Source organism: Podarcis gaigeae, assembly GCF_964106915.1.
Source record: "Podarcis gaigeae genome assembly, chromosome: 8".
NCBI classification, from domain to species: Eukaryota; Metazoa; Chordata; class Lepidosauria; order Squamata; family Lacertidae; genus Podarcis; species Podarcis gaigeae.
The window spans coordinates 40,258,003-40,329,583 of record NC_139684.1 but is presented as its reverse complement, the minus strand read 5'-3'; the positions used below and the strand labels follow the sequence as shown (position 1 = coordinate 40,329,583).

At 47.6% G+C, this 71,581-nt stretch overlaps 1 protein-coding gene across 1 annotated transcript; it reads left to right on the top strand.

Annotated features, from left to right (window-relative positions):
- Positions 1-16,278: 16,278 nt before the first annotated feature.
- On the top strand, positions 16,279-58,479 carry CPNE7 (copine 7). The gene is made up of 16 exons (XM_083753024.1): positions 16,279-16,601; positions 20,183-21,221; positions 39,402-39,584; positions 41,577-41,651; positions 41,897-41,971; positions 42,454-42,537; positions 43,279-43,368; positions 44,527-44,625; positions 45,150-45,236; positions 46,107-46,166; positions 49,926-50,059; positions 51,919-51,973; positions 52,149-52,200; positions 52,512-52,645; positions 54,279-54,515; positions 56,842-58,479. Exons 2-16 carry the CDS (start codon positions 21,048-21,050, stop codon positions 56,983-56,985), a joined length of 1,683 nt encoding a protein of 560 aa, XP_083609150.1. The 5' UTR covers positions 16,279-16,601; positions 20,183-21,047; the 3' UTR covers positions 56,986-58,479.
- Positions 58,480-71,581: the final 13,102 nt, after the last annotated feature.

Here is a 71,581-nt window from a genome sequence, read left to right as displayed (position 1 = left end):
GCCCTCCACTGGCAGCTGGTGGGCAGCCCAGAAAGAAATGTGGTTCTGGGGCTGACAAATTCCCTACCCTGCATTAGATGGTGGATAAGACTTGCTTTAGTTTCCTTATATACGTCAGCAGTAGTTCTTGCCCAGAGAGTGAGGAGAGGGTGAGAGTAAGCCCTGAAAGCAAGAGCCAGATGCATTTTCCCTCTGAAATCGACCCCTGTTTGTACCTCTGCATATAAATTAGCGTATGCAAACACCATGCAGATTTATGCCCTGGGCTTGTGCCCTGAGCAACACCCCTGGTGGGTAGATGATCCACTTTGTATGCAGAAGGTCCAGGGTTCAATCCCTGGCATCTCTAGGTAGGGTTGAGAATGTGCCCTGCCTGAAACCCTGGAGAAGCCACCACTTACTAGTTTAGATAATATTCGGCAATGCTTTGACTTGATAAAAAGGCAGCTTGCTGCATTTGGAGAAACCAAGCTGTCTTTTAAGATCTTGGATCATATAGTACAGTATAAAAATGGCCGTAGAGAAGGACAGCCTTTCATCTGTGGGTGAGCGTTGCTTTGATTTCCCCAGTGTCTCCAGGCCAGGCTGGGCTGCCTAGTGGCCCCCCCTCCCCAAGGACTCCTGTTGATATTAATTCAGCATGTGATGGAGCTGAGTCTCTTCCCCTCCCCTTCTCCTTTTGGCTCCCAGGCACTTGTTAACACTCATTTAATTAGCAAATACCGACCTTTTGACTGAGCGGCTTAATTAACCTGACTCTCTGGCAGCTACTTGGCCCAGGCAGCTGAACCTGGGCTGCTGTGCGAGGTAGGAGGAAGGAGGCCTCTTGGCTCCGTGGGCCACAAAAAGCCACTGAGTGGGCCAGAGGGGATGGGGCTGAGCATTCTGCCTGATTCACACAGTCAGTTTGGGTGTGCTCGAGTCAAACGTCTCTTTGCTTTTTCCAGCATCTTTGCTTTGACACATCTTGGTGAAGACATCACTAGGAGGCTCTCGGGACTGAAGAATCAAGCAGTGGTTTAAGATACGACTTATTTCTTTAGGAGACTCCTGTGGTTCCAAGCGTTTCCAGAGTTTGGTTTCCTTTAAATGAATCACAGAATGACAGAATTTCAGAGTTGCAAGGGACTTGAGGGTCATCTAGTTCAACCCCCTGCAATGCAGGAACCTCAACTAAAGCATCCATGACTGATGACCACCCAACCTTTGCTTAAAAACCTCCAAGGAAGGGGGGCCCACCACCTTCCAAGGGAGTCCATTCCACCATCAAACAGCTCTTACTGTCAGAAAGTTCTTCTTGATGTTGAGTCAGAATCTCCTTTCTTGCAACTTGGATCCATGGGTTCGAGTCCTACTCTCTGGAGCAGCATGAAGGAGGCTGTGAATGAGCAGAAACTAACCTACTCTGCAAATATACAACTTAAACAAACTGGTCTGTCCACCTTTGCTTCTGGTCCCCACCACCACCACTGCGGGCATATTGGCCTGAAGAGAATGTGAACCTCAGGCTGAAAAATGTTCCCCAGCTCTGCCTTCCCCAACCTGGTGCCCTCCAGCTGTTTTGGACCATAACTTCCATTGAGCTGAGCCAACTGCAGCTCAGGGGAGTTGTATTCCAAAACACCTGAAGGCCACTCTAGGTGCTGCCTCAAAGGGCTCTGGATAGTGGCCACTGTGGCTTGTGCCTTCGCAGCCAGCACTGGGCTCTGCTCTCTTTTCTACTGCACCTATGTTGCTGTCTCCTCCTCCTGCCATGGCCACTAATGCCCTCCCTCTTGCACCTTGGAAGGAAGGGTGGATGTGTGCAAAAGGCAAGGGCCCCATGAGAGGAGGTGTACCCACTCTGTTTATGCTCTGTGAGCCTCCCTTTTGTAGTGGGAGAGGAAGCTGTGTTGCCAGGTTGCCGCCGCTGAGCTAGAGAGATAGAGCCAGCCACCAGCTTTTCCAGGAGGGGTCTCCTCACCACTGTTCCAAGGACGCCGTGTGTCTCCAGCGGCATGTGCCTCCATGTGGTTACTTTCAGGGACAGGCTCACGGTGGAAAGAGGAGGGCATGTTAGAGGTGCCTGTTGCACAAAGTGGGTGGGAGGCGAGAGCGGATGTGTAGACATTTCTGGGAAGAACTTGTGAATTAAAAAATGACCTTCAGATGTTGGAGTATTCGGCGGCAAACAATAAAAATGAAATTGCAGGCTGAGAAAAACCTACAAGGGGGGGGCAGAGAGTGAATGTACAACAAACATGAAGAGGAGGAGAATTAGTACTGACGAATGAGTCATCAACGATTTGTTGCTGCTGAACAGATAAATACTTCGGGACGCGGCTGAAATCCGTCAATAGTGGGACTTGCCTGTCAATTCAAAGCCCTCTTCCAAACATTAAGGCAGCATCGCAGAATTAATCCCACGGTGCTTTTATTGAATCCGCTGAGTGTTCAGCCAGGCAGGTTTTCAGCTCTCCGATGTTTTCAGCGCCACAGCAATGAGCACATTTTGTATTCTCGATATATTTTTAACCCGTCCATGCCAAACGGCTGCCAGCCATCTGTATAGTCTAGATCAGAGACAAGAACGCAGGAAGCTGCCTCCTACTGCGTCAGGCCATCGGAGCATCTAGCTTAGTATTGTCTGCCCTGAGTGGCAACACTTCTCCGGGTTTGCAAACTGGGCTCATTCCGAGCCCTACCTGGAGATGTCAAGGATTCAACCTGTGACTTTCTGCATGCAAGGCAGATGCCCTAACCACTGAGCTATGGCCCTTTTCCAGCCCAGGGGTCATATTTGCTCATGGATAACTAGCCTGGGGCTGCATGACCGGGGTGGGTGGGAGGGACAGTCAAAATGGAGACAAAAATGTGTGAAGCAATAAACGAGGCTCTTAGCCAGTCAGAGGTTTCCATTCACACCCCTCTCCTCCCAGGCAAGTGGGAGGCAAACGCACTCAAGGAAAGTGGGGCTTGGACCAGGTGAGCAGTGTGGCCTAGAATGGGGACATGGCCAGGAGAGGACCCTGAGACCGGGAGGACTGCAACTGAGGTTCCCTTGGCCCAGATATCCATGTTTGAAAGGCCAGGTTAAAAACAGTGGATGTTCTGTTCTTCAACTCACTTCTCTGCTCCTCCGGACATGAATAGAAACATTAAGACTGTCTGCGAGTCTGTGCACATTTAAGCAAAATGGATGCCTGGGTGAAAATGTCTGTGAAGCATTTATGATACAGTTTACTGAATTTATTTACATTACCTCTTTTCAGATCAGCTAGGTTTCCAAAGCATTTTTTAAAATAGATAGATGATAGATAGATAGATAGATAGATAGATAGATAGATAGATAGATAGATGATAGATAGTGCATTCACCCTCCGATCCGGAAAATCCCATGTGTCAGCACAATCCTATATTCAATATATGTCCTGTTGTTTTTGGTTGGTAGGTTGGTAGTTAGATGATACAGATAGATAGATGATAGATAGAATGTAAGTCCTGTTTAATGCTGTATTTGGTGAAGCTTCCTCCAAGGTAAGAGTGTGTGGTGTTTTTAGTGTGTGTGTGTGTGTGTGTGTGTGAGAGAGAGAGAGAGAGAGAGAGAGAGAGAGAGAGAGAGAGAGAGAAACTGACTGAAGAAGCCTCCTTCTCCAAAGTGCTGACCTGTGTCCCAGGCAATTATCCATGTTGAAAAACAAGAGGCAGCAGGAGGGTAATTTTTCCTGCATTGATTTTCCTTCTGCTAATTACAGCCATTTGTTATAATTAACCTGCCTGCCGGCTCTCTCGGGACATGGAGCTGTATGGCTGCAGTGGCTACCTTGGCCCAGCAAGAGGAAACAGCTCTTTCTTTCTGATGGGAGCAAGAGGAGTGCAGCCCCTCGCAGTCCCAATGGAGCAAGGATGGCAGCCCCTCATTGATAACACAGGGAAGAAGAGGCTCAGATCAAAGCGTTTGGGCTGGCAGCTCTGGTTAAAAACAACCCCTTTCTCCTCCAATCTCCTGCCAACTGGAAAGCAGCTGCTGCAGCTCAGTGGCAGAGCATCCCTTCTGCATCCAGGCAGTCCCAGGTTCTACCCCCGGCTTCTGCAGGTGCAGCAGGGGAAAGACCCTCTTGGAAACCCTGGAGACCTGCTGCAGTTAGCATAGTATGGGGAACTCCAATCAGCTCCAGCTAATATGGCTCATGGCCAGGGATGATGGAAGCTGCAATTCAGCATCACCTCGAGGTTGACCTGGAGTCTCCAGGTTTGTCTGGCTCCCTCCAAGGGGCAGATGGGCGGCTTGAATCTCCACATGGGGGAGAGTGCCTTTAAAAAAATGGTTTTTATTAATCTGGACCTGGGATCAACCCACTTTAGCTAAGACCTCTATCAACTTCCAGCCAGTAGCATATCTGCTAATTTGTTAGACTGTTTGAACGACATGCTCTCGACGACCGTGGCCAATGTTTATTGCATCATGCTTAATGACATCACCCTCCATGACATCACTGGGGATTGCCCCAGTGACATCACCAGGGCCCACTCCTAGGTTTCAAGCTTGAGCCCTGAAATCTCAGGGTCTGGGATGCTCCTGACCCGGCAACCCTACCTGGTGGGACAAAGGTTCCTCACAACTGGTGTAGACCATATTGAGCCAGATGAACCTAGGGGTCTGACTTGGTAGAAGGCGGTTTGCTGTGATCCTATTTAAGCCAGCTCTTTATTTAGAACCAGGAGGAATGGAATCTTAGTTCTGTGGTGGAGCACATGCTTTGGGTGCAGAAGGCCTCAGATCCCATCTCCAGCATCTCTAAGTAGGGCTGGGTGGGTGGGCGGACCCTGTCTGAAACCCTGGAGACCCGCTGCCTGTTAGTGTAGACAAACCTGAGCTAGGGGAACCAGTCGTCTGACTCAGTAGTAAGGCAAGCTTCAGTATATTCAGCCCCTCTGGGAAGGGAAGGGTGGCTTGACTGGCACAGCAAGGTCTCCACATAGCGCACCAGCTCTTGCCTTGGAAAAGCAGGCTTCCCTTGAGACGCAGAGTGGGTGCTGACCAGGTCGTGTCGTAATGCAACTTCCTTGGGAGTATGTAAGAAAGCTGCTCTGGCTCAGATGAAATGTTGCTTGCTCAAATGCCAGGGCAGCAGCACAAAAGCCCGTGTGCGTGTGAGCCGAGGCAGCCGCCTGAGTAATCAGCAAGCGGCACGTGGAAGAGCAAGATTTTACAGAGATTTTCAAAAGGGAGAAAAACAAAACACCACCGCACACATGTAGGGATTTTCATGCTGATGAGAGTTCTGGAATAACAAAGTTCCATCTTGAATCAGAGCGATTCAAGGGTGATGCAACTAAGGGGGGAGCATTTAGGGTAGAGGCAGTAACTCACTGGTACAGCACATTCTATGCATGCAGGAAAAAAACAACAAAACAAAATCAAGCCAGGTTTAATTCCCAGGACTTCAAGTTGCAGGACTGGGACAAACCTCTCTCAGTCATGAAGACCCTGGGCTGGGCCTTTTAAACCTTCCTGGTGTCCTTCATGCCATCCTACAGATGTAGATGTCTATTTATTGTTATTGTTTATTATATACATTTATATACCACCTTCCCCTCCAAGGATCTTGAGGCAATGTGCATAGTTTGCATAGTAATCCTTGCAACAACTCTGTGAGGTAGGTTAGGCAAGTGACTGGCCCAAGGTCACTAAGCGAGCTACATGGCTGAGTGGGGATTCAAACGTCATAGTCCAACACTCTAACCATTATACTACACTTGCAATGTGGCCTTTAGAAAACCCACTTTTGTTTCCTTGTGGAAAAGAGTGAGATGAAGAAGAAGGATTTTGGGTGGGGATGTGGCCAAACAACAAAATCAGGGTGGATTGGGACTGGGGGGGGGACTCGCTGGGTGCAAACACCCACCCACCCACTGTCAGGGGCTGGACTAAGGAGGAATGGTGGGAACCACCTTCCCCCCTCTTCCTGCACCTTCCTGAGAAGAGGACAGTATAGATTTAGAACAGTGGTTTGCAGAAGGTCATAGTTCCGAGGCTGCAGAGGGGAGGAGCTGGGAAATATTGGGAGAGCAGCAGGAAAAAGAAGTACCAGGGGAGAGACAGCTAACAGACTCAGTGTCTCTTGAAAGCATTCCTGACTTGCTCCCCTCTCCCAGAACAAGGCATGCCTTGAGAGTGATAGAACAGAAAACTCAGAGGCAGAAAGCACAGATCAACTGGCGTAGGGGTGATGTAGAATAGGAGGGACTGAAGGGATGGTACTTTACTCGGAGCAATACCATTAACTAAGAGAGACCACATTCCTTCATCTCTCTCTGTGAATACTGAATAAACTACCTGGTAAGAACTATTCTTGTTTTTCTGCTTCTTGGCATCCCACCGTGAGAGGGATAGGATTGCCTGAAACCTTGATACCCATGCATCACAACTGATGTCCACAGACTCCCAAGTGTGCCCCCCTAAATCAGGTGATGTAAGAATACTTGCACTGGCAGATCGGAAGCTATCTTTTGCTGGGTCAGACCATTGATCCTACACTGATTGGCAGTGACTCTCCAGGCTTTCAGACTGGGGTATTTCCTAGCCCTAGCTAGAGATGCTGAGGATTGAATCTGGGACCTCCTTAATGCCAGGTTGATGTTATACCACTGAGCTATGATGGCCCTTCCTCTAAAGGGGCAGAGGAAAGATGAGCAGCAGACATCTGGGGCCCAGCTGTAGAAGAGCACGGACTGGGGTGGGGTTAATGAGAAGGTTGGCAGTATCTGTCTGTCTCGGGAGACACTGGAAGACATTGGACTTCACCCTTTGGGGGTGAAGTCAAAATGTTGGAGAGCTACAGTGCCTGCTGTGGCTGTAGAGACCAATACGTGAAGGACATTGATCATTGTGTGGGTTGCTTTGTAGCTGAGTGCCTACTGGGCTGAAAGAGAACAGAGTGAAAATGAACTGGTTGCGTGGGAATGCCAGGGTGCTTTCATATAGGGGTGGTGACTTTATTTTACATTGGGAGCAATCATGAGATCTATGTTTTCAGAAGGAGCGCTTTACACTATGTCTTTGGGGAAGCGTGGCCTCAATATTGCAAGAAATCACAGCCACAGATAAGACACAGACCATCAGACCTGCAGCACCTCATAAGCTCGCTTCACCAAGGATGAATGGCAGCAATAAGAAAGGACGACTAATGAAAAGCATCCATCTGCTGCCATCTGCCCCCAGCAACGGGAGCATCAGTGGCCGGGTGCAGCCTTCGGCACCCAACACCAAGGCATTTATCCTGGCAGGGCAAGGATCTCTGGGCTGCTGCATCTCCTTTCTGCATGAGAAAGAACCTGGCATCCAGTGGGCTGTTGCCCACAAAAGCTTAAGCTACAATAAATTTCTTCTTGGCAAATTGTTCTCCAAACAGCCTGTGTGATTTCTCGTTCTTGCAGACTTGCTGGCTGCTTGCTTGCTTGGTTTCTTAACCCCTGAATTTAGGAGATGGACGTGGCCACCTAATTCAGCACCCCTGGAACACAACTGGGCTGCCCCCTCTTCAGCCCACTCAGAATCCTCCCAGATCAGCATAAGCAATCCAGGCTCAGGTCAGCCAACATGCTGCATAGATCAGATTGACCACAGAAAAGGGCTGTTGTCGGTTGGGAGTGATGGAGTATCTGCTTTGCATGAAGAAGGTTCCCAGCATCTCCAGAGACCCAAGCCGAAGAGACTCTGGGGGAGGCATTACTAGTCAGTAGGCTATACTGGGCTAGGTGAATCAATGGTCTGTAACTGGTTTAAGACTAAATAAGAACCCAAGAAGAACCCTGAAAGACCAGGTCAATGGCTCATCTAGTCCAGCATCATGTTCTCACAGCGGCTAACCAGATCTCTATATGAAGCCCACAAGCAGGACATGAGTACAACAGATCCCCAGCGGTTGGTATTCAGAAGCACACTGCATCCAATAGTTGACCTAGAATATGGCCATTGTGGCTAATAGCCATTCATAGCCTTGCCCTCTATGCATTTGTCTAATCCTCTTTTAAAGCTTTTCAAACTGGTGGCTTGGAGTTAGCTGGACATTCAGAAGAATTACATTCCCTGGGCTTTAAGTGCTGCCTGGGTGATGATACCTGCCTCTCCAAATCCTCTACAGATCCAGAGATGTTGTGCTCATGTTCTGCTTATGAACTTCCCTTAGGCATGTGGTTGGCCTCTGTGTGAACAGGGTGCAGTCTCAGTGCATTAGCAGTGGATTTGTACTGGGCTGCGTTCACACATCATTTCTGCCTCTGAGTTGTTCTGTGATGCTTCCCCATTATTGCCATCTGGAGAGGCACTCTTGCACTCTAGCACTGCTCAGCAAAAGCAGGACAACACCCACCCACCCTGGGATATTTGTATGATGAAAAGTTACAAGATTTCAGCAGGGTGTTCCAAGATATGCACCAACTGGAAATAAAGTGGTATGTCCACCATTAAACTTTTCCAGGTGTAAACGGTGTTAAAAGTGGGCTTGTGGATAACCACTTTGATACCTTCAAGAGCACAAATCATACAATTGCTCCATCGAAAGGATGCCTGGAGGGGCCTAAGGGCTCTCTGCCAAGAATTCTCTCCTAGAAATGGAATAACTCATAGCAAGTGTTTGTTGGTGACTATTTGGAAGGTGCTTCCAGAGGCCCACGGGGAATATGCATTGCCCAGGCTAGGAGTTCTGAATCACCAGCATTGGTTAGGATTAAAACATAGAATTCAGAAATGAGATGCTGCTGAGCAGATGCTGGGAGGAAGCCAGACATGCTCTCAGATAGAGAAAGTGTACATCACTGCGTCATGATTATGGATGAGAGCCACAGGCATGGTTGACTCAGTAGGGCTGCCTATTCTTCAGAATGAGGACTTTCTCTCTGTCACCTGAACCTTCCTGCCCATGGCTCACACTGGTCAAATTTCTGTAAAGTCGTAAAAATGTGTCATTTATTCTCTTGAGTTCTGGGTATGTTGATTTACAGAATGGGTGAACTGGGATGGATTGCCCCTTCTATTCCAAAGGGGTTAGGGCAGCCTTTGCCAACCTGGAGCCCTAAGGACATAACCTGGATGCAGTAAGCCATAAACTTTAAGAAATGCTGTACAGCATATACTTATTTTCTCTTGTCTTGGTGAAATCTGGGCTGGGATATTGTATTCCTTGCCACTTTGCAAGGAAGAGTTTCTAGGCGTCTCCAGATAGTCATTATTTCACAGAAGGTCTTCAAGCACATAGGGGAACTTTAGAGTCACACAATTGAAGGTGTTTAAAGGACTCCATTGCTGTAGCTCGACATATTGACTAAAAACAACAATTCACATTTCAATTTTTTACTGATTTGATCTGTGTTTTAATTATAACAATTTTAAGTGCTTTTTAAAATGGTTTTGTTGATTTTTAGCCACATTCTAGCTTTAATTTTATTTGCACTCTGCCTGGAGAGCTCTTTGACTAAGCAGATTTTGATATGTCTCAGTAAATAAATATGCTAGTAGTTGTGGAAAAGAGCAAAGTTCAAGCTTCTGTTTGCATCTGACACCCCCCAAAAAACTGATGCCAATATTCATTGCTTCTTTTTGACCTTATTCCTTTCCTACCCTACACCTTCTTTCATAATCCTTTTGCTTGTTTTACCATAAATTGGATTCCAACTGCTGTGTAACCAAAAGAATGTCAGAGAGATGAACTGCTGTAATCCTGCATGAATCTACCAATAATGATTAATATTTTTAGCACTTATGTAGTGCTTTAGGTTGTTCAAAGTACTTTGCATAGGTTAGAATAGTAATCCTGCAAGGTGAACCTGTATAATTATCCCTCCATCCACCTGTATTTCAAATTACTGTATCAGAAGCCAGGAGTCTACATAAACAGCTTAAATATTACAGGCAGATTCCAAAGGAATTGGGAGCTCAAGAAAACTGAGACAAAGGGAAAGAACGAGGTAGAATTCCTAGTTAATGGTGAGGTAGAATTCCTAGTTAATGCCAATGGGGTTTATCATTTGATTGTTTGAGGGGCTGGCTGGGGTTCAGCAATATGGCAATAACTGGATAAGATTCCAGGTTTCCTGGGATGAACATATGACCCAGACCTAACCCAGGGTCTCTAGGCTGTTGTCCCTATCTTTCAAAGTGTGTCAGCTATGGTATACCTAGGGAGGAGAATATATATTTCAGATTCTCTCACTTGCTCATTTTCCCAATCTCCACTATTTCACATCAGTTTGCATTCTCCTCCTCCTCCTCCTCCTCTTCTTCTTCTTCTTTGTTTTTTTAAAAAAACTCATGAAAATTCAACATTTTAGTGTAAATTTCTCTATGTACACACACACACAAACAAACAATCTTATCTAACACATGCATTTGCAAAGCAATCTCCGCCTAATAAAATGAATTTTTGGATGCTGTTTTCGCTAATATATACATTTACATGCATCTGTTTCTCTGCTTGAGATCTGCATTGTAACATTCTGAGAAGTGTGTATTTTGAAGGATGGCTGTGTGTGGCTTGTGTGTTCCTTCAGGAAGTCTGAATTAGTCAGAATCACTTTTACATGCAAAGTGAACCTGATTTATTTCCCCCTTTCCTTCTTGTGCCTCTTCATCAGGCACCATCCTGGCTGATGGTGGCAGAGCCCAGCAGAGGGCAGTGACAGCTTAGTACAAGAAGCAGCAGGGAGACCCTTGGGGAGAGAGATAGAGAACAGCCCAGTGCTTACCATGTCCTCTCACACCCACCTGGCTCCATCAACTTATTGGTGCCTAGCAGGAAATCATATGGCATCTTAATTTAGTTTCATCCCCGGGGATCAAATAAGCAATATTATGGCATTAGCTGGGATTTATCCCGCCACAACCATCACCTTTGCAAGATGGTTGAGTTGCTCTGAGCACGTCCAGAGGATCCCTCCCTCACCTTCTGAACAACACTTGGGATTGGAGAAATTCATGGAGGATAAGCCTATCAGTGGCTATGTTCCACCTCTGCAGTCAGAGAGCAATAAATGCTTCTGGATGCAAGCAGCTGGAAACTTGGGAGGGAGGAGTGATCTTGTGCCTGGGTCCTACAGGGGCATCTGATTGGCCATTGTGAGAATGGGATGCTGGCCTGATCCAGCAGACTCTCATACCCTCCAACATTTATCTGATGAAAACAGGGATTAATAATAATAATAATAATAATAATAATAATAATAATAATACTCTACCCATCTGACTGGGTTGCCCCAGCTATGCTGGGAGGCTTCCAACACATATAAAAACATTTTAAAACATTAACCATTAAAAAAACTTCCCTATACTGGGATGCCATCAGAGGTCTTCTAAAGGTTATATAGCTACTTATCTCCTTGGCTTGGGGGTGGCATAACTCCATTCCCACTAACATTTCTCTGATGAAAGTAGGGATGTCTTAAGGAAAAGTGGGACATTCTGAGAACAAATCAGGAACATGGAGGGCTTCTGTAAATCCAGGACTTTCCCTGCAAAACAGGGACACTTGGAGGGTCTGGACTCCTCTTATGTTGTTAACCGCAGCCAGTCCCCACATTTCTAGAGTTAGGAAGCCTGGTTCCTTGCCAAGCAGATCTGCCCACCCACACAATTTCACAAGATTAGCACCACTCCAGCAGCACCGGCAGTGTGGCTTCCTAATTGTGGATGTCTTTGGGGGGCCTTCCTGCCCGCCTCCAGCCAACCACCCCCCCGCTCTGATTTCTGTCTGTTGTCTGACTTGCTTGGCGGCCTCACGAGAACCTTTGGAGCTCCTGCATCCAACTTGTTGCTCCTGCTGAGGATCAAAGGGCCTAGAGATAAGGTTAATCTTCAGTTCATGCACCTGAACAGGGTCCTGTTGGTTGGAATGGCTCTTGTTTCCTACACTCTCTGTGAGATTCTAAGTGGAACAAGACCTGCAATCAGTTGCCGCTTGGCCCATTACTGAGGAGCAGAGGCAAGGAATCAGGCCCTCCAGGTCTCTCTCTCTCTCTCCCTCAGAATGTCCCCCAAACCACACACCCTCCCCAGCCACACTCCTTCTGACCAAGCCACGCCCCTCACCAGCCCCTCTTCACACTCTCCTCCTCCTCCAGTGTTTTTGCTTGGCCTTGAACTCTGACAATGCATCCTGGGTGGATGGAGTATAGAGGAGCTGTGCAAGTGTGGGTAAAAACTAGCTTCCCACATTCAAGTTACACACATTGCTCCACCTACTGCTGGCATATGGTCCTCCAAGGGTTGCCCAGAAGCAAATGATCTCCCACCCTGTTAAGGAGGGTAGAACATTGACTTTCCCTGTTGATGGCCTGGAATTTGTTCCCCAGCATCTGCTGGCAGAGCAAATAAAGCCCCCTTCCTTGAAACCCTGGGGAGCTGCTGCCACTCAGTGTAGACAATGCTGGTCTAGATGGAGCAGCAGTCTGACTCAGTATATAGCAGCCCGTTATGTACCTATGAGAGCAGAGCATACTGTTTTGCTCTCTTTTAGATGTGAGCCCTTGAGATCCTCTATAATGGAATTTCCTGCCCCTTCACAATCCCTTCCTGCACTCCAATGAACATGGGATACTGAGTCAGCCCATTAGTCCACCCAGCTCAGTATACTCTGCACTGACTGGCAGCATTTAAGGTAGAGAATCTTAAGGTAGAGAATCTTTAAGGTAGAGAATCTTTCCCAGCCCTACCTAGAGATGCCAGGAATTGAACTGGGACCTTGTGTGTGCAAAGTAGATGTCCTTGCATCAGAGCATGTCAGCTCCCAGCTTTCTGCATGGAGGCGCACGTGGACCCCAGCATGTGGACCCCACAAAGTTGCCTCATGCTGTGTACCTTGCTGTACCAAGAGGCAGGTGTCCTAGTTCTGCCAGCAGTGAGGGGATTAGCTCCTGCTGTGGCCTCCATTAACAGGCTCATCCAGAGCATTTGCACTGCAAAATCTTTGAAATATCGGCTAATTCCATTATCCCCCCCCCATCTTTCTTGCACCCTCCTTTCGTTCCCAGAAACAGAGTGGACAAGTGTGTATGCACATAAGGATTGTGTGCACTCCCACGAACATGCAAAAGGGTTGGTGTGCGGACAGGTTTCTTGCAAGGAGACAGACTGAAAATGTGAATAGCCCCATTGCAGAGCTGTTGTTAAGACACTGCTCTTGAGTTCAATGGTAGGGCAGGCCAGCTTATGCCCCAGGGGCAGCAGTTGGATTCACATGCAACTGTTGCTTGCAGGTTGCCAGCCCTGCAGTGCTGGCTGCCATGTTGCAAAGTGATAACTCTGCACATGCACTCACCGGGCTCTCTTTGTCTGGAAGAAGCGCTGGCTTTGCAGCCCTGTGCAAATGAAACAAAAGCACATGGGGTGCTCCCCAGTACCAAGTCATACCATTGGTCCATCTAGCTCAGTAGTGTATATACTGACTGGAAGTGACTTTCAGGCAAGGGTCATCCCCAGCCTCACCCGGAGATGTGAGAGATTGAACCTGGGAGCTTGTGTGTGCAAAGCAGATGCTCTACCACGGAGCTACAGTCCTCCCGCTAACTTGTTGCTGTAGAACTGGCAGGCTTGGTGCACCATTCTGCCTACCTGTGTGGCCTGAAGCTCTAACCAGCTGGAGGGAGGCGGGTATCACTTCCTATGGCAGAGATACTGGTGCCAGCAAATTTTCAGCAAAATTCTTCAATGCAAAAACAAACAACATCTGGTGCTATTTTCTTCAAAGCAGCTAATTGCTACAAGATTTTATGGCTTTAAAGAGGGACGGGTCTCTCAATGGCTGCTATCCATGATGACTAGAACCTCCCTGTTCAAAGGCAATCTACCTCTGCCCTGCTGCCCTGCTGCCCTGCTTGTGTGCTTCCCAGAGGCATATGGCTGCTCACTTTGGGGGAAAGGATGCTGGACCAGATATGCCTTTGGTCCCACCCAGCAGAGATACTTTTACGTTCCTAACACATAGCACTGGAAAACAGGCTTTTCCTCAGTCTGCAGCTTGGAAGAGGGCTCTGGACAGGGACGGCCACCCCAGAAAAAATCCCAGGAAGTCTGTTGACAAAGAAAACAACTATATAGGAGCCCCCAGGCAGCAGAGATCAAAGTTGGCGCATTGCCCAGAATGATCACAGGATGGTAAATTATTTTTCACAGAGACAGGTGTGAAGCTTTTGAGGCAGGCTCCCGCCAAATTAGCAGCTGAAAATCGAAGGCGGGGAAAATTAGGAGGCGCCAAGTCTGCAAGCAGAGGTGTGATTCTGTCCCTGGCATGAAAGAAGGAGGGAAACTGAGGCAGAGACATCACTGAGACTCCAACATTGAGCAAAATGGAAAGGCGGGAAGTTGGCCAAGGACTGCAAGAGATAGTTCACCTCAGCAACTGAGCTGTAGAAAGAGGGCCGGTTAGAGAGGCCGATATGATCTGAAGTTCTCCATAACCATGAGATGGATGGACAAATTCAGAAGGGACTCCTTGACCCCAAATGTAGGAGCAGAGTGCTTTCAGTTCTAGGGATGCAAACTCAAAAGTGCCTTATATATATATATTTGTATTTTATTAATATTCCCTCTTACCTCTAAGGAGCTAAAAAAGAAGAAGGTGATGACAGACAGGGGTCTCCTCCCCATTTATCTTCACAAGCAGCTTGTAAGGTAGATGGGGCAGTATTTCCCCCCTCTTTGAGTTATAACTCCAACAACCCTGGGAGATAGATTAGGCTGCTGGCTAGCCTAAGGTCAGCCTGTGCACTTTCGTGGCCGAGTGGGGATTTGAGCCCCAGCTTCTCAGGTCCTAGCCTGACACTCTAACCATTGCACCACACTGGCTCTGACAGGTTAGCCCGCATGCCATGCATTGAGCTCTTTGTGCTTGCAGCCAGGCTGATCCACCTGGAAATGAAAGGGTGGATTTGGTGGTGGAGGAAGGTTATTGTTTCAATAGATTTTTGTTTTGTTTTGTGGTGAATGGGGTGTTAGGGGAGGGGTAGTACCTCTGGTGGGGGATAAACCATGCTCCTTCCGGGATAGTTTGTTTACCTTTGGTCCCCACTCTGCACTCAGTTCTCACCTGTGGCTCCTAGAAGCTGTCAGCATGCAACAGCAGCCACACCCTGTGAAATGGCTTTGGCTGCCAGCTAAACTAGATGAGGGTAGCCGATGGATCTCAAACATAGGAGCCCACCCCAAAGCTGATGGGCATAGCCACTCAATTGGTGTTCACATGACTGATTGTGTGGGGTGGGGCTTATCTCCCCCCTCCCATATTTTATTCAAGTTGGCACCCCTGGTCTCAAATCCTTGGTGAGTTAGGGACTTTCCCTGCATGTGAAAACAAGCTCCAGTGGACTGAGTGGAGGAGACCATTAGTGGGTCCAATGGTCAAGAAGAGGGAAGATGTAGAGGGAAGTGAGGGGCAGATGGGGCTCGTCAATCTGGGAAGGGAGCCCTTCTAAGAGAAGGATATTTAACCTCCGCTATATGGAGTGGAGTCCTTAAGACAGTTGGATGGCACCTTATATTGGCAACTCCTGCAGCCAAGCTGGTGCCAAATGTATTGCTCTGCTTTCCTTTGGACATCAGTGAGGCAGAGAGGGGCTTCTTGTCATCTGGGCAACCCAGGGCCTCCATATACATTGCGCATCGCAGGAGGCCACTTTGGTGCTGCAAACGAGACAGGTGGATACCAAGCAAGAAGATTTTGGAGAGAGGAGGAAGATGATGATTCTAAATGGGGTTTTTGGTTGTGAGTTCTAGGGCCAGCACGTGCCATGAGGCTGCATCAATTCATCTGGAGGGAAAGGCTGCGTGCTGTGGGAGGCAATGGCCCCACCATTAAGGGCGAGGGCACAGGTGTGCTGCTGGCTCACCGAGTCCAAGAAGCACAAGCAGAATTTCCCACCACCACCAGGCCAGATTTTGCAAAACGCTGAGCATTGCTGAGATTGGGGAAGATCGTGCATTTTTTTTGCAGTAACCTGTTTGCAGGTCAGGATGGACGTGTGATAAAAATGGGAAAGAGGGGAGGCTCTGGTTTCAGGCAAAGGACCTAACCCTCCTTGGAGACAGAGACCCCTATCCTGAGCGTTCAGAGGTGACTGGTGCCCACTGGAGCTGGCAAGGCGGAAGGCGAGGAGCCCAAACAGCAAGAGGCTCCAGAACCAATGACAGGCAACTCACCCTAATTTTGCCCCATCCTCCTCCTCCTCCTCCTCCTCCTCCTCCTCCTCCCTGCTGAGTTCTACAAGCGCAACTCTTGATATTCAAGAGGGGGAGGAAACTGGCAGGCGGTGCCACCCCCTGGATTGGATGATAAGTAAGAAGGCAGGCAGGTGGGAGCTGGCTAAGGGCAGGTTGGTGGGACAGCGCCCCAATCTTTCCACTGTGAGGACTTAGCAGTCCCCCCCCTTCCACCCGCGACTGAGAAGAGAGCCGGCGCTGAAGCAGTTAATTCCTGCGCTGTTGCTGTCGTCGAGTCTGGCTCTCGGAGCTCCGCAGGAGAGAGCGGGCGCAAGCAGGCAGAGCGCGGATCTTGGCGCTGGCAGAAGAGGCGCAGCAGCGAGCGAGCGCTGCTGGCAGGCGGACAGAGGGACGCGCGCTGTGGCTAAAGCCGGTGAGTGGGGGAGCCAAGGCGCCAGGCGGCGGGTGGGCTGCCCCGGGGTGGGCAGCGGGCCAGCGCCAGGGAGGTCAGCGCCTTTGCCGGCAACTTTGGCAGGACGAGCTCCGGACGCGGCGGGGCAGCCGACGCTGCCAGCCAGCCTCCCCACCGCCTAGCTCCAGATGCGCGCGGGGAAAGGGAGGCTCTCTAGCTACTCCGGAAGGAGACACGTGAACGCTAAACGTGTGGATGCCTGAAACTAAATTCCAGAGATGTGCCGTTGAACATGAGCACAGGGGCATTACACCCATGCCTGCCTTTTTCTCTTTTTGCTACGTGGGAAGAGCCCGCAAACTTTGTGCAGGTGTGTTTGTGGCAGCATGGGCGTCATCTCTGTGCCTGAGCAGTTGTGTTAGCCTGACAGAAGTGTGCATGCAGGAAATTGTTTGTTTGTTTGTGTGTGTGTGTGCATTTGGGGTGCATGCACCAGCGTGTGTGTGTAAATACACACCTGGAGGATACTCGCTGCACTACTTTTTTAGACAGCAATGTTTATGTGTCAGCAAAACTGTATTTGCACCATAATGCGTGAATGACAGAGTGTTGGTAAGAAGATACCTACACTGGCTTCCTGATAGGCTTAGAAGGAGCAAAAGGAAGCACACCAATGTTTGCACATCAAGGTGTTCATTCTTGGATGTGTGTGAATAAAACCTCTGAGGAAAATGACATGCAACAGCCAGGAAATGGGTGCATATGCAGGGAAATACACACTTCTGCATGAACATGTATTTACCATTTGGGTGGCAAGGAGGGTAATTCATAGCATGATGGTTTTGCTTTATTATACATGTTAAGTAACTTTGATTTTATACTTGTATCTCACAAAACATGCATTTCTCTTTCTGGACAATAACAAAAATAGCTAACAAGCTTATTAACTGCCCATGCATGTGGGAATGTTTACGGAAGTGTGCATCTATCATCGACGGCGTTTACACTGAGGTGTGTGCTTGTGAAGCATGCACACACATGAGTGTGCCCCTACATGTGCATGCATATGGGACTGCATGCTTCTGAGCATCTCCATGCACTGGCAAATGTGGGTTGTATGTTTTGCGGGGGGGGGGGGAGAAACATGCATCAAAAAGTCTCCTCACCAATCCCAGGCACTGACAAGCCTAGGCACCAGCTGTGTGCAATTAAGTAAGTCCTTGGCCACAGGAACGCCCCCAACTTCCTCCCCTTTGGGGGGACCCCCTGCTGTGCTTTCCACTTGCCATAGGGTGTGTGTGTGCAGGGTCAAGAATTTGGAACTTCCCAGAGCCCAGGAATTAGTTGCCAGAGAAAGTGCTGAGCTCTGCTCTGACAGAATGGGCAGAAAGAAAAGCCACAAGGATGCCCACGTTACTCCCATGACACCCAATACTATTTTCTATATGAAGTTGCTGGTGTGCCAAACACCACAATAACAGTCCACTGCACTGCCGGTTCTGGTTTGGGGCCTCGGCAGCAAGCTTGCAGTAGGGCTTCCCGGGTTAGAGAGAATCTCCAGGAACCGTTCAACCCCAAACACCAGATGGACTCTGAAGAAAACAGGGTTCTCTTCTGTCTTCTCCAGTTTATGGGGAAAGCCTCTAAAGATGTCGCCCTGTTCATCCTGCTGCTCCACCAACCTCCAGTGAAGGGGAGAGAGAGAGAGAGAGAGAGAGAGAGAGAGAGAGAGAGCTCTCAATTGACATGACCCAGAGTTCCAAAATATCTGTGAGCAATTGAATGGCAATGGCTCAGGCAGAGACCCCTGACACAGCTAACTGCCAGCCTGCATAGTGGAAGGTTGGAATCTAGGTGTACCATTGCAGTGATAGGTGCTCACGACTTTCTGTTCTTAATTAAAGTGTGCATACGTGACGAACAGTTTGTGCAAATGCGTCACATGGAGACGCAAGGCTACCTGTTGCTGGGGAACAACAGAGAGTCCTGCTACATCAGACCAAAGGATGTTACAGAAAAGGTCTATAAGGTCACATAAGCAAAATACAAGCTGGTGCCCATCCAACCCCATTGGATGGAAGGGATGGTAGGGAGAGCATCTGCAGAGATCAAGTTGGTGATGGTTGGTGTAACTCTCTTTATAACAGACACAGAGAAACAGATCAAATTTCCAATCGCAATTCTTAACAGATATCCAATGTTTCATTTAGCATCTATCTTGAATTCCATCCAAATCAATCTACCACACCTTGCAATTTCCTTGAATGTAATCTACATCAAACTGGCCATTATATCCAGCATAAGAACTCTGCTGAATTGGGTCAAAGACTCATTTAGTCCAACATCCTGTTCTCACATCATCCAACCAAATACCTCTGGGAACCCACTAGCAATTCACAAGTGCAAGGAGCAATCTGGATCCAATAGTCTGTTTAGAAAAATAGTGCATAATATCAATCCAATTGGTTTAGGATCTTGGTGCAGTAAAGAAAAACTATTTATTGAAAATACTCCTTGTTACTATTTACTTATTTCTTCCCTATTTTTCATTTAGGGGAAGTGAATCTGACACATTTAACTAAGGACCATATCCTAATTTGCCATTCAATAATTCCCAGTGCTCAGCTACCCAAACTCTTGATGCCAGTAATAAGAAATATTTTAATTCAATATCCCAATCTGATCCTATTCCTTCCAGATACCCTAATAAAAACGTTACAGCAAATAGTCTCGTGGTACATTAAAGACTAACAAATCTACTATAATTTAAACTTTTGTGCTCTACAATCTACCATCAGATGATTGTATGTTGAAGTGAACTGTAATCCATGAAAGCTAATATCACAATAAATTCGTGAGTCTTTAAGGTGTGATAAAACACCTGGCTGCTTTTGCTGCAAGAAACTGACATGACTATCTTTCTGGAGAGGAATTATAGGATCTACTGAGATTCCCAAACCTGTTACTACTTTGATTTTTTTCTCCTTTGTTTTTGTGTTCATAACTCCCGTATAAATGGACAATTCCACTAGGTAGATGGTGTAGCAGCTTTTTTGACAATTACCATAGCGGCACTCCAAAGACAAATGAGAAGATACATGTTTCAGGCCTCTGTGGAGTCATAGACCATTTGGCAAATATTTCATAATAATTGTCAGTGAAGCTAATGTTTGGTATGACTGGTCTGACATGGATCAGAGCTCCACTGCATCCTCACATTTTGAAAAGGTTGCAAGAGAGACTCTGCTCTTGCTGCTCAGTTGTGATGATTCAGAATGCTCACGTAAATTGACTTCACCATCTCCGACTCAATCTCAGCCCTTAGTCATGATGCTTATGTGGAACATCCAAATTCAAGGGCAGTCTACCTTTGGATACAAGTTGTTGGAGAACAACAGCTAGGGACTACTATGCCTCCATGCCCTGTGTGCTTCCGCAGAGCATTGTGCTGCCATCCCCAACCCAGCTTGAAAACACGATTCTGGCCTAGATGGTCTAATCCAGCACAGCTCTTCTTACATTATTAGTTATCTCCTGATTTCTGAATGTTTGGGATGTGGCTTGTCAATTTACCTACCCTGTGTTTTTTTTATATCCTTTAGGCAGCTGCTTGAGTGACCTTGTCAGCACATTTCCCATGGCAAGGTAACCTGTTCTGCCAGTCTGTGAGCATCACACAAAGACCCCGGTGCTCCTGTGGATTGTGGTTTCCACTCGTGTCTAGAGATCCAGCCTTGAGTCAGATACAAGAAGACGTCAGGGTATCTTCTGGTAGATCTGCCTTGTGAAATACGTGCCCTGTCTCCTGTTGTGTCAACTCAAGATCCAGAAATCCAGGGGACTGCCAGGTTATTTCTGCTCTTGGTGACTTGGAAAAAGAGACTTGTCTCTCCCCCACACACACCTGTCCAACGCCCCAACCTGCCCTGTTATTCTCTGAAGTCCTGAATACCAGCAAAGGCCAGAAGACAGGGCCACCTCCTCCCCCAATCTCTCCAGGGAGGGTGCCAGGGCACATACGTACCCAGAATAGATCTGTGCCAGCAACAAGGCAAGCTGAGTGGGATCTGGCATCCGGGTGAGAGGAAGAAGAAGGAGGCAGCAAAACACAACTTGTTAATTTGTAGGGAGAAGACAAACTCCTTTAATTAGCTCTGCTTGGCAGCAGCCAAGCAAACAAGAGGCAGTGCCTCCTTCAGGCTATGTTCCTCAAGCTTCTGGGATTGCATTGACCACATAGACTGCAGACAAAACTCAGCAGTCCCTTGCTAAGTGGCGACGCCTCAGGGCTGAAGGTGAGCCAGGCTTCTTGGCTGTGCCATAAGCCGCCCTGCAGCCAGCCCATCATCACCGGACCCCAGATCTGGCTGTGGATGTTCCTGGGCACCCAAGCCCTTGAGCCACTCTTCTCTGCTGCCTCTGCTACCTGCAGCTGTTGCTGAGCGAGGGCCCTCCTCCCTGAGCAGGATGAATGAGTTACTGGACCCAACCTCCCAGGCCAACCTGGGCGTTGTCTCTGCCACCTGCGTCTCCAAGGTGGAGCTGCGGGTCAGCTGCAAGCACCTGCTTGACCGCGACACGCTCAACAAGTCGGATCCCTGCGTGGTGCTCCTCATGCAGTCCCAAGGGCAGTGGATGGAGGTAGGCAACAGGCTCACGGGGAATGGAAGGTCGGAGTGGGGAGGCAGGCAAGGCGGGCTGGTGAGGGATGGGAGGATAGTGTTGCTAAGCAACCAGGTTGGTTTCACCTGCTGCCCTGCAAGCATCTTCAGCAGGCACAAAGCAGAGTGAACCAACAGCTGGTGCCGGAAGCACAAGGTGCCTCTGCTGCAGGAGCCCTCTCCTCTCTCTCACCTCTTCTTCTAGGCATTATTTGAGGTATATCGGGCTCACCATCTTTTAGCTCCTCCTGGTCATGAAACTGACTCAGGGCACCCTCCTCCAATTTCCACCCATGTGCCACATATAGAAGTGCAAGGGTGTATTTCTGAGAAGCATTTTTGATGGTGGTTCTGCTTTCATAGACCTACAAAAGTCCGATTATAAGCCTTTTCTAGACGGACTGGCTTTTGTGGACCAGGGTTGAGCTAGTGGAAGGGCAGGGCTTTCAAAATAACGATTTCAACTGTTGAACTGGATCTCACTGAGCTTCTAGGAAGGAGAGGCCTGAATGGGTTTTTGAACGAACGAGTGAATGAATGGATGCAAACCTTTGCAATCCCCATTGCCTGGACGGTTTCACTTGGACAATGAGGAGAACATGGAAATTGGAAACTGGCCTGTCCCGTTGAACTATAGAGCAGAAAGATGGGTTCACTGTTTGCTTCCAAAATGGCAGATCCCAGGGTGTGGTGCTTGCCATGCAGTCGTGTTTCAGCCACCACATAGGCTTGTAATGGTTGAATTCCTGTCCATAGATGGGAACAATTGTAGGCTACTTCATAGGAGTGTGGTTTTATGTGTGGGAGGATCAGAGGGCCACAAAGGGCTGGCTTTGGGGAAGAGGGGAGGTGGGACATAGCCCCTCTTCCAATAGCCTTGCATTAATTTCCCAGGTGTCTTGGTTTTACAATGCTCAGCACAATTGATTTGGCGGAGATTCATCAGACAAATTTTATCATGTTTGGTCCCAAAGGATCCATTTTCATCTGGTGTGTGGTAAAGAGTTCTGTGATACCCAAAAGCTTGCACAAGGGGAATCTTTCCAACCCTGTGCATTGCCTGATTTGTGCTCAAGAAGGACTATTTCCCCCTCTCCACACACTATAAAGTTCAACTGATTAGTAACTTAGGGCTGTCACTTGATTAAAGAAATCTTACTCAGTTAATCCTATGAGATTTAGTTAATTAATCTAGCAATTAAAACTGCATATATTTTCATGTGGGTAAAACCATATTCCTGAAGCAAAATGCAGTCGTTTTTAGAGGAAGGATGCCTCTGTTATCTTTGCAGTGTTTTCCCCCTTTTCCATGAGAGAGTAAGGGCAGGGCCTCTTTTAAGAGGGTACCTGTCATTTGCAGTTTTTACAATTTTGTGTGTGTCTGTCCATGTAATTTTAAAGCAGGAGCCTGGTTAACTGGGGGACACTTTTTAATAATAATAATAATAATAATAATAATAATAATAATAATAATAATAATAATAATAAAATTTAAATATTATAAATATCCCACTCTCCACAGCCAAGGGACGCGGGTGGCGCTGTGGGTAAAGCCTCAGTGACTAGGACTTGCTGATTGTAAGGTCGGCAGTTCGAATCCCCGCGGCGGGGTGAGCTCCCGTTGTTCGGTCCCAGCTCCTGCCCACCTAGCAGTTCGAAAGCACCCCTAAGTGCAAGTAGATAAATAGGGACCGCTTACTAGCGGGAAGGTAAACGGCGTTTTCGTGTGCGGCACTGGTGCTGGCTCGCCAGCTGCAGCTTTGTCACGCTGGCCACGTGACCCGGAAGTGTCTTCGGACGGCGCCGGCTCCCGGCCTCTTGAGCGAGATGAGCGCGCAACCCTAGAGTTGGTCACGACTGGCCCGTACGGGCAGGGGTACCATTTACCTCCACAGCCAAAGCCGGGCTCAGAGCAGCTAACCACAGTAAAAATAGCACAGTTTACGTAAAATCACAGCCAATTAATTGAAATACATTCTAAAATCAATTCATTCTACAACCAATTCAGAATCAAATTAATGGCAACCATTGGGCTAGAGTTCTTTGAGGATTACAGAAGGAGGGGGTCAGGCTGTGCCCTGCCCAAAGGCCTGGTGGAACAGCTCTGTCTTGCAGGCCCTGCGGAAAGATGTCAAGTCCCGCAGGGCCCTAGTCTCTTGTGACAGAGCGTTCCACCAGATCGGGGCTATGGCCGAAAAAGCCCTGGCTCTGGTTGAGGCCAGCCTAACCTCCCTGTGGCCCCGGATCTCCAAGATGTTTTTGTTTGAAGACCGTAAGGTCCTCTGTGGGACATACCAGGGGAGGCGGTCCCGTAGGTACGAGGGTCCTAGGCCATATAGGGCTTTGAAGGTTAAAACCAGCACCTTAAACCTGATCCTGTACTCCACCGGGAGCCAGTGCAGCTGGTGTAGCACCGGGTGAATGTGATCCCGTGGCGAGGGATGTAGCTGTATAAGGGACATTTTGTCTTCCTTCATAAATGCAGCTTGGCCCACTCTGGAGCTCTGAGCTTGGCTGACTCCAGCCTGTTTTGCGTTGGCTTTTAGCTTGCTATGGTAGACTGGACTGCATACACCTAATGTGCAAAAACCTCTATCTGGCCCTGGGCACACCCCATTTCAGGCCACACCCCTTTTCTCCAGGCCACACCCATCACTGACCCTATTTTGCCCATTGATATTTTTTTCTCTCTGGTTATGGAGTGTTCCCATAAACGCTGATAACGACCCTTGTTTACCAGGATGGAGGACCGAGAAGGATGTGTGAGTGTGTAGAAACTAGCCTCCTGTACAAAAGTAAAATCTGCATTTGTTGCTCTGCCTGTAGCCCCACCCACCACTGGCATGTGGCCTTTGCTAGGTCACCCAGAAGGGAATGTGGCCCTTGGGTTGAAAAGGGTTCCTCCCCCATTGCATAGACCTATGCCACAGGTTGTGTGCTAAGGGAGTCAATTTGAGGATGGTTCTGCCTTGCTGTGGTGGTGTGTGAATGTCGAACAGCTCCAGTATGTCTTTTTACCCCTTCCTATTCTCTGGCAAGGGACGCAGGTGGCGCTGTGGGTTAAAGCCTCAGCACCTAGGACTTGCTGATCGAAAGGTCGGCGGTTCGAATCCCTGCGGCGGGGTGCGCTCCCGCTGCTCGGTCCCAGCGCCTGCCAACCTAGCAGTTCGAAAGCACCTCCGGGTGCAAGTAGATAAATAGGGACCGCTTACCAGCGGGAAGGTAAACGGCGTTTCCGTGTGCGGCTCTGGCTCGCCAGATGCAGCTTTGTCACGCTGGCCACGTGACCCGGAAGTGTCTCCGGACAGCGCTGGCCCCTGGCCTCTTGAGTGAGATGGGCGCACAACCCCAGAGTCTGTCAAGACTGGCCCGTACGGGCAGGGGTACCTTTACCTTTACCTTATTCTCTGGCAAGGGATGCAGGTGGCGCTGTGGACTTGCTGATCAGAAGCCTAGGACTTGCCGATCAGAAGGTCGGCGGTTCGAATCCCCGTGATGGGGTGAGCTCCCGTTGCTCGGTCCCTGCTCCTGCCAACCTAGCAGTTCGAAAGCACGTCCAAGTGCAAGTAGATAAATAGGTACCACTCTGGTGGGAAGGTAAACGGCGTTTCTGTGTGCTGCTCTGGTTTGCCAGAAGCGGCTTAGTCATGCTGGCCACATGACCCAGAAGCTGTCTGTGGACAAACGCCGGCTCCCTCGGCCGATAAAGCGAGATTAGCGCTGCAACCCCAGAGTCGGTCACGACTGGACCTAATGGTCAGGGGTCCCTTTACCTTTTTTATTCTCTGGCAACTCCCAGCCTAGAAGGGAATCCATTGGGAGATGCAGCGATGCAATGGAAGGGTCTTTCTGACTATTCTGCTCTCAAGCACATCTTTGGTGAACATTAAGGCATCTCTGTCAATCTACTGAGTGCCTTGTAAGAGTTAAATACAAATGGATCCCTACTGAAAGCACTTAACTGATGCTGAAGGCAGGAGCACTTCTGGAGTAGCGTGTGCCAGGCATTCTTGCCCTTAGCTTCAACTGATGCTGCTTCCTGCTGGCTGTGAACTGTCAAACTGGGAAGGGGATACCAGGTCCCCTGCCAGCCTCAGTGGCTAATTTCTAAGATCAAGGCACTGGGGAGGCCCAGGTTTGCCCTGGCCGGCATCCCTGGCCTTTGCTTTCCAATAGGAGATGACGGGCTGTGGCCACTCAGTAAGCAAAATGCATTTGCATCACAAACTCACCTTCTCATCTGCTTAATTATTTACAGGTTAAATGTGTCTGGTAATAAACCAGAGAGAAAAAAGCAAACAGTTAAAAAGAGAGAGGAGATACCAATAAATGCTATTAAAATCTGGAACGTTTTCTATGCAAAGCTTGAAGAATGCACATTCATAGTGCTTTGATAAATGGGAATAGAAGAATCTGCATTTCTAATTAGTGGTTAGTGATGATAGTGACCTTAATTATTTCTTCCGCTGTTCACAATAATTTAAAATAATAATGATAAATAATCTTATAAATGAATAGAACTCTGTCCCCACAGAGGGGTGCATGGCCTCTATGCTATGGATTTTTAAACTGATTTAGAAACCATGCCTTTTCTCTGCTTCCTTTTCATAAAGGCTTTCTTTGCAGCGCTGTTACAAAATTATAGCTCTGCTTAGCTGTTTTTGTTTGTCTTTGTAACTGTTTTAAGCTGGCCTTTTATAATAATTGTCAGTGCTGTTGCCATTGATTATTATTTTTTAAAAGATAGTATTTATTTATTTATTTAATTTATCTATTTATTTATTCTGATAATGTGAGCCACCTTGGGACAGCAATGCCCCAAAATGCAGCACGTAAGTAAATTTAATTAATAAACAGCGTTATGGTTGGCATCTGTCCGTCTTGGGAGACAATAAAGAGGTGCGCCTTTGGTGGTGAAGTCAAACTGCTGGAGAGTTACAGCACCTGCTGTGGCTGTAGAGACTGATACGGGAAACACATGTTTTGTTGCAGCTGGGACCAATGAAGGCGTCTGCTTGTGCTGCTGCAGATGCACCAAGGCGTTCCTTCTGTCTGTGTTCATCTCAGTAGTCATTACTTTTCTGGTCACTGCTATGGCTGCACAACGTAGTGGGTAAGGTTCATTACAACTCCTAGAAGAGATGCAGCCCCTCCTTGCCCAGAGGACCGCAACTGCATGAGACCTGGTGTGGGGAGCCTTGGGAAAGCTAGATGTTGCTGAACTATAAATCCCATCAGCCCCAGCAAACATGGCCAATGGCCAGGGACAATGGGAACCGTTGATCAGCAAAATCTGCTGGGCAAAAAGTTCCACAGACCTGCATTAGATGGACAAGCTGCCTAGAATTTTAAATCTCTGCTACCTGATCCCAGAAGCGTGGAAAGTTGGTGGAGATTATTCAGTGAGATGAAGGCAATGCTCTCTTGATGTGCTCTGAGGCACCCTTCTCCGTTATCAAGTCACATACCTCAGGAGTAAGCCCTGACATTGAACAAGATGTTCTGGGACTAACCCATGATTACTTGTGGCTTCAATTCCAGGTCAGCTCTGAGGCATTTTCCTGCCTGAGCTAAGGGCAAAGTGGTCTGTACCCCCCACCACTCTCAAGCTGCATGCCAAGTAGATAAACAAATTGAATTGGCAGTTAAATCTTATTCCAATACTGCACCTGAGGGCAGCAGGCATGTTTAAGACTCCTGCAGACGATTTGCTTCCTCAGCATTCATCCTGATTTGCCAGCACAAAGCTTATGTGGAGGTTAGACTGTGTCCGGTCTTTACTGAAATGGCTTGCGGAGAGGTTATACAACCATAAGCATTCACCCTGATTTGCCCTGCATGGTGTTTACACGTCTTCCTGCGGATCATTCATTCACCATCCCACACTTCTCAGTGCATTTCCCTGCCCTTTTCTTAACCACAAAAAGGCCAGTGTCTTTTCAAAAGACGTATTTCTTTCACCAGGGCAAGAGAGGCACTTTAATCTGCTTTAAATGCACAAGCCTACAGTTCCAGCATGTGCTTGAATTTCTCCTGCAAAATGCTGACAGCCTGGAAGCGGACTTAGGGTGCAGAGGGCAGGCTGCATGGCACCTCCAGCTTTATCCTCCAACACCTTCCCTGAGCTGCCTGCCCTGCTCCATCAGCCGCCTGAGGCAGCTACCTCACTCTGCATAATCCTGATTAATCTGCGTAAAAGGATACATTTGCAGGTGACTTTTTGCAGGATAAAAGGGTTTGATCCTGTGATTACTGTATTATCTCTTGGAGTGTCCTGGGGAATGAGGTTAGTTTGGTTTGCCCTGCTGCCGACCCCCAGAAGGGGGGCTTCTGAGGAGTCACAGCAGTCATCTGCTGGGTCACGACACCTGCAAACCACTCTCTGCTCACTCCCTCACCTGGGCCTGTTGCCAGCCACTTCCTGCCTGCAATCTTTCTTTCCTTCCTTTGTGCACTTGCAAAGGAGAGGGAGAGCGCCTGGCTTTCTTGTTGCTCCCGGCTCTCAGGCTGATTCCCTCTCCTCACTTCCCAGCACATGGCTCTTTTGTAACAGTTTCAGGGTTAATTGCCTGTAGCTTCAGATGCTCGTTAGATGTTGGCACTGAAGGCATTCATCCTCTGCATGAATCGCTGAGCAGGCAGTGGCAATAGAGGCCAGGCAGGTGGGCTAGAAGAGATGGACAGCCAGTCCCTTGAAACGTCCAAGGCCCTTTTCTCCATCAGGGGCTTCTGGAGTTGGAGAAGACGCTTTGGCTACCCATTCCAGAGGACGTAGCCTGATGTGCTCGGGCTGATGGACCTTCTGGCTCAGCTTGCAGAGGGAACGACAAGAGCCACCAGGCACCCCAGGACATGAGAGCAGGTTGCTGGCACAAGGCATAAGACAAGCCTGGCTCCAGCATCCTGTTCTCACTGCAGGGCTGGATCTACAGTGAAATGAATGAAGCTTAAGCTTCAGAGCCCTTAATCCTGGAGGGGCCCCAGACGCTGAAAAATATGGTGTCTAGTTAAGTCACACAACTCAAAACAACATCTTGAGGACACAAAGCTGGGAGAGGCTAAAGGGTCATTTCCATAGGGGTAGCAGCTGTGGTAAGTCAGTTGCAATGAAGTGTCTTGTGGCACCTTGAAGAGGAATGTGTTTTTATGACTGCATAGACATTAATGGACTGCATCATCAGATGCAGGAAGTGTAGCCCTTCAGTGCCACCCTATTCATTTGGGTCTGAATGGAGACCATGCCTTCCTTTCCCACTAGAGATGTTAATTCACTCAGCATTGCCAAGTGGATTGTTTCATCGCCTGTCTCTGCTGTTGTAAAGCATCACTCTGTTCATCTCACATTCATTCTGGCTCTAATTGAATTGTCACTATGTGCACCTTTTGAATTTCATTTTCATTTGGCACCACAAGCCTTTGCCCCCCCCCCACAAACTAAGTGCTCGCTTGCGCGCGCTCTCTCTCTCTTTCTCTATGTCTGCAACTGAGGATTATGCTTCATGCTTCTAATGAAGTGGACCCCGTAAAATCCATGATAAAATTTGCTGTTCATCTTCAAGGTGCCATAAAACCTTTTGGGAGTTTCCCCCTCCCGAAGGGCATTCTTACTATATTTGCAGTGGCTAGTAAGGATCCAGGTGAGGTTTGGGACTTGAGAGCTCCTGGAATTCTTTGAACTTTCATGTCCTTCTTGCCTCTCCAAAAGGGGTTTCTTGTCTGCTACTAATTTGTGTAGTACCTGCTCACGTTCCGCAACTTCCATGGCATCATAAACATGGAAAGGGGAAAATATTTGGGGGATTCAACCCTATAAAAATCTGTTCAGTTGCTCACAGCTGCTACATTGGTCCCAAAGGATCCATTTTCATCTGGTGTGTGGTAAAGAGTTCTGTGATACCCAAAAGCTTGCACAAGGGAAATCTTTCCAACCCTATGCATGCTTTTGTGCATGTGCACATGTGTCCATGCATGTCAGTACTGTATAGAGCTTCCTTCCTTAGGGTGTCTCATTATCATAAAAGGTTGGGGTGTCAGATGCAGTAATAACTAGGCTAGCTCTGGGTGCTCTAATGTGCCTTGATTTGCAGCGGGAGGTTACCCTGCAAGGTTGGCCCAGCCCTGCAAGCCCAATTGACTCAATATGGGATGGTGGGGAAAAGCCAAAGATGCTGGTGTAAATCAGTTCTGTGGGAATGTGATTTTCCCCCCCATTGGGAAGTGGGCAGTGGGCTCCTCAAGAGAGGAAGGGAGCTTGCTGGATGACAAAGGAGGCCTCCTGCCAACCTTGGGAGCAAGCAGGCCAAGCCCTCATGTGTTGCACAGCGATAGCATTCTTCCCACTAATTCCCTCTTCCCTTGCAATTTGCATGATGAATGAGGGCTGTTAATGCTTTCTGGATTGCTCAACTGCAGGGATGCACACACACAGTCCTCAGCTGTCCCTTTTCCTGTGGGATCAGACTTTACTGCAGTGATAAGCATAGTTGCTCACAGTGCACTCTTCAGTCCTCTTAGCTAGGTCCCAAACAGATGTCATGCTATCAACAAAGTGAATTTGATCAAGGTTGCCAACTGACCAGGAAAATAATTGCCCCAGCTGCTCCTGTGCCACTAACGTTGGCTGGATCAGGTGAAGCTTTTATGGCATGGAGGTCAGCGCTGTCTCCTCTTACAATCTGCACAAGAGCACATGAAGCTACCTTTTACCAAGGAAGACAACTGGTCCATCAAACCCAGTATTGTCTATACTGATGTGCAGTGGCTTTCCAGGGTTTCAGGCAGAGATCTCTCCCAGCCCTTCCTAGAGATACTAGGAATTGAACCTGGGACCTCCTGTATGCAAGGCGTATGTTCTGCCATTGAGCTACAGTTCCTGCTCTTCAGATTAAGCTGTTTTTAAAGGCACAGGTGCCTTGGTAAAAAAAGTGGGCAACTGCTAAGCTGTGGGTCCCCAGCGCAGGGTCAGGAGAGACATCAGTGGCTGATAGAAAGGAGCAGCAGGAGAAGTGTTTTGGTCAAGGGCAGAAGAATGGAAGGTTGCCAACAAGCTGGGTTTGTTCGACAGTTCTTAAAAATTAGCAAAAACCAGCTGTTCTGCCTCCACTCAATCCCTGCTTGTAGCAGCCATCAACCAACGTACTTGCCAACTTTTGAAAATTTAAAAGAAGGCAAATTAGCATGCCTACTCAGATGTGTAAGCACCACTGAGTTCAATGAGACTTACTCCCAGGAAATTGTGTATATAGAATTACAGCCTACACACATTTTCCCAGGAGAAATCTGTCATTTTTCTCGTTTCTCCTTTCCCCCCAATCCTAAATTCAGTTATCCACACTTACACATCATTAATTTTTCTAAGTCACCCTGAAAATTCTGCAGCCATTGCTTTTGACTCTCAGGCATCCCTTGAAGACCTTTTTATGCCGACAGGCTCTTATAGCAGTTTAACTATTACTTTTTATCCAGTCTCTTTGATAATTATCTGTATTTTTTTTAATGTTGATTGCTGTTGTTAGCTTTATAGCCCACCTTCTATTCAAAGAGCTCAAGGCGGAACAGTTGCTTCTCCTGCACTCCATGTTATTCTCACAGCAACCTTGTGAGGTAGGTTAGACTGAGAGACTGACTGGTCCAAGCTCACCCAATAAGCATAATGGCGGGGATTTGAACCCTGGTCTCCCAGGTTCTAGTCCAATGTTCTAACCACTACACCACACTAGCTCTCTTTATGTTTTAGTGTTGTACAGTGCCCAGATATTTTATGATATGATATAGCGGTATAGAAATACGCCATAAATGCTGGAGTGGTAACTCCAGGATTACATGGTCTGAGAGCGCCTTGAAAATACCACTATTTCGCAGGAAGGGGGGGCGGTTGTGATGTGCATACTGGAACTTAATGTTTGTGCCACTGAAGCGGATGAAAAGGCTCTGTTGCCCTGGTGGCACAAATCTGCTTTTAAAAAGAACTGACATCTGTGGTTTGGAAGAGCAACTGGGAAATGCATTGAAACACGGGGGATGAACAAAGAGCTAACGGCAAGACATAGAAGCACCAAACTAGGATGGATGCAGGCCAGGCTAGGATGAAGGCTCATTGTCATAGAACTTCCCTGCAAACAAATAAGAATGAAAGCTCAGTAAAAACCAGCTATGTTCGAAGCTCCACTCAGGCTTTGTGCAAGCAAATCAGGATGAATGCTCGATAAAGGAGGAGGTCATCAGCAATAACCCTAAGGACCACAGATCCACAGCAACACTGCAAGACATCCCGAGGTGAGGGCACCAGACAGCTGCTGTGAAGAATAAAACAATCCAGCCTCCTTGAATAATATAAATCTTAAGATTTGCATTAATACAGATCACAATCCTCACGAAGCCTAATTGTGGGGTTGGGGGGGGTGTATCTCTAAACAGCTCAGTTTTACAGCAGCACAGCCTACGTTATTATCTCTTTTTTAGTGTGTGTCATTATCCGTCATTTGTAAGTTCTGGGTCATGCGTCACCTTCTTACCAGACTGACAAAGTTGCTGCATGAAAGCTCTGCTACGTTTTTTTTTAATGTCTGAGCTACCTAGCAGCTAAGGTTTAGCAGAATCACATAAATTCTAGTCTTGCATGGATCTCTGCTTCAGCCTCTCTTTGTTCTACAAGGCTTACTTTAAATAAGCTTAGTTTCAGAATAGTTGCCAGAGGGATGCCTAGCCCAAAGCTGTGCCAAAAGTGGCGGCGGGGGGGGGGGGGACATAACTCAGTTGTAGAGCATTTGCTTTGCATGCAGATGCAGATGATCCCCGGTTCAATTCCTGGCATCTCCAGGTAGGGCTGCAAAGGAAACCTGAAATCCTGGAGAGCTGCTTCCAGTCAGCGTAGGCTAGGGGTGGGGAACCTTTTTTAACCCAAGGGCTCCACTCAGTCCTGGGCAATCTTCCAAGGGCCACATTCCAGCAGAAGGTGGAGCCAGAGGCAAGCAAGATTAATGACCAGAGTTCAAGGGCACATTCCATCCAGGCAAAAAGCAAAAAGGGGCTGGTGGAGGTATAAGTAGGGAGGGTGTATGACATGAGCCAAGTCCCAAGGGCCAGAGAGAGAGGCTTGGAGAGCTGCATTTGGCTCCCTGACTCACGGGTAGGCAATACTGAGCTAGCTGGACTGCTGATCTGACTCAGAGTAAGGCAGCTTCCTATGTTCCTCTGCTCAACCATTCTCTGTTTGCAGAATGAGAGAAGCCAAAGTGAGCCAAGCCACCAACGAACTGCAGGGGAGCCAAACCTAGAAAAGCCTCCTAAAAGCTAGATTTTTATTTTTATTTTTTATTTCAGTTAAACACCCTTCTCAATCCCAAATATATGACAGGCCCTGAGCAAAATGTGGCCCACCCACCTGGTCATTCCAGAAGAAATTTAATTGGCAGCAAGCAACACCTCTCATGCTTCTTTCATTTGGTCTAGCAAGCTGAGCTCTGGAAAGCGGGCTCTAATTGCCTACCACATTGTGAAAAATCCACAGTGAAGCGGAAACGGAGCCGAACAAAGGCTGAATTAAGGGAGCCACTTTCAGCGGGAGGGAAACCAGCCTGAAAGTTGTTTAGGAGGAGGAGGAGGATTGTTGTCCAGTCCTAACTTTCGTCATCCCCTTCTCTGGCAGAGGTCCAGTAAGCCAGACTCGGCCTCGATTCTGGGGAAGAGCTACTTTGAAATGTGACGATGAAGAGACAATTATAGCAGAGCCAGAGAGCATGTGATGCTTTTCATCTGAGATCGCAGCTTTGTGTTCTTTCGTATCAATAGATCCAAGGCAGCATCTTCTGAAGCCTAATCTAGTAGATAATGAGCCAGCTATGCACACCCACTTCTTTGGGCAGTTGGATCCATATTGTTCGAAATGTACCGTCCATACCCTAATAAACGTGTCTGCCTTTGAGGTGCTACAGGAATCTGGGCTGGTTTCGCTGCAACAGGGCAGCACAGCTGCTGCCTCTCTGCAAAAGGTCTTGTGTCTTGTTCCCAAGGGCATCAGGCTGGCCTCTGCCAGAGAACAAAGCTCTGGGCTAAGTGGATCTTTGGCCCGGCACAGCATGGAAAACGTCCTGAAGATCACCCTGCGAAAGGGACAGGTCTGAGCGGTGCTGAGCATAGTGAAAGTCTCCCTTCCTGGAACAAGCCCGCTTGGCTGTTGCTGAGGCTAATTTATTGTCTGAAGCAGGCAGTGCAAACCCACTGTTTGCACTTAGATGGCATGGCAAAAATCAATATTGAAATGGGCTCTTGTATTTTCAAGGGAGCCCAGCCGTCTTGGCCCATATTAACGGCCATGGAAAATCACTTTGGCCAGCATCCCGACGGCGCGCTATGCCCTGACGTTGATAAAGTTACCATTTTGTGCTTTGTCGTTATTTAAAAATCATTACAGAAGTACAGCAATGTAGCAGCAATTTCTGCCTTCCTCTGGGAGCGTCCGATAGCTGCTCAGGCTTCCGTGGACAAAGGGTTATTGGCAGCTGACACCGAGGCCAACTCCACAGCTTGGCACCTGCTGCTTGCTGTGCAGCCAGGGCAGCCCTGAGGGCGGGAGAGGAAACAACCATTTACCTTTCCTGGTTGTTGGTTAGCAAAAGGTGGCCTTTACAGTGTAGAGCAGGGACTCTCAGTTACTCAAGCCCCAGGGGTCTGAGTAACTCACCCAGGGAGTCCGTGGCACATATCCCTCAACTTTCTTGAGACATCCTGTTTTGGGGGGCTGTGCTCTTGCATGAGAGCATGGCACCCAAAAGTGTGCAAGATCATGGCCAGATACACATCTCACATGAGATTGCAATGCCCAAAAATGTGCAGTTTGGGGCAACATGCTCTTGTGTGGATCATGTGACTTGCACAGTAGTGTAGCCTGGAAGATACACATCCCAGTTTTCTGCTGGGGCATGTTGGAGAGTAGGGTGGCACCATTCACATATCAAAAACTACCACAGAGACATCAACATTTTCAAAAGTAAGGCATCCATGGTTTAGCTTTTGAAAGACAAGGGGTCTGCAGTACTTCACTCATTGGAAACCACTGGGATAGATCACCTATCTTTGTGCAACTGAAAATGGACGGCTCACCACAGCATCTTTGCAAACATCTCTTTGTTTCCAGGCTACATGCCAGGGCAATGCCTGCCCCACTGCAGATAAACACATGCTCCAGAATCCACTAAAGGCAGAACCCAGTGGGGATAATTTTCCAAAGTCTCATTTCCAGCAACTAGCACAGCCTCCTTCAAGCTGGGGCCCTCCTGATGTTTTGGCCAGTTGGGGCTGGTGGGTATTGCAGTCCAAAATATCTGGGAGGACCCAAGGTTGAGGGAAGCTCAACCTGTTCAAGGAAACTCAACCTCAACCTCATTTTTTTGTTTCTCTCAAAGCCCCCTGCTGTTCAGTGCAACTGGACAAGCAGCTTTGAAGCGGCTGTCGCTTAGTGGGAAGAACTGTGCCAATCCATTAAACAGAAAATCCCAGCCAGCAGCTCCAGCTGGAGCATACATGATGGACAGGACTTGGAAGCTGCCCTGTCCACTCTGACATGTCCAGTTTGGCCGCCGACTCTTGGCATTAAACCCTCAGAGGACGTCTTGAGGGATGGCGAGCGCTGCTCCAGGATGATCTTAGCCGTACGTTTGGAGGAGATTAGAGCTGACAGTTATTGCATCAAATTAATAAATCCCTGCTCATTAGGGGGGAGGTTTTTGGTGAAGTTTCCTGAGATGAAGGAGCTTTGGGGGAATCGATTGCCACGGAGCGTGCATCCCTCCGGCTGGCTCATTGAAACTCAAATGAAATCAGGATTTGGGGAAGCAAATGGAAGGGCCCTCCCTGCTGCTGCGTAATCAATATGGAAAGCAGAGAGGCATTGTGCCAGGCTAATCTTGTTCCCTTCCCTGCCAGGATGAGAAAGAAAGTTCCCACTTTCAGGTGGGAAAGCAAGCAAGAGCACTTTCTTCCCTCCCCCAAAGGAAAAGGCTGCTGGTCTGAAAGGCTTTAATTCAGCTTGAAGAATTGGGGGAAAAAAAGGGGGGGGGAGAAATTGCTTTTGGACAAACAGCAGCAGGAGCGTCTCCTGCACAAGCTCATTGAGCGGAGTGGGAGCTGTTCCATAGGGTCCCAGCACACTTGCACTCCTCCCGTTCACCTGCCTCCTTCTCCAAGGCATGGCCAACTCTGTCATCGGTTCCTGCTGCAACCAACTGACACCATCTCCACTGCCACACTGTGCCAGAACTGGAGAGCAGAGGCACTGAAAGTGGTGCCTGCAGAAGGAAAGCTGCAGATGGCTCATGCAAGCCAGCCAAGCCACATTCCTGAGGAATGTCAATGCCAATCTGAACTGCTATGAAGCAGTGTCACCCTGGCACCCTCACTGGCATCCCAAGGGATGCTGTCATGTAGTTGCTGGCGCCAGCCCTGATGGAATAATGGATTCTGATGCCATCATTGTGCTTGCGTGTGTTGGGGCAGGGGCAAGGAAGGGATAGCAAGTGAAAGAAAGCTCAGGCTGCCTGGGATAGATTCATAGGAAGACACCTGATACTGAGTCAGGCCTTTGGTTTATCTAGCTCAGTATTATCTGCTACACTGACTAGCATCAGCTCTCTACAATTTCATGAAGGAGTCTCTCCCACCCCTATGTGGAGATGCTGAGGACTGAACCTGTGACAGCCCCTGATCCACCACTGCCTAGGGGGAGTTCTTGTTTACAGAGCACTACTCGCATACTAGGTACAGAGGACCTGTGATCTACTTTAGACAAGAGAGAAAGGGGACAGCCCCTGACCAAGTAAGCAGAAGGGCTAGGGAAGGGCCCCCTTTTTATTTTGCATTCCTGATTATTTGTGCTTATAATGGTATTGGGGTGGTCTCACGAGGTTCTGCTTTCCATACTGTTTGCACCTGCAAAAGTTTTTGGACTGCTTCATTTCCAGTCAGTGCATGTCCCATAACTTTCTGCTGAAATCCGGCAACTTTCCATACCCCAAATGTTCTGGCTTATTTTTTTTGCCTCGCTTTTTGCAGCACTTTTACTCCAGATGGCCATGATGTGGTGACATTGGGGAATTATTACAGGATAACTCATCATTCAGACAGATGTGTGGATGGGTCCAGTTTGTACCCATGCCAGCGAACTATGGTTGCATCAGTGTTGCAGTATACGCTGCAAAAAAATCCAAGCACCAGTCTGGAGTGGCCCTCTTGATGCTGGTGGAGAGGCAGGGCAGCTTGAGGCTGCCAGCCACCCTGACAATTCCCCCCCCCCCAAAAAAAATAACCTGGCACCCTCACAAAGCCTCCCCACAAAAACTGGGATCAGTGCCTGAGGAATGGCTCATTAGCATCTCATCTGCATTCACCACAGTAACAATTCCATTTCCCGAATGTTTAGGCAAAATTCTATTCCATTTCCATAAGAGCGTCAGTTTCTATCCCTTAAGAAGGTAGGTAGGAGGAGGAGAGGAAGGGAGGGAGCTGTGATGCTATCCGGGTGCCGCAAATAACCAGCCTCAAATAACCAGCCCTCTGGAGCTGGAGATAAAGGGCAGGAGAAGGCACTCACTCTTCCCTTCCCTTCCTACCACAAATATCACAAGCGCAGATCCTTTCCTTCATCAGAATAATTCCACTGCTAATCCAGGAGAGAGAGAGAGACTGATATTGCTAATGTAGAGAATGCAGGGAACAGGGCCTGCAGATTTGCGGCATTTTCTCCAACATTTCATATTAATTATATTTTAAAAATTGGCTCCAGAATTCGTTTTCTTCTTACTGGAAAAAAGACCTTTTAATTTAGGCTATAAAAGTCCACTGTCCATGTGTGTCTGTGTTTACAAAGCTGTTACCTCTGAAGAACTCTTGGTTTGGCGTTTTGGTTTTTTTAATTACTCATTTCTATTTTTTATATATTCAACATACTCATATGAGCCATCATGTGAGCGTTATTTTGTTTAAACCAAATGGATGCATATAATTTAAAATGATAAAATAAAAAATACAAGGAAACTCAGTGTTAATATCTGCAGAAAGCAGCAAAGCAATAATATCCAGCAGAAATATCCAATTGGGGAAAAACAAAAACTGCATCAGTAACATGCTGGAAGTCCTGGACAAGCATAAAAACTCTCTGCCTAACACTGGAAAAACCTCAAATTTGTATGTGATGCAAGGCGGTACACCCTCCGGAAGACTTTCTATACATGGGGTGCCACAACCACAACTGCCCCCCAATCCCCTGCCTAACTTCAGAAGACAGGGGACCTAGAGGTACGTCTCTGGAGAAAAACGTGAAGCTCATCACTTAGCTGGTGAAGCCCTGAGTTTACTTTCAGTCACAGGAAGCTGCATTCTATTGAGTCAGGCTGATGGTCCATCTAGCTCAGTATTTGCTTGTCTTTAAGGTGCCGCAGGACCTTAAGGGACGCGGGTGGCGCTGTGGGTTAAACCACAGAGTCTAGCACTTGTCGATCAGAAGGTCGGCGGTTCAAATCCCCACAATGGGGTGAGCTCCCGTTGCATGGTCCCTGCTCCTGCCAACCTAGCAGTTCGAAAGCACCCCAAAAAGTGCAAGTAGATAAATAGGTACCGCTCCGGCGGGAAGGTAAACAGCGTGTCCATGCACTGCTCTGGTTCGCCAGAAGCGGCTTAGTCATGCTGGCCACATGACCCAGAAGCTGTACACCGGCTCCCTCGGCCAATAAAGCAAGATGAGCGCCGCAACCCCAGAGTCAGTCACGACTGGACCTAATGGTCAGGGGTCCCTTTACCTTTACCTTTAAGGTGCCAAAAGACTCTTAGCTGTTCTGAGTGGCAGCAGATTTCCAGAGTTTCAGAAGGAGTTTTCCTAGCCTCACCTCAGTCCTCATGATTTTGAAAAAGAGCTGATTTCAATAGGAACATTGGAAGCTGCCTTCCAATCATAACAAGCGGCAATCCACAGAAAGAACTGATTGGCAATTGCTCCAGTTCAGCAGTAAAGTGCAGGTTTTCCCAGGTAAGCTGCCAGGACAAATAATAATAATAAACACCATTTGGACACAGAGTTCTAAAGTCTGCACCTGTGCCTAGAAATGTGGCACAGAAGGAAGTCAGGATGAGTCCTGAGTCAGACCATTGGTCCATCTAACTCAGTATCGTCTTCATTGGCTAGCAGTGGCTCTCCAGAGTTTCAGACAGGGCAGTTTTTCTCTGCCCAAACTACAGATGCCAGGGGTTTAAACTGGGTGTATGTGCTGTACCACTGTGTGACAGCCCTTTCTGAACTAAAAAATAATGCATACATACCCCTGTCCCTTTTGCATTCTGTTTTAACTAGAAGAACAAATGCTTTGGTGAGCTGGACTCAATGATATTTCACCCACAAGACATAGGAGAAGGAGGAAGTGATCAGAGTTGGGTCTGTCTTCACCACAGACTCTGTGTTCTGGCTCAGGGACACCAAATGGTGACTCCAGCATGCAGTGTTTCAACCTCCCACTACAGGCAGTTAATGGCACCAGTCTGCCTGCTTTGCCTGCTCAAGAAACTGGCATTACTCTGGGTGCAGTGACCCTGTCTCCTCTCCCCTTCTTTACAATGTCTACACTATGTTTAGGCTACAGTTCTGTGCACACTTAACTTGTCAGTCAGCTCTGCAAAGCACACCAGTGGGACTCACTTCCGAGTAAGCAACATGCCTAGGATTGCACTGTGAATTTGCAAAACAGCCTGCAATCTTTGTTCTGTATTAACTCTCACAGCAATGCTGTGAGGTTTGCTGCTCTTGTTCTCAGAGGCCACAAGTAGGTCAGGTGGTTGGACTTGGATCTGATGTCCAGGGCTGGCTGGCCCAGGGCATTTTGCTGTCTCAGGCAAAATGGCACCTCCCCACTCCATGAAAAAATCTAACTGGCCTGGCAGCTGAATCTTATTTTGACACTGGTGATAGAATAGGGTCCTCTACCTGCACTGAGTGCAGCAGACAGACTGCACGGTACATCCATCTGTGTTCAATCCCTGCCCCTCAAGATATGCTGCAAGGGGTAGTTGCCTCACTCTGCCTAAGAATATGGCCAGCCCTGTGAGCGGCTCATTTCGAAGCTTTCTTTCCACTAACCCTGAACTTGAATGTCTGCTTTTCCTCCCATGTGTTCCACAGGTGGACCGATCAGAGGTCATCAGAAGCAACCTGAACCCCATCTTTGCCAAGGTCTTCATGGTTGACTATTACTTTGAGGAGGTACAGAAACTGCGGTTTGAAGTGTATGACATTCATGGCCACAGCAGCATTGGGACTCACGATGACGACTTCTTGGGTGGCATGGAATGCACAGTGGGCCAGGTAAGGAGGGGCGGGTGCCACCACATGAGGTTGGCGCAAACAGTGGTAGCAGAACAGAACAGCTCTCCTTTGCTCCAAGCGAGAGAAAGGGAAAGAGCTGCATGGCTAATCTGGGAGCCAACAAAAAGGCCCAGTCCTAGTTCAGTATTGCATTGCATTGCATCTATAACCTACCTTTTCTCTGAGGAGCTCAAGATGGTCTATGTGGTTCTCCCTTAATCCTCATAACAACCCTGTGAGGTAGGTTAAGCTGAGAGGGAGTGACCAGCCCAAGGATATATTTTATACGTTAGCACAGTAGTTTGTAACCAAATGAATGCGGACAAAAAAATTGCTAAGGATTGCTTGGATGAACTTGAATTGAGCTGTGCATTGAATGTGAACTGAACTAATAATTCATTTTGCAAAGGGACAAATGTGAACTGGATTCAGTTCCCTTTTAGATATGCTGAAGCTGAGCTCAAATGAGTCCCTTTAAAAAATGGACTTTCCGAATTCTGCAAAGGCCTGCCATCCACTTTCCTGCTGTGGCTCGTCCACAGCGATTGCCCCTTAAAAGCAAGAAGCAGCATGCGGACTGGAGCTCTCCACTCTCTCTCTCCATGGGATAATTGCCAGCCATTGCCAGCCTCCTGTGGCTTTGCTGTGTGGCTCATGTGCAAAAGCAGTGATGAGCAAGTATCTTGAGGCTCTGAGCAGCTTCCACGGGTCTGCCTGCTGAGTCTCCCCCACGCCCAGCATGCTGCAGGATTCCCCCTCATTGTGCTTTTTTGTCAGGCAGAACCATTGTGTGACTCACCTGTTTTGGTCCCTGAGCCAGTGCTGAGATTATTTCCCATTAAAAAAAACCATAAGAAGAGCCTGTTGCATCGGACCTATGGCCCATCTAGTCCAGCATCCTGTTCTCACAGTGGCCAACCAGATGTTTGTGGGAAGACCACAAGCAGAAAGTGAGCACAATAGTACTCTCCCCATTTGTGATTCCCAACAGCTGTTATTCAGAAGCATTACTGCCTCTGACAGGGGAGGTAGGGCATAACCACCAGGTTAGTAGCCACTGATAACCCTCTCCTCCATGGATTTGTCCAATCCTCTTTTAAAACCATCCAAGTTGGTGACCAGCACAGCCTCCTGTGGGAGCGAGGTCCATAACTATGCACTCCATGTCTATGTCTATACTCTGGTAACCTCTAGGTTAGGTTCCTGAAATGTGTTATATGTGGGACTGCCTCAAGCTCCTTCCTGCACCCCAATATGCCAATAGACTCCAACACTCCTTCCAAGTGAAGCAGTGCATCACATGGAGAGTGTGATAACGCATGAGGAATGGTATACTGGGGCCCCTGAGAGCAGAGATAAAAGAGGTGACGCTTGCTAGTGAGCCAAGGCAAGCGTCACTGGGAAGGTGTCTTGTGGGATATACTTGCGGGATTGTTTGGCCCCCATAGTGCCCACTTTTTCACTTCAATCTGTTATAGATGCCGTATAATAGTCATTCCTCACTTGTGCAAAAATTGAAATTTGTAGACTCACAGAGTTGGAAGTCCTCCCGAGTGTCATCTAGTCCAACCCCATTTAACTAAGTTCTGCTCAAAATCCACCCATTGAAATTAATGAACCGAAGTGAGTCATGTCCATTAACTTCAATGGGTCTACTCCTGAGTAGGAGTGGTGTTGAATTTCAGTGTGGCAGCACCTGCACTCCCTGTCTATTGACATCTGGCAGGTACCTTCTCTATACTGCTTTCAACACCAGCTTAAAACATTATTCTTGAGGCAAGCCTATCAACACAGATGTTGACGTGTTTTGATTTCTTTTTAACTTACTGTTCATTTCCATTATCTTTTAAAGGTTTTTGATTGATTGCTTTTAACAGATTTTTTGTGTTCATTTTAACATTTGTTGTGAAGCACCTTGAGTTTTATTACAACCAAGCAACACAGAAAACATGGTCAAACAAACAAATATTTTCTTTCTGCCTTCCTTTGCAGATTGTGGCCCAGAAGCGGGTGACCAAGCCTCTGTTCCTGAAGTACGGGAAGTATGCGGGCAAGTCCACCATTACGGTGAGCAGCTCGGTCACAGAAGCAGACATTTTATGACAGCCTTCTGGCCTCCATGACCTGAGGCCCTGTGGGGATTATGTGTTTGTTTTGGTTTTGTTCTTGTTTTTATAATGTATTTTATGTTTTTATTTTGTATTTTTATGCGGTAAACTGCCCGAGATCTTCAGGTGAAGGGTGATATAAAAAAGTTAATAAATAAAATGGCTTCTGACTGGCCTCCCTCTTGAACCTCTGCCCCACAACAGGTGACGTCTGAAGAGATTTCAGGGGACAATGGTTTTGTGGAACTGTTCTTTCGAGCGAAGAAGCTGGATGACAAGGTAACAGGGGCCACAAAGGACCCATCTCTCTCTCTCTCTCTCTCTCTCTCTCTCACACACACACACACACACACACACACACACACACGCAGCAAGCAGTATAGTGGTTGAGCCTTCCCATTTTTAGCCACATTCTGCTGGGAGGGCTAGCACTGGGCTCTTTATTGAAGCACCCATGGGTGGAGGGGAGCCAACAACATAACACATCTAATTAATTATTATTAAGCACATAAGAAAAACTCTGCTGGATCAGGCCAACTGGATGCCTGTGGGAAACCTGCAAGCATGGATGCCTGTGATTTCCAGCAGCTGATATTCAGAAGCATTACAGTACTGCCTCTGGCTGTGGAGGCAGAGCATAGTCATCACGTCTTGTAGCCTTCGACAGCCCTCTCCTCCATGAAATAACAGCAGCAACAACAACAATAATAATAAATGACCTGGCATCAAGATCATGGGACTCAAACCCTCTCTCCCCACAGGATCTCTTCAGCAAATCAGATCCCTTTTTGGAGATCTACCGGATCAATGATGATGGGAGTGAGCAGCTGGTTCACCGCACAGAGGTAAGCGTGTACAGCAGAGGCCAAAAGGTGTAATTCCCCAATACGTTCACTCCTGGCCAGCTGACTGAGAACCCAGAGTGGAATAGAGAATGAGGGTTCAGATCCAGGTGTGTTGCTCCTTTATTCATGTTTGAGCTGGTCCTTCTAAAATCCTGGGGAAATGTTGGGGGCAAGCAGTGAGATAACCTCTTTTGCACCTTCCTGAGGAACTGAGAGGCAACTGGAATGTCCTGAATCATGTGCTTATTTACTGGAATTCCACAAGGGCCTTAGAGAGAAATACAGGGGGGGGGGGCATGTCCACAGAAGCAGGCTATAAAAGCCCTACTAGCCTTAAGGAAACCACAATAATATTACCATAAGGAGAGAGAAAACCAGAACTGTGCATTCTAAAGGGGGGAAAGCCGCAACAGGGAAATAAACCTGAAACGTAAATGTAGAAAGAGACTACGGTAGTTTACCCTTCATAGAGCTACAGTTCCCAGCAGCCTTAACAAACTACGGTTCCTAGAGTTCTTTGGGAGGAAGCCATGCATTTCAAATGTATGGTATGGATGTGACCTCTAACGCAATCCAAGCCAGGAGGTCTTCAGGCAGTTTGGGGAAATGCTCAGGCTCTAGCTGAGGTGAGCCTCCGGGTGAAGGGAGTCAAGAATGGAGGCAGCCCCCTGAGAAGAGAAGTCCATTCTGTAAGACTTTGCTGTCAGGAATCACCAGCCCTCTCCTGGTTGTGCTTTGCAGTTTGTCAAGAACAACCTGAGTCCCGTGTGGGAGCCATTTAAAGTCTCACTGAACTCCCTGTGCAGCTGTGAAGAGAAGCGGAAGCTGAGGGTAAGTCCAAAATGGGAAAGGGGGGGGGAGTCTGTGACTGGACAGCACACTCAGCGCAGAGGCTGACCATGCCAGTAGTGCAGAGGTGAATTCAGAAGAGCAGGGTCCCTTCATGATAGTCACAGCAATGCCCCCTTACTGCCATGCCCCCTTCTAAGATTATACAAGCAATAATTTTTAAATTATTCAATAACAATCATTAGGAATGCATTGCAAAGATCAGTGCAGATTTCCATGTGCTGCCTTCCAGCCAGATCTATTATTTAAGTACACGGAATATGCGCAACTTGCAGATCTAACATATAGAATAAGAGAGCAAGAAGAACATACATTAAAAGAAGGTTGGGAAACGCTTCTTGAGTATATGGAAAATATCAGTGTACAGTTGAAAACACTGGCAGCATTAAGATAAATTCAACAGAGTAAATAATTTTAGATGGATGTAATAGCGGAAAACCAATTGGAATAGTTATTGGAAAATATGCAGGGATGTAAAATATACAAAGTGAACTGTGGAAAGAGAAGAAGGGAAATCACTAAATATGTTAAAGTATATAAAATGTTTATTTAAAATTCTGAAATAAAAATCATATATATATATATATATATATATGAGAGATCTACTATTTTCTGTCCACATAAATGGGCAAATGATATAGAGTGCTCTAATATCTAGTTGTGGTTTCCATGAAGTTTCATTGTACATAGCAGAACATGCACATATTCTCTTGAAAGGGAAGCACCTTGTGTTTCAGTCTTCCAAAAGGCTTAGCTTTGGAGCATCCAGAACCATCACCACTCCCGCCTCCTCTGTGTTTCTCCCATGCTCCTTCTCCAGAGTGACCCTAGGAGCCAATCCTTAGTGGCTGACTCACCTCCTTTCACTCCGATTGGCTCCAATCAGCACAAAGGGTGAGAAGGCTTCTTCTCAGTGGCTAAATTGCTCCCCTTTCATGCTGATGGGGGATTGCTCTAGGATGCTGGAGACTGGAACTCTGCTGGGACCCTGCTGCAGAAAGAGTAATGGATCTTCGACCCTTGCTTCCAACCCTGGACCATTCCTCCACTGGGCCTTGTACCAGAAGGGGGCTTGCTCACCCTTTCCACACACTAAGCAGCTCTCTCCTTTTCTCTTTCCTTTTCTCTCTCTGCATTCAGTGTGTCGTATTTGACTATGACTCCCGGGGCAAACACGACTTCATCGGAGAATTTTACACCACCTTTGAGGAGATGCAGAAAGCGATGGGGGGCAACAAGGTTGGTGTGTGGAGAGGAGTGTGAGAGAGGCCCATGGGGCAGCCCACCATCTGCTTGTAATGGACAAGGGTTCCCCCTCTCATTTTGGGGGCCCCTTGGGGAAGACATGCTCCACAGGGGGCCCCTCTGCCAGTGAGCCAACCTCCTCCCTGCAGAAGGGCTCTTTTCAGTGGGGCCCTGCTGGGGTGGGGACCCTTGGCAGATGCCATGCCATCCCTTGGCACCAGCCCTTCCCACCCACTTTCCCTTTCTTTGTTCTAGACGGCTTAGCGTGAGCATGCCCTGGGAAGGATGCCCTAAGGCTTGGCATACACACAGTCAGGTTCCCCTTTCAATCAGACCTTGCCTGCTCCCAGCTGAACACAACATGTGTCCAGCACCAGGTGTTGTGATCTTACTTGCTCAGACCCTCACTTGTCTTGATGCAGCTTGCAAGGGTGTGGGAAGGGAACGCTTGCATTTCCCAGCAGTGCCTACCTCTCATAAGGGTACCTGCTCACCTTTGCTTCTGCTCCCCAAATCAGATCCAGTGGGATTGTATGAATCCGAAGTACAAGCTGAAGAAGCGAAACTACAAGAACTCGGGTGTGGTCATTCTCTTAGACTTGAAGGTGAGTTGTGCGGTGGGGAAAATGTACACAGGATGGGACAGTTTTCCTCTGAGAGAAGAGGCTGCACAGTGCCTGGGGGAGGGGGAAATCTACATGGGTAGAGATAGAAGGGCATCAAGACATCTTTGGAACCCAGCAGAAAAGCTGAGCCTTTTGCTGCTGGCTACCCTTTCACTCCCGCAGTCTGGCTGTGTCAGTTTGGTATCAGAGAATAGGGTGAGGAAGAAACTTGAAACTTGATTCAGTTTGCATTAAAAGGGAACTGACCCCATTTACACTTTCCTAAACAGTAAGCAAACTAATTCACGGCCATCTTCAAAATTCGCAGTTCTGAGAATTTTGTAAAGTACTTCTCCAAACAAGTAAGGTGTTCAGAAATACTGTACATCTAAAAGAGTAAAGCATGCATATAAATGTATATGATAGTGAAAATAACATACAGATATGCATTACATATGGGGAAATTGCTTTGGAAAAATGTGTACATTTGGCAAAACTGCATACAGGGTTGTATATATTGGGAGAAATTAACACTGAAATGCTGATGAAAACATTAAAAAAACCAAAAAACTAACTGATGTGGAATTGCAGAGAACTGAATCTAAGATTGGAAAAAATGAGAAATGGAGAGAAAGCAAGGTGGAGTATATTTGCCCATCTCTGACTGGGAATTTCTCCAAATCTTTCCCCTCTGGAATCTGGTGGGTTGCTGAGCTGTAAGCAAAGCCAGGTCCTCATTGAATTCTCTCCCCACACACCTTCGACCTGGATGTGCAGCCTTAATGGCTGCCTCCTCATGCCTGGAAGACTGCAGGAGAAAGGTGGATGTGCCCACCCATGACATTAGCTAACATGCTCTTTGTCTGAAAGATTCACAGGGTCTACTCCTTCCTGGATTACATCATGGGTGGTTGCCAGATCCACTTCACGGTGAGTAGCAACACTTGCCTTCCCCCACTGCACAGTGAACCCATTCTAGCCTCAACTGAACATCATAGGATAGCCTGGGTTTTTAAGGCAAGTCTTCTGATGAGTGTGTGTCTTTCACTGGAGGCCAGTTCATTAGGGCAAATGGGGCACTGCCCCAACAACCTCAGTCTATGCTCAGCCCTCCCCACCTGCCTGCTTTCTTACTTCCAACCAGTCCTATCAGCTCCTCCACAATTACAAGTGTTGTCCTTGTAGAATTCAGCAGGGAGAAGGAGGGTGGGGACAAAACTAGAGCTAATTGGTTCTGCCAGCCATTTGCTCTGGCGCCACCTACTGTTGGGCTCCCTCTCTTCTACTCTACCAGTCCCAATGGGCACCAGCATCAATGCTCAGCCTGGAGGAGAAAGATGGAAACAAAAGCAGAACGTGTTTGCTCTGCCTGTCGTTGGCTCTGAATCTGCCTGTTGTTGGCTCTGTTTCCACCTACTGTTGGCCTCCCTGCCTTCCACCCTACCAGTCTAAATGGGCACCAGTTAGCCCTTTATATTTCCATATGTGAAGCAGCAACATCCTGCCTTTTCACATGCAGCAAATCCGTGGGATCCTGTCACTGTCCTGGATCTCCATGGTTGTTCGAGGTTCAAAAGCATGTTCCACACATTGCAGTAGAACAGAAATACAGAAAACCCTCCAAACACTGCATATGCTCAAAGGCAGTGTCGATCTCAGCAAAGATGCTAGGCTTGTCAACTCTCCTCCATATGGGGATGTCACTTCCCTGGTTGCTGTCGCTAACACTGTTGTAGGATACAGGCTTAGGGTATGCTATCTGCACACGTGTGTGCACAAACAGCCCTTGCCTTGGCAGTCCAGCTTGTCACGTGCAAATCAACCACAGGCTTGGCCAGGCAGTTTTGCAAATGGAGGCTTCTTCAGTGATCCTCCCCCAGGCCTTGGTGAGCTGCCAGGTGGGCATGTGTGGGGAGCAGCTCCTTTTCCTCCTCGGGCTTTCACAGTTCCTGCTGCCAGGCATTTGCTGCAGCTTTGCACAGATATTTCTCCCTTGAAAACAACCAGCGCCCAGATTGCGTTTTGAAAGAGCAACTCTCCTTCTTGGAGTGAGTCAGATCCTAGAACATTCAAGGAACAGATTGCTGGCTCTCAGCCTCTCCGCTCGCTGGGATACGAGCTGGGAACGATCCCAGGAATTAGAGGCTCGCCATGTCTGGAGGTGCCAAGGCCTGTTGCTTGTTGGTGCCGTGGCATAGAGGCGAACAGCAGAGCGAGAATGGAATGGTAGCAGCAGGTGGCACAAAGCTGTGCTGTGCTTGGTGCTGCCCCTGGTGGGCAAAATGGGAAAGTGCACCAAGATGGCAGTCCTCCCTTTGAGTTCAAGTCTAGTGGCAAATGCCAGTTTTCAGGAGATATCAGGTTGGGATGGATCCATTCAGCTACTTAGCAAGGGAAGGAGAAGGAATCATAGAATTGTAGCGTTGGAAGTGATCCCAAAGGCCATCTAGTCCAACCCCCTGCAATGCAGGAATCACAACTAAAGAATCCCTGGCAGATGGCCACCCGACTTCTGCTTCAAAACCTCCCATGATGGAGAGTCCACCACTTTTGAGGCAGTCCGTTCTACTGCCTAATAGCTGTTGCCATCAGTAAATTCTTCCTAGAGTTTAGTTGGAATCTCCTTTCTTGTAATTTGAATCCTTTGGTTCAAGTGCTACCCTCTGGAGCAGCAGAAAACAAGCTTGCTTCATCTTCCAAGGAAGAGAAGAGGCTCATTGCTCTGGGCCCCTTTTGCATCCATAGTCAGCAAATTGCTTGGCTAAACAGCAACCTTCTCCAACCTGGTGCCCTCAAGATGTTTCGGACAAGGACAAGGACTACCATCAGGTCCAGCCAACACAGCTGTGTTGTCTGGGGCTGCTGGGAGTTACAGGGTGCTTCACTGCTGTGTGGGAGGAATATAAGTGCCTACAAGGAAGCTTAAGTTTGGGCAGTGGATTAAAGCACCCTAACACAACAAACCCACTTTAGAAAAAGAAACCCTCTTTTCTCAGTTAGGAAAGTCAAAGGAAGATGCATTGAAAAGTGTGGAATGTATGAATGATCAATGGGAGATGCCTAACTGCTATGCGGGCAAAACAGGATGAATGTAAGATGAATGCTTTATGCCTCATTGGAAGGGAGCTCATTGGTATAGCTGTTAGTGTTGGACCTGGGAGCATGGGTGTAGCCAAGATTTATGTGGGAGTGGGGCAGGATTTGGGCTCAGCTATCTGCAATGCAATTGGTAGTTAAGTATTTTTATTTATTTACTTGATGGGAAGCAGCTGTCTCGTCCCCGTCCCCCCGCCCGCTGGCTACGCCCATGCCTGGGAGAGACCAAGGTTCAAATCCTCTCTCAGCCATGAAGTTCATTGGGTGACCTTTCAGCCTAACCTACCTTGCGGGGTTGTTGTGGGGATTAAATGAGGAAAGGGAAGAACCATATCCACCACCCTGAGCTCCTTGGAGAAAAAGATGAGATATAAACGTGATAGATAAATAAATTAGAAGTTCCCAGCAAAGAAATCTGAAGGAATGGTCAGTAAGGACTGGATCTATTCTAAGCTCCGTGTCAGCTTTGCTCGAACAAGTCAAGATGAAAGCTCAATAAATGGGAGTCATCTGCGGAGCTGATAGTCAGAAACATCGGCTGGCCGGGTGTGCATGCTGCGTTGGGGAGGCTTTGCCAGATATTTCAGGGCTGCTCCAAACTCTCCTTGTAAAACTGCTAAGCACTGCAGCTGGAGATGGAGCGGGGATCTTAGCAGAGCTTCCTGGTTCTGCCTTGTCGAGTGGGAGGCGGCCATCGTCAAGGCTACCACCTTCAAGCCTACCACTTTGGGATCTATCTGCCGCCTGCTAACTCGCTTCTGGTTTTGACGGGTCTATTCTCATAAACCTGCAAACGCGGCACGTCTGCATCACTGCATGAACGGTTTATTTCAACCCAATAAACACACTTGGAGCGCCTGTTCTTTTCTCGGCTGAGAGAGGTGTGAAATCGGAGAGCAAGTGGGAGAATGAGGCGGCTGCTTTGTTAAGGCAAATACAAATTGTTGTGACTTTCCTATCAGGCATCTGTGAGAAGGGCGATCTGTGCGGGTTGCCCTGAGGCAGTTCCTGGCTAGACAAAAGTCTTGTCACAAGAGTGTCAGTTGCTGCAGGCATTTTGTTTCCATGGGAACTAATTGTTAGAACATTTTCTGGGTGTGCGCGCAAAAGACAGAACTCCCCACCCGCAGCAAAGGGATGTTTTAATCTAGGTGTCTGTGTTGTAAAAGAAGAACAGACTGTAGTTTGAGTGAAACTGAGAGACAGAAGCAGGGAGATGCTCTTGTAAGCATCTTAGTGTGTTGCCTGTCTGCAATGAGATCTGATGTGGGGACCATGGACTTTGGCATGCTTAAACCAAAACTAGAGGATCTGTAACATTTCAGGGTAGTTTGGAATCCCACCATCCCCAATCACCCTGGCAGACCATCACAAATGAAAACATGAGTTGCTGTTTGTTCCGATTCAGCGTTAAATAGCTTGTTTTCCTGGGGAAAGGGGGGGGGGGGACAACACTCGGACATGGAACTTTAAAGGAAGGAAACGTGTGGCAAAAGGTAAGTGCGGATGTGAGGTTATCCAAGAGGATAATTTGGCTAACCAGTGGGGGATCCTCCTGTGTTATATTTCCTCTCTGCTCTTCTGCCTTCCCAGGTGGCCATTGACTTCACAGCTTCCAACGGAGACCCCCGAAACAGCTGCTCCCTCCACTACATCAACCCCTACCAGCCCAATGAATACCTGAAGGCGTTGGTAGCCGTGGGGGAGATTTGCCAAGACTATGACAGGTGACCGGATGTGTCTTGGCTCCTACTCTTGCTTCCTGACCAGACCTGAGCTCCCTTACCTCTTACTCACCAGCCCTGCCTAAGGACACCTGGGCTGGGGCAGGGCAGAGAGAGTAGGGCAGGAACAGCCACAACATCCATGTGTTGGGGGGGGGGAGACTGGGGGCTCGGAGCTCACAAGTCTGCCTCCTCTTTCAGCCAAGCTTGTAGAAGGAGGATGATTTTGGACTCCAGCTCCCATCAGCCCCAGACAGCATGGCCAGGGTTCAGGGATGATGGGAGTTGTAGTCTGGCAGCACCTGGAGAGCCACCAGTGCTCTACTCCTGCTGTAGCATATTCATCAATGTACTTGGTATACCAGAGTCGCCCCCTGGAATGAACACAAATGTGTCTTGAAGAAGTGGCTTTTCACCTTCTCACCCCTTGCTTTTTCCTGTAAGACCTATTGCAGTCGTTAAGAGTCGTCAACAGGCTCATCACAGCTATCTGCCAATCACCCATTCCCACCACCCTTCTGAGTAATACCCCTCCCCACCTTCTCACTATATAGAAGGGTCTGGAAACTTCTGTTTCAGTGTATCTGAAGAAGTGTCCATGCACACGAAAGCTCATACCAAGAACTAACTTAGTTGGTCTTTAAGGTGCTACTGGAAGGATTTTTTTTGTTTTGACTTTGGATTATACCCTTTGCATTTAACGTGCACACTTAAAAAAAATAATGCAGAGAGCTGATGGGTGGGTGGGGCTGATCATTTTTCAGATCCGAACAGGTGAGAAGAGGAGTTTAGCCCTTTCCTTATCTGCTGATGTGTGTGGCATTGTGGTCTAAACCATTGAGCCTCTTGGGCTTGCTGATCGGAAGGTCAGCTGTTTGAATCCATGCAACGGTGCTCTGTCCCAGCTTTTGCCAACTTAGCAGTTTGAAAGTACACTAGTGCAAGTAGATAAATAGGAACGCCTATGGCGGGAAGGTTTCCATGAGCTCTGACTTCCGTCACGGTGTTCCATTGCTACAGAAGTGGTTTAGTCATGCTGGCCACATGACCCAGAAAGCTGTCTGTAGACAAATGCCGGCTCCCTCGGCCTGAAAAGTGAGATGAACACCGCACCCCATAGTCGCCTTACACTGGACTTAACCATCCAGGGGATCCTTTACCTTTTTTACCTTTACATCTGCTGTACTTCTAACAAAAGTTCCAGGTTCCATCCCAATGCAACTATCTGCTCTGGAGAAAGCCATTTTCATCAAGCTAAACTCTCCTTCCAAACCTGCTGCACTTCTGATAATTATCGCCACTCCCCAGAAGCTATTGTGTGCATTTACAAAAATGCACATTAAATGAAGATGCATTTAACGGTTGCATCCAGTTTCACCCTCAGTGCTAGAACAGTTGCACAAGCAACCATTGTGTCTGCTTGGGCTGATAATGTTTCATCCCCAGCAACAAAGGAGAATGGCGCACAAACATCATCTCTGCGCCACAATAATGAAGGATGATGGGGATAACCTCTCACATGGTGAGGCTGGATGTCCTGGGCTGCCCAGAAACAGGAGAGAGGTCACTGGTCACATCTGCATTATACATTTACAGCTACCACACACAGCTTCCTCCAATGAATCATGGCACTGTAGTCCACTACTAACACAGTTATAGTTCCCAGCACCCTTGACAAAGTACAATTCCTAGGATAGCTTGGGGGAAAGCCATCTGCTTAAAGTATATGATGTGGGTGTTACAATGTGAATGTGACCTTGGTTTCCTGGGGTGCCTCTTCATGCGTTTACGGTGCCAAACCAAGAATGCAGGGAAACCGTTCCAGTGCACACCCTAAGACCATGCACTCTGCTTCTCCACAGTGATAAGAAATTCTCTGCCTTAGGCTTTGGAGCCAGAATCCCACCCAACTACGAAGTAAGTGAAGGACCATCTGGAAAATGATGGGGCTGGGAGGGAAAAAAGGCCCTTGGACAGAGTTGGAAATAAGGGAGGATGGGGAGGGATCAGTGCCAGAGGAGGGTGCAAGAACGAGGGGCTGGTGTTGTGGGTCCCTTTCATATACATGCTGATGCTTTTCTTTCCTGGGCAGATCTCCCATGATTTTGCCATTAACTTCAACCCAAACGATGATGAGTGTGAAGGTAAGAAGCTGACCAGGGTTGCTTTGGAGTCTTCATTCCATCACTCCCCCCCCAACCCCTGAGTCCATCACGACTGTACTTGTACCTGGATTGGCACTTCCAGGTCTGTTTTCAGGAGAGGGCCATAGCTCAGCAGGAAGAGCCTTGGCTTTGCATGCAAAAAACCCTCATGTTCAATCCCTGGAAGCATCTCCAGCTGGGACTGGAAAATGTTCCTGCTTGAAACCCTGGAGATTGCCTTATCACAGTGCTCCACTGAAGGCAATGGCTTCTGGCTACCCCTAACCCCAGCCTTTCCCTCTTCGTGCTAGGAATCCAAGGCGTGGTGGAGTCCTATCAGAACTGCTTGCCCAAGATACAGCTCTATGGGCCAACCAATGTGGCGCCAATCATTTCCAAGGTAGCCAGAGTGGCAGCGGACGAGGAGAAGACAAAGGAAGCCTCCGTAAGTGGGCCACCAAGCCTGGGGCTGCAGCTCAGTTGTGGAGTGCCTGCTTTGCATGCAGAAGGCTCCAGGTTCAATCCATGGCATCTCCAGGCAGGGCCCAAGACCCTGAAGAGCTGCTGCCAGTTAAAGTGTCAGCAGTACTAAGCTAGGTGGACCAGTGGCTTCCTAGGTTCCCTGCATTTTCTCACCATAGCTCGGTAGCAGAGCATCTGCTTTGTATCCAGAAAGTACCATGTTCAATCCTGGCATCTCCAGGCAGGGCTGGGAAAGTATCCTTCCTGAAACCCTGGAGAGTTGCTGTCAGTCAGCACAGACAGCACTGAGCTCCCTGGTCCTTCCTCTGCCTTGGTATAAGGCAGCGTCCTATGTTCTGAGACGGTTAGGATGGCAAGGCTGCTCTCACCCCAGAATTTCAAGGATTTGTGTGAGAGCTGATATTTGGATGCTTCATAGCCCTGCCCCCTCACCCCGCCCTGCTTGATGGAAATCTACCGAGTGCTGGGGCTGGGGGATTCACATTCTGGAGGGTTTGCTTGGGCCATTTGCATGCGTGCACGAAAGCCCTGGACAGGCTAAAGGGACTTTAACTAAATTCTCCTTCATTATTTACACACACCAAGTACTCTGGGACCCAGGGACATGCCAGTTTGGATTCTTCAGGGATCATGTCAGCTCTTTGCCTCGCTAAATGTCTGAAAGCTTTGCTGCTGAGCCCATCAATTAGTGACAGTAGTTAATGTGGCGTTACGGGCCTGAGCTTCAGGTGGGTGGGTGGGGGCTGGAAATTGCATTTCCCTGACTTGGTTTGAGCTGTGCATGAAGGATGCCAACCTGAGGGGGCTTTCTTTGGGGTGGGGGTAAGCAGAGACTGTTGTGGGCTCCTTGTATGTCATGGCAGAGAATAGCAAGCATGGGGATGTGAACCCCTGCAGTTGTTGTTGCACTCCAGCTCCCAGGAGTCATCAGAGCCAATGTCTAAGGATGATAGGAATTGTAGGCCAGCAATTTCCAGAGGGCATAGGTGACCTCAAGGCTTTTATTGGTACCCTGAAAGCTGCATCTTCTCTTTGGTCTTTGTGCTGCACTGTCTGTTGTGGGCAGCCTGCTGGATGCTTATGGGAAGAGGCCAGAAACCACCTTGGTTGTGAGTCCTGGGAGACCTGCTCCCTGCCTTGCAGGCCTCCCACCTGGCCTGGGAGGGTGGGGCTAAGACTGACTCCAGCTACAAAAGTGGAGGCTGCGGAACAGACTCTTGAGCTGGGGTAATATTTAGGGTTTTTTTTGTTATGGACATTGTTCAGCATGTACTTTTTATTCATTGTTCATGACTACTATTGTTATTTTTGTGATTATGTGATTTTATTTTATTTTATTTATTTTAGAAATTGTAAGCCACCTTGAGCATGGTTTTAACTTTGGAAAAGTGGCATTCAAATAAAATGCATCTTGCATGAGGAACTGTGCTCCAAATTCCCGCAATGAACCTTGGAGATCCTTTTGGGGCCGGACCTTCTAGCCACTCTCCTGGTTCCCTTTTCCCTGACCCCTCATCCTTTCTCTCTCTCTCTCTCTCTCTCTCTCTCTCTCTCTCTCTCTCTCCCTCTCTCTCTCTCCCTCTCTCTCCCCGCAGCAATATTTCATCCTGCTGATCCTGACGGACGGGGTCGTGAGTGACATGGGAGACACGCGGGAGGCCATAGTCCGGGCCTCCTACCTGCCCATGTCCATCATCATCGTAGGTGTGGGCAACGCCGATTTCACTGACATGCAGGTCTTGGATGGGGATGATGGCATCCTGCGCTCCCCCAAAGGCGAGCCCGTCCTGCGTGACATCGTGCAATTTGTTCCCTTCCGAGAGTTCAAGAATGTAAGTTGCCTTGCAATGCAGACACATTTGTATCTTCCCCCTAATTTCTCCCGCCCTGTTGGGACAGACTCGTTTTCTCTCTGGTGTTGCATGCATCTCTTACAGATTCTAAACCCAGAGTTACAGGATCACGGGGCTGGAAGGTACCCTCTTCTTAACACATCTGATACTAACTCCTCTTAGCACCAGCCTGGCTGGAATGTGTCCTTGAACTCTGATCATGCCTCTCGGTTGCCTGGGTGGAGGACAGAGCAGGTGTTTGTGAGCATCTGTAGAAACTAGTCTACTGATTTTTATTTCAGGAAGCTTACCTAGGCATATGATTTAGTTCTGCCTACTTGTCTTTAACATTTTGCTGAGTTTTTGTGTGCATTATCAATAATTGTTTTATGCACACCATTTAGAGGTGTTTTTTTAAAAAAAGAAATATCTCACTTTTTAAAGAAATTATAAACAACACCGGTTCTAAATCCATTTACAATATACAAATTATACTTATAGTATCATAACACAAATTGCAGTATAAAATCTCCATTTCGGCGGGGAAATCTACTGTATCCAGTAAATATACTTAATTATAAGATAGATAGAACAGAGACACCTCCTTTTTAAATAAATAAATGAATAACATTTGGCAAACTAATTCCATTTCCATTATATTTCACAGACTTAAATGTCTCCCCACAATGGGCATGGGTTTACTAAGTTCACAATTTTTTATTAAGTGGTTTATCCACCCCCCCATCAGAAATAAATAAATACGATTGGGTTGTAAAAAAGAAAAAAGAAATTAGTCTTCTCTACAAAGGTAAAAAAAAACCATTTATTGCTCTGCCCGCTTTTCCTCTCGAACTGAAAAGGGATCCCCCAACCCCTGATTTTGCAACTGAAGAGCACAATGGTGCAGGAAGAGTGATCTAGGCCACTAGCATAGACTGTGACTTGCAGTGTCTCTCCTGAAACCCTCCCAGCCCTGGAACATGAGGGGGTGGAGAGGGCTGAGTGGTGCAGGGGCAGGGCAGGACAGGCCTGCTGGGGGTTTTCTCTTTCACTTTGCCTGTTTTCTCACTCCACAGCATGTCGGAAAGGAAAATCCATAGTTGGGTATTTCTGGCAGCCGGAGGCACAAGACGCTTGGCCATTGCGAAGGCCTAATTGGGCTTGATTGTCAGTAATTTAGGCCTCGGGAGACAAGCTGTCTGTTGCTGAGCCCGAGTGAGCTGTGAGGCGAGATTAACCCTCTGGGCCCTGGCGCCAAGAGCGCCGAGAAGTGACAGGCGCTATTAGTCGAGAGAGAGCCAGACGCGGACCTACTCTGCGGGAAGGAGGAGGGAGACAACTTGCCCTTCCTCAGAATGCCCTCATCCTGGCAACATTCCCAGTTCTGCTCAGGAGGAGGAAGGGAAGCAGCAAAGCAGGGGCTTTTCTTCTGTAGAGCAGGGGACCTTGCAAGGCTATGAGGTCTCCGCATCAGGGATTTTTGGGGAGGGCTGTGGCAGAGCACCTGCTTTGCATGCAGAAAGTTCCATGTTAAAACCCCATCATCTTCAAAAAGAGTTAGGAGGGGCCCATGTCTGAAGCCCTGGAGAACCACTGCCAGTCAGTGCAGACTAACTGGGCCCAGGATAGGTCCCTGTTTACTTCGTTCAGTCATTCACTACAAGCTGCATCTACCTGCCCCCACCTGAAGTGGCATCAGGGCAGCCACAGATGAACAGTGGGGAGCTTAATGTGACCTCCCCATTGTTCCTTTGCTAGCTGGGCTCCCAGCTGATCAGCACTGGCAGGGAGCTATGTTGGGATGGCCTGTACTAGGGAGCTCCCCACTGGGAAATCCCTAGTGCAGCCAAGACGGTTGGAGGAAGCAGTTTGGAGCAGAGGAAGCAGGATGGATTCAAAAAGGACTTCAGAGGAGCTCTCTGTAAACCACGCCTTTGAAGGCAAGCTCCAGAACCAGTCAGCTGATTGGCACGGGAAGTGCATCTTAAAAGGAAGCTGCTGTATCTGCCAAGCAGCTGGTGGCAGCCACCTCTTTTGAACTGTGGCAGGTGTCAGTCTCCTGTTGTCATTGTGGCACCAGGTGATTGACAGGTAGGCGGTCCTGCTCACCTGTTAAAGTTCACCCAGAGGGGCAGAATGGGTGAGAATCAGGAATCTTGCCTGCTGGTTGAATACAGTTTTCCACTCTGGTTGTGTAGCCAACACTGAGCTATGGTCTGGCTGTTTCCTAGGTTCGTAATCCTAAAGTGATAGCACGCAGCAACATGTCCTTCCTAATGACCATTGATGCATTTTGAGCTAACCTTTTCCTTTCTCTTCCTTCCAGGCCTCCCCGACTGCCCTGGCCAAATGTGTGTTGGCAGAGGTGCCCAAGCAGGTTGTGGAATATTACAGCTACAAGGCCTTACCTCCCCGATGCCCCAAAGGCAGCACCCCTGACCCGACTCTGAACTCACCCTCACCCCAGTGACAAGGGCCCCCACCCCTTTGGGCCTCAGCCACATTGTCTGTCTTCCCTCCATCTGCCAGTTCCTTCCCCCAGTGAAGTAGAAGAGAGAGAAAGAGAGAGAAAAGGAGCCCAAACCAGTGCCAGGGAGGATAGAAGGTTCCCGGGTCCTGCAACAAACTTCAGCCACCAAAAAAGGAGAGAGAGGAGAAGGCCAGCCTGTCACCACCACCACCTCATCCCTCACATGCCCTTCTCTCAGTGGCACAATAAGAGATCAGAGCTGGCCCCTTGGAAGCGAGTGAGTTCTAGGAGGACCCATCTCTCCCAAGGGAAAGAAAAGGGCCTCCACTACCCCAGGCAGAACACACAGTGTGACAAATTCCCTTGTGAATGCGGTTTGGCCCAGGAGATACCTAAAGCAGAGAAAACCCACTTCTGTCTCACCTACGGAAAAGGGGAGAGAGGGCATTGGGTGGGCAACTGGCATTCCCCATGTTGGCCATTTTGAGATGGGAGACTGAGAGCAAGGAAGGATGCAGAAAGCTTAGTGGGTGGGGGCGGAATGACTAGCTTTGTCCCCATATCATTCATTCACACACACACACCATTGCCTACAGAAGGTAGTTCTGGCCTTGTTTACTTCTGTTTCCCATCCACCCCTTGCCCCCAGGGTGAATAAGCCTCCCTCTTCTTGGATGAAACTGTGGCAAGGGAGTCTGCAGCTCCCATTTGCTTCCATGGAGAGGCCTGGTGGAAGTGGATGAGCTAGTGAAGCAGAAAGGATGGTGGAAGGGGAGAGAGGGAACAGAGAAGAGGAAATGGCTCACCCCTTGTGCTGCTGGAGTTGGTGCTGCCTTTCCCCCTTGGCTGCTGGCGTGTGTTGCTGTAATAATGCCAGGTGCCCCCCACCCCATGGTTTAAGAAAGATGAGAGGAGCCAAGGCAGAGTCCCTGCAAGAACTGTTTCAACACCTTGTCCGTTGCCATGTCAACCGCAGAAAACCAACCCCAAACCATCCTTGATTCTCTTGAGTGACCAGCTGGAGTCCCTCAACTTTCCCTTGATGCTCAGCACCATGGGGGGGGCATTGACATTAGGGGTATGGCTCTCCCTCTGCATGGCATGCAGGGTGTGGCCTCAGTGGACAGCTTGAGCCAGCCTTCCACAACCTCCAGATGTTTTGGACTGCACCTCCCATCATTGTTGACCATTAGCCATGCTGGCTATGACCAATGGACATTGTAGTCCAAAATGTCTGGAGAAATACATGGCTAAGGAAGACTGGCTTAAGAGGGTCCGCAGATACATTGCTATTGCACTTATGTCCATTTCACCATCCCATCCTGTGCATGAAGTTCATTGGGTTCCTGTGGAGGCACCATGCCCAGCTCTGCCTACTCCTCCACATGGTACGTGGTTGTCTTTCACTATGATGTTGTTGTTTGCCTAAGGTTTGCATGACAAATCTACTTGATGTACCAAAAGAGGCAGCCAAATAAAAGGATATGTTCTGTTCCCCCTTGTTCTCTGCACTTTTTCTGATGTGGAAAGTTAAAACAACTGCCTCCAGCCAGGGAGGCAAAGCATCATGGCTACTAGATGGAGTTGTTCCTGGAGGCAGTGATTTTTGGGAGGGTGCCCACATAGTAGCCAGGTGTCACCCCAGAGGCGTCTTCCCAGCATGCCTTGCAATGATGCAAATAATTGGTGGGGCAAACACCTTGGCCTTATTCAGTACAGCATTTTCGTGACAGCAAAATACCATGGCATGTCTGGGCAGCTTAGTAACTGAATTTGCAACAGGAGGTGGCGAGTATGGACATGTCTACACAGTGGGCATTTTAGCTTTGGCAAGCCTAAGAGATTGTGTTAAATGTCGCAACTGGCTCCAGTTTAAAGAAGCAACAGAAATGATGCAGTGACTGGAAATTCCCACAAATTCCACTGAAATAAATGTGCTTTCCATATGCATACGTGTGTGTGTGTGCAGAATTACACCCCTGCTGTGTTATTATGCCGGTTGTTCCATGTCCAACTGGGGTGTTGCTTTTTCTGGGTCTAATCAGGCTCTGAATCTCACTATGACATTAAAAAAATACATATCAAAAAAATCCTGGTCCTATGTTTCCCGACAGTTACGCATACAAGACATGTCTGGTTGGAGACCAGTGATGCCAATTAGAGATGAAAAGCAGCGACCTCTTAATAGGATCTGAGGCCACAGTCTATTTTACAAATAAAGTGGTGGGAAGCCTAAAAGGCAACCCAGCTTGAAACCACTGATGCTTCTCTCCGATCAGCCTTTCCTTTTTTTGAAGTTCAGCCACACAGGAACAGACAGAGGTCTGTTTGCACAGTGTTGGCGGCTATAGAGAGCCCGATATCAAAGCCAGAGATTTGATTTCCTTTCTTTGAATGTTTGAAATGGCAGGATTTATTCATTTAATATATATTTTTGTAAAAGCTTGAATCACCTTCTGTAGAGTTAAAGCCAGGCTTCTTCTGCCTTAGTTTGACTTAGGGCTCCCAGGGTATGCTGGTTGGAAGCTGTGGCATATAATAAAAGGACAGGGTCATGTCCAGAACTGGAAAGTTATGCAGGATCGCAACAGGCAAGGCCAGGCCTTTCAGGACCTTGGACAGATCACTGTGGCCATACCGAAGGAGAGCTGTTGCCACAGAAGCATGCTGAGGCCGAGGCCGTCTGAAGGCAGGTTGGTCAAGCTGTTTACCCCCAACTCGCCGAAGAGCTCCCTGTGTTTCTGCAGTTACGGGGTTTTTACGGAGTGGAGGCAGTGAGAACTGCATCTGGGGTATGTTCCAAGTCTGAGGAGTCCAGCTAAGCCACATTCTAGGCTAGAGTGGGGAAGGAGGAATCTTCCCCTAAGCCAGGGGGATAGAGACCAGATAACATGACAAGGCTGCAACATGGTACTCGGTCCCTAGGGCCACCTATTTTACCTAATCCACAGAAGATGTGCAAGTATGAGTAATGCAGTCCAAAGCCAAACTGTACCCACATTTCACCTACAGCATCATCTGTGCTCCCTGCTTCAGGATAATTGTAATGCAGGGAAGTGGGAAATGGGTGGCGCTGTGGGTTAAACCACAGAGTCTAGGACTTGCCGATCAGAGGGTCGGTGGTTCGAATCCCCGTGACGGGGTGAGCTCCCGTTGCTTCGTCCCTGCTCCTGCCAACCTAGCAGTTCGAAAGCACATCAAAGTGCAAGTAGATAAATAGGTACCGCTCCAGTGGTAAGGTAAACGGCGTTTCCGTGCGCTGCTCTGGTTTGCCAGAAGTGGCTTAGTCATGCTGGCCACATGACCTGGAAGCTGTACGCCGGCTTCCTCAGCCTGTAAAGCGAGATGAGCACCGCAACCCCAGAGTCGGCCACGACTGGACCTAATGGTCAGGGGTCCCTTTACTTTTACCTTTTAATGCAGGGAAAGGAAGAAGTCTGGTTGTGGGGATGCTAGGGCCGAAAAGTAGTGGAGCCCAGTGTGGTGAAGTTAGGTGAATCAGAGCCTCTCTCAGACTAACCTTATCTTACCAGATTATGCAATGGGAGACCTGAAAACCACATACGATGCCTTAAGAACTTTCAAGGAAAAGTGGACTTTAATGTAATAAATTAATTAAAGCAGAGAATGACGCACACACACCCAATGTCTTCAGCCAGTAATAGAAATGTGAAAGGGGAAGGACACCAAGCATCTGGAGAATGGCAAGACAGAGACCCCTCACAAAGAAGCCTTGCAATGTATCTTGGTGACAAAGTGCTGAGCTCACTTGCTGCTTCTCTTCTGCCCTCTTTCTTGAGCACATGTACAGCCCAGCATCAACCAGTAGAAGCTAGGGAGAATGAGGTACTATCCCACCAGTCTCAATCTTCTCACAGCCAGCCCCCACCTGCATGCCTTCTTACTTACAACTGGTCCAGGAGTTGGCACTGCCTGCCAGTTTCCTCCTCCCCAGTCTCAGTCTTGTAGAACTCATTAGGGAGGAGGAGGAGGAGGAGGAGGAGGATGGGGACAAACTAGAAGTAGCTGGCTCTGCCTGTCCTTGGGTTGACTACACCTGCTGTTGATCTCCCTCCCTTCTGCCCTAACTGTCCCTGTGGGCATCTACCACAATCGGCAACAAGGTTGGTTTACTGGTCATGGAGATATTCTTGGAGTTAGATCTCAGTGGGAAGAAGACTGTTGAAAATTAAGAAACAAGTTGCAACAACGTTATTTCTCTTACTTCCCATGGATTTTCCCATGGAGTCCATCATCCAAGCTCAGAAGCAGGTTGCTTTGGTTAGCATATCCAAGGCTTCTGAGATCTATTGTTATTTAAAATAATGCATGGGCTCTCTGTTCCCACAGGGATAACAAGAGGAAAAATAGAAAGACTAAGAACTAGAAGAATTAAAGCTGGCTTGTATAAAGCCTTAAAAAAGTTCTTTCTGGACCTATTTTGATTGACTAAATCACACCTGATAGCAACATGATAGATCAGGCTTCCTCAACCTCGGCCCTCCAGATGTTTTGAGACTACAATTCCCATCATCCCTGGCCACTGGTCCTGCTAGCTAGGGATCATGAGAGTTGCAGGCCAAAAACATCTGGAGGGCCGAGGTTGAGGAAGCCTATGCCCTCCCCTTTCTATTAGACTAGGGCCTATGTCTCTCCCCTTTCTATTAGACTAGGGACAACCACAGTAGTACTCTGCAATTCCCATCAGCTTCAGCTAACATGGCCAACGGTCGGGCATGATGGGAGTTGCAACTCAGCAACATATGTGGGCACTACATTGACTACCCCATCTTAGACAAATTAGGCCAGTTAGGTGGGAAAACTTCTTAGTAGCTCTTGATTAGTCACTGGTAAGGACAATAATTAGGATGCTCTGCCTTCCAGTAGGAATTTGGTTGGTTGGCAGAAAACAGCAAACAGATGCATGATCAATAAAGCCAAGTCATTGCAAGTTTCTGTTTGTGTTTATCAGTCACACTGTGGGATAAGCTCAATTCAGGGTAAGTCTCCACACCGAAAGAATGCCTGTTCAGCTCACAGAGAATTGCTGAGCAGAAATCTGGAAAGGAAAACACAAAGATGTCCCAAAGCAATTTCGGTCATGGAAGTATCATAAATCTATGTATTTATAACTATCCAAACCACAATCTATTTCTGTCATTGAGGCACCCAACACTCTCCTCAGCTTGGACTCTAGATAGAAAGCTGAGCTCCAATCTTCAGGGAAAGAGGTGAGGGGGAAGACCTTGTGCCAAGGTTTGTGAAACTCTGCCATTTCCTTTTTAGGGACCAGAACAGTCTACCTGCCCTTCCCCCAAGTCTCAACTGGATCATGAGAAGATCAAATGAATGCTTTGAGCATCAAATGCATGATGCTCAGGGCTGGGCAAACTTCAGACTTATGGAATCTTCCTTTATTTCTTTAATAAGACCAACTAATCATAGCCTGATACAGGCTTAGACTTAAAGAGCACTGAGCCCAGGAATTTATTTTGAGTACCAGAACAGAGCTCACCATCCTTCCACAAAAATGCCTACTCCTGCTTAAAGGTAAAGGGACCCCTGACCATTAGGTCCAGTCGTGACCGACTCTGGGGTTGCGGTGCTCATCTCGCTTTATTGGCCGAGGGAGCCTACTCCTGCTTACTCCAAGCTTAATTTTAGCAGTATAATTTAGAGCTGCTTTTGGTAAACAGTTGGGAGTCAGAAATCATTGCTGATCTACTGGAAATCACTCAGAGATTTGTCAGTAGTCCCCAATCTAACTTCTTCTCATCCTTGTGATAGATGGTGTGGAGTCAAGATGGCACACATGTGTTCTTTCCCACATGGGGAAGAGTCTCTTTGCAAAGTCAACTAGTCCTTTCTGAAACCTCCCCTGCCTGCTCTCTCAAGAAGAGATGCAATCTGGGAAGGACTTCCCCACATTCCTATGCTATTTAAGTAGCCATGTGCATTTGCCAGGAAGGAAGGGAGATTCAAGAGAGGGAGAAAAAATAACTTCAAAGGGAGCGGCATTGGGAGATGCAATAAGAACATAAGAAGAGCCCTGCTGGACCAGGCCACTTGCCTATCTAGCCCAACATCCTGTTCTCACAGTGGCCACTCAGATGCTTGTGGGCAGCCCTCAGGCAGGACTCTAGCTCAAGAGCGTTCTCCTCTCCTGTGGTTTCCAGCAGCTGGCACTGAGAAGCATTACTGCCTCTGGCTGTGAAACAGACCACCAAATTGTGTATCACCAAGAGTGCAGCTTAGTTGCCTATTATTTCTCTTGCCTTCTTCGATAAACCTTTCCTGGTGGATGTCCCTAGATGACCATCTTCATTTCCAGTTTCAGTGCACACCATGCCAGTCTGTGAGCAGAATATCCTGTACATTCCTTCTTTTGATTGCAGCCACCCTGATGGGGCTGCACATGGGCACAGAGGGAACGGAGCTCTAATCCAATCACCATTTCAGTGTCATTAAAAGGCCGTTTCACAGCATTTGCAATAAATACTCCAGCAAATAATAGACGCTTTAACACTCTAGGGGAAAATTTAACATAATCTGAAGAGAGGCAGCTTCAAAGCCTATGTGTCCCATTATAAGAAAAATCAGAAAAACAGAGAGACGAGAGAAGGCGGGAAGATTTGTGCAACACACTCTGGGCAGCTGCAATAGCTTAACTTGGTCAGTCTGACCTATTTAGCCTTTTTGGGACATTGGGCAGCATCTACAATCAGGGCTCATGGCAATTCAGTACCATGGACAGGGGGAACACTGCAACCAGTTCCTTTAATTAATCAAAACCGCACACAACTTGTATGTAGCCCAGAGGACCCATTACTGGGCTTGTTTGTTTTTTGCCAATTTCTCTCTACTAGGACCAACTAAAATACCATAAAGTATGAGCAAGATTTTGAGTTTTCTGGAACTCTTCTTCAGGCTGGAAATTAAGCAAAACATTAAGCCTAAAGAAGAATTGAGAACATAAAAAGAGACCCACAGTGACCAACCAGATGCCTGTGGGAAGCCCACAGTAGCACTCCCCAACTCATGGCCCCCAGCAACTGATATTCAGAGGCATACCGAAGGCAATATATATCACCTTATCCTTTGTAATTTTGTCTAAACTCATTTAAGAACCATCCAAATTGACGGCCATCACTGCAACTTGTGGCCTGAATTGCATAGCTTAACTGGTGAAAGTACTTCTTTTTATCTGTCCCAAATCTCCCAACTTTCAGCTTCAGTTCTGAAAGGGGGGGGAAATTGCTTTCTTTCCTCACTATGCGTATTGTTTACACCTCTGTCATATCCCTACTTTTTTGCCTTTTTTCCAAACTAAAAAGACTCAAATGTTGCAGAGGTGCTCCATCTCCTTGATCGTTACCCCTTTCTGCCAGTTTTCCAGCACTGCAATATATCTATATATCTATATCTATCTATCATCTATCTATCATCTATCTATCATCTATCTATCATCTATCTATCATCTATCTATCTCTATCTATCTATATCTATCATCTATAATCTATCTATCTATCTATCTATCATCTGTCTGTCTGTCTGTCTGTCTGTCTGTCTGTCTGTCTGTCTACCTACCTACCTACCTACCTATCATCTATCTATCTATCATCTATCTATATCTAGAGAGAGGTGTGGTGTGACTGCTCTTGTTTTGTACACAAAACAAGAGCAGTCACACCACAGATTTGTGTAAAGGCATTAGGCTGAATCAAACTCTCCTCAGAGCCATTAATTTAAATGGGTCTACTCTGAGTAGAACTTTGTTTGATCCTACCCTATATGATATTCACAGTTTTATTTTCAGTCCCTTTCCTAATTATCTCCAATGTGGAAGTTTTTTTTTCATGGCTGCTATGCATTGAATCCACTTTTTCTTCATGCTATCCATCCCAAACCCAGGATCCCTTTTCAGACCAGTGACTCCCAGCTCAGACCCCATCAGCATATATGCAAAGCTGGGCTTTTTGTGTATCACTTTACATTTGCTTGCATTGAACTTCACTTGTCATTTTAATGCCCATTCTCCCAGATTGAAGAGATCCTTTCAGAGCTCATAATAATAATAATAATAATAATAATAATAATAATAATAATAATAATAATAATAATATATTTATATCCCTCCCTCCCCGGCCAAACCGGGCTCAGGGCAGCTAACATCAAAATAAACACACTAAAACATAAAATCCAGAAATCGACTGAAATACAGATTAAAATCAGATTAAAATCATTATGGTTTCACAACTCTATATAATTTGGAATCATCAGCAAGGTCAGCCACCTCACTGCTCATTCCTAACTCCAGATCATTTATGAAGGCAAAAAGCATGAATCCCAATGTAATGATGATGATGATGATGATAATTAATATTCCATTATAATTACAAATTCTTCACCCTAAGATTCCACGGAAGGTTACAACATTAAAATACAATATTTAAAACCAGTTAAAACCAGCTTTCAATATAGATCATTGAGGTACCCCACTTTCTTGTGAGAACTACCCATTTATTTTGACTTGCTGCTTTCAGCTATTTAACCAGTTATCGACCCATAAGATAACCCATTGTCTTATCCCAAAACTGCTAGGCTTACTCAGGAGTGTCTGAAAAACTCAAACTTGCTTGCTCAGTACTTTGTGACATTTTAATTGGCCCTCATAAAAGGAATACATGACTGTAGATTTTGGATTTCCCTCCAAAGTGATGTTTTCTTTCATGAGAATTATTTCTGTGTAGGAAGGTGTGTGTGTGTATGTGCAGAAACACTATTTCTGGAAAAATCTAAGAAGTATCTGCCAGGAGGAAACTCAGTTGTTGCCAATTACTGTCCATAGTTAATGCTTGGAAAAGCCACATGGGTTTTGTATTCTGACTACATTTTCCCACATGTATTAATGTGGCCATATTATTTGGCTTCTTGCAGAGGAATGTGAGCATTTGCCCTCAACAGTTTCCTGGATCCATGTTCTCCTTCACCACATATGTTCTTTCCTTCTCTTTCATAAAGGGATAGAACACTATTCTCCCTTCTTCCATTTGTTACATACTCTCATAAGAGGAGCCCTAACGGATCAGACTAAAAGTCTTTTTCATCCAGCATCCTCTTTTCCACATCTGGTGGCCAACCAGATGCCTCTAAGAAGCCCATAGACAGGGCAGGAAAAGCAATTGTCCCATTGTTGCTCCCCAGCAACTGGTATTCAGTGGTATACTGCCTTTGAACATGGAGGCTCCATTTAGCTATCAGGGTTTACTAGGCTTTGATAAGACCTCTCCTCCTCCCCTTCCACTAATTTCTCGAATCCCCTTACAGCTCCCTGAACTAGCAGCCATCACAACACCTAATGACACCAGATCCCCTATATTAACCACACATTGTTTTAGAAGGAAAATTTCTCCCAACTGATTAGGAATACCTCCTTCACTGGAGGTATTTAAGCAGAGGTTGGACAGGGCGCCACTCAGGGATGCTGTAGCTGCATCCTGCACTGAACAGTGGGGTGGATTGGAGGACCTCAAAGGTCCCTTCCATTCTGTGATACAGCCTTCCTTCAACTTGAACATGTTTATTTCAGCAAGTAATGTAATGCAGCCATGGAAAGTAAAGTCACACATACACACTCTTAAGCTCCCTGCAAATCGGCCTTAGAGTTTGGACATTCAGTATCAGCGCAATTGTCACTCTCCCCCACCTGACCGCCCCCCTTCCACACTCATCCACACCCACAAGAGAGACGGGCTTTCGTTACAAAAACAGCTCTATTCAACAGGGACAAAGTGATTATTTCTGACTGTCGGGATAATTGCTCAAATTGTTCTAACAATAAATGGGGCTTGAAGTGAGATGCATTCATGCTGACAAGGATGAAGTTTGATGGGAAAACACCTGCTGCAGAGAAGAGCTCGCGTGAACCCGAGACTCCAGCAAAACTGCTGGAGTCGGATATTTCCCTCCTCACTACACTGAACTGTTCAAGTGAGCCGTCTCTGCCATGATTTGCCAACTGCTGCTGGAAGCAGGCCTGGCTCCACAGGAGGCTGCTGGGTTCACCAGTGCATAGATGCCCCATTTTGACAATTGAGCAGCTCTGAGGATGCCTTTCACACTTATCGGCATGCATAGGCTAAGCCCCCAGATCTCTTAATAGGCAAATGTGCCAAGGAAAGACAAGCTGCCCACAAAGTAAGGGAAACTGGGAGGAAAAGAGGGTCACTCTATATCCAGAGAATGCAAAGACAGAGGGCAAACGAGTCCCTTCCAACACTACAATTCTATGGTTCTAAGTCTGAATAGCCACATTGGCTCCAGAAAACAGCAGAGCACAAAGCAATGGCATAATAGGATTGTTTGGACCAACTGGTGTTCACAGCTCAGGGATCTCTTCCCCCTTTCCCTGGGGTTGCTGCACAACCGTATCAGAAATGAGAACAGCACGATGCCTTAAAGAGGAGAATAGCCAACAGGGCAAGGGCACTTTCAGAAGGTTGCTATTTTGGGGCAAATTCAGGTTTCACAATTGTTGTTGATTGGGCGATATGGAGCAACAAATCATCTTCCCCAAAAGTTCAGACTTTTTGAAATAAGGAAAGTGAACGGGAAATGCACTGGAAGGTGTGGAGACACATTGCTTCAGTGCAACTTCATCTAACTTCCCCACAAACCAATCAAGAGGCAGGTCATCTGGAAGCACCCTGAGTCCACAAAAACAAAGCCCTTACAAGTTCACCTAAGGCCATTTGGCTTTGTGCATATGGATGCAGCCTCTGATCTAACAGTTACCCACCTAGCATAAGATGTGGCCCACAGCTGACATGCACAGTCCCATCTGCCCTGTGCAAATCTATACACATCCTTCTATCCTCTGAGCTCTCTCTACATTTGGGAAGAAGCTGAGCATTATTCCCATCAACCATTTTGCCCCAGCCACATGCCACCTCTCGTGGATCAATCTGCTACAGATTTCTTATTTATAGCTCCTGATTCATCTCCCTATAAAGAGGGATAATAGACGTCGCCATAGTAACTCCTGTGCCTGATGAATTTCACGCTGGTGCCTGTCCCTCTGCTTGAAGCAGATGTTTCTTGAGCGAGGAGAAACTGGAGACTCCCTCAGAGACCTCCGTCACAGCAGAGCGGGCCACCCCACCAGCTAGCTCACTTTCCTCCTGTGGCTGCTCCAGTTCCATTGTTGCTCTTACTCAGTCCTGTGACCCAGCAAAGGTGCTTGTCTGTCTTCATTAGCCACTATTTCCCCCCACTACCACCATGCTGTGGATCTCTCTCCTCCTCCTCTCACCTGGATGGTGCTGTCCTTAAACAGAGCAACCTTGGGGAAGCAACTGGGTGTGGAACAAGAGCATATTCTGTATCTGTTAGTTGGTAGTTCTGTATTGCAAGCTCAATGATTCTGGGCCAAAGACCAGCCATGTAGCTGCACATTTCTTCTCTTTCTGAAAGGCTGAATTGTACTTGTTATGTTGGTGTAGTGGTGAAAGTGTCAGACTAGGGCAAGGGAGGCCTGGGTTCACATTTGCACTTAAGCTATGCAGCTCACTGGATGACCTCAGTTACTATCTCAGCCCAGCCTGCTTCACGGTGTTGCTGTGAGGATTAATAATAATAATAATAATAATAATAATAATAATAATAATAATTTATTTATATTCCACCCTCCCCAGCTGAAGCTGGGCTCAGAGCGGCTAATAACAGTAAAACGGTGGTGGAGGAAGGAAAAACAACTGGGAGCTCATTGGAAGACATGTGCAATAAAAATATCATAAATGCATTTGGGTATGTACTTTTCTCTCCTTCTAGTTCCCCAATAATGAGCCTGGTAAAATCAATGAATGCTGTTTTTCTTGAGTCAAGTTATTACCTATTTACACTTTTCCAACAATTACTCATCATTTCTCTTTCCTGTTCTGACCCACAGCATCCCCCCCCCCCAAAGCAAAAGACAAGATGGCAGGCAACCCCCACCCCATTCCACTCACAGAAGATGACAGGAATGTCAGCTGAATCTTACTTCAATACATCCCCCCAACACACCAGAAGGCAGCATGCCAGTTCAGGGCATGCAATCAGGGCACACAGCACACCTAGATCTATGTTCCAACAAAGGGGAAAGGCTGGGGGACTCAGGAGGAACAGCCACTACCTCTCAGCACCTGCTGCCTGAAGCAATTGTCTAACTGTGCCCAATGGTAGAGATGGCCCTGTTTCTAATTGTGCAGATGCCTCAGCAGAGGAGGCCGGTTTTTCCTTTGAGCAGGGCACAGTAAGAAACATTGAGAAAGAAAGAAAGAAAGAAAGAAAGAAAGAAAGAAAGAAAGAAAGAAAGCTGGGTTTTTTCACTCTGTGCCAAGCTAAGGTGAGCATTTGCTCTCAGGGACATTCCCACCCAGGGCTGCAGATGCTACAATCTGAGACCGCAGAGAGAGCAAGCTCACTAGACTAGCCAGACCACAGAATGAAACTTAGGCTGGGCAGGAAGCAGAGAGGAGAACCAAGGGCATCAGGAGGTCAGCCTAGGGCAGCCTTGGCAGGTCTGTGCTGCGACAAACCCGCCATGGCTTGACTCAGCTGGACCCAGGCTCATGCAGAGTGGGGGCAGCCAGGCACACTTGCCCTGGGTCTCAGAGGGCTAAGTTGGTCAGGGGCCCTTGTCAGGGACCTGCCGTACTTAAGCTGTCATGTCAAGAACAAGACTCTCACCCCGAGCAAGAACAAGACAAGCTCTGCACAGGCCTGGCTGGACCCAAACCTGCCCCCTAAGACTGCTCTCTGTGACTGAGTATGTGGAGGCCATCAAATGGATTCAAGTGCTTGAGGGATGCCCCTTCACTATACTAAGGGTGATTCATTTAAGGAGGGCCGGCTCTTGGCTGCTGTATCAGGTCAACTTTGATAGGTAGGAAGAGCCATCCACCTGTCAATCACCTCACATCATAAGGACATCAACTGAAACCTTGGAAAGGGACACACCTTTAAAGTCCATTTGTAAGCAGTTTCAGTACAAATGGACATAAAAACTGATGACAGTTTTGCCTTCACTTGCTTCAAACCTGGCAGGTGGGTGTGGCTTAGGGAGAATGGCATCATGGGCCAAATTGGGACCCTGCTGGGCCTGATTAAGCCTGTTGGCTGAAAGTTCTCCACCCCTGGTTCTATGCACTGAGCTATGAGATCACCCACCACAGAAGTGAGCCCGCCCCAGAGAGCCAGGATGGGCACTGATATAGGATTTTACCGATACAGAATACAAACAAACAGCAGACATAAAAAGTACAGCAAACCCTCACAGCCCATCCACTCGCATATGCCCCTAGTGACATTCTTCATGGGATAATGTTGTGTGCAAACTTCCACTAGAATCCGTTCCATATGCACCTTCCCAGCAACGGAAGATAACAAAGTAAGAGACATATTTGGCAGTTTGCCCCTGATTCCTATTTCCTTAGCATAGGAAATGCATCGACACCAAAGACCATTAAGACTGGTCTGATTTTTCAGTCCCTTTTAAGACTTCTATGCCATGCGTTTTCCCAGCAAGAGCTAATCTCCAAACATTTTTGTACACCATAAATCTATAGGCAGCCCCACCCCCCAGCACCCGGCACCCTTTCTTGACCAATTTTACTGCATCCTACAGTTTCTCTGTGTTTTCACATATGCTCTCCAAAGTCGCAGTTTGAATCTTTAGGCTAGATTTAAGCTAATGTTAAGAAACACTAAACATTTAAGAAGTCTGTGTCAATTGATTCTGTTAATTAACATCTTTTAAAGAAACGTGATAACTACCTTTTATTGAAATAAATTGGTAGTTTCTGACCCCATAAAATGCCAGTTTCAGAACACACCTAGATCTCAAATTCAAAAGATTCCCAAAATACTGTCATGTTTGCATGTGGGAACCTCAGGTTTGGGTTGCAAGCGGCACAATTCAATCCAGCAGCATGAAAGCCGCCACCCCACCCCCACCCGCTGCTGCCTACCTCTTGGAGTTCAGGCGAAGCCCTGATTGGGGTTAAGTAGAAAATCGATGCTAGATGGATGCCTCCAGCTGAATCTGCAGAAAAGCTCTTTTCCAGGCCCTGCACTTGACTCCAGGCTGAAGGGAATGTGTGGCAGCAAATGGGTGCACAGGCAGTGTTATGTACTGAAGTTCTCACCCTGGGCCAGCAGGGGGATACTGTAGATAGTTATGCAAATGAAGGATCAAAAGTGACGTTCAGTGATTGGATAGTTTGTATGCAAATGAAGGATCGAAAGTGACGTTCAGTGATTGGCTAGTTACAGAATATGGTTACTGTTGCATTCTAGTGGAGCTCTATATAAGCAGGCTGACTGAGCTCCTCAGTTCAGTTCTGTTCCAGCTTACAAATAAAGAGCTGCTTTGGAAGAATCGCTGTGTCGTCTGATATGTTCGCCCACAACTTAACAGGCAGGATGGCAAAGGGCCAGATCCCTGGATCTCATAAGGCGTAGCTGACAGCAACCACCAGGGCTAGAGCATTGTCTTTGGCAACACTTGTCCTGCAGAATGCATTGCCCACGTGAGGCACACTGGACTCCATCACTG

What these genes read in the sequence shown, in the direction of transcription:
- CPNE7 (XM_083753024.1), top strand. Translation starts at nt 21,048, where the DNA reads ATGAATGAGTTACTGGACCCAACCTCCCAGGCCAACCTGGGCGTTGTC. An exon ending in TCATTCTCTTAGACTTGAAG is followed by an intron (nt 45,237 to 46,106) that starts GTGAGTTGTGCG and finishes TTTGTCTGAAAG; the next exon opens with ATTCACAGGGTCTACTCCTT. An exon ending in AGAAGACAAAGGAAGCCTCC is followed by an intron (nt 52,646 to 54,278) that starts GTAAGTGGGCCA and finishes CTCTCCCCGCAG; the next exon opens with CAATATTTCATCCTGCTGAT.